General features: G+C 35.7%; 1 protein-coding gene across 1 annotated transcript; it reads right to left on the bottom strand.

Annotated features, from left to right (window-relative positions):
• Positions 1-21,034: 21,034 nt before the first annotated feature.
• On the bottom strand, positions 21,035-59,582 carry TMPRSS11A (transmembrane serine protease 11A; the record flags this gene model as incomplete). Its single annotated transcript, XM_084234085.1, has 9 exons — positions 21,035-21,196; positions 23,364-23,506; positions 28,167-28,426; positions 29,400-29,571; positions 33,461-33,499; positions 37,594-37,754; positions 39,642-39,709; positions 57,373-57,491; positions 59,453-59,582. Coding segments are annotated over 9 exons (1,254 nt in total), but the record flags the coding sequence as incomplete, so codon positions are not given.
• Between the last annotated feature and the right edge of the window lie 12,507 nt (positions 59,583-72,089).

Genomic DNA, 72,089 nt, shown 5'->3' with positions numbered 1-72,089 from the left:
TTTGAGGAGGTAGGAACCTGTACCTCTCAATCATATATGGTGTTGTGAACCAATTTTACCTCAATTTCAAAAAAAGGTAAGTGCATTTTAAAAAAATCTGAATAGTATTCTATTGTATGTATTGTACCGCATTCCTGATCCATTCATCTGCCTTTAGAAACTTAGGTTGTTTCCATAATTTTGAAAGGGAACCGCTAATCAAATGAAATCTTTCCTGTTTCCTGCTACAAGAGTCATTGGTCAGGTGCAGTAAATAATGCAAAGTAAAGGTAAATAAAAAATTTTGCTTCTCTAAAGCCTATCTAGATGAGATTATGTAAAGGAGCTTACATTTTAACAAGGGCAGATGGCCACCAGTCTGATCTCCCAGGGCATCCTTGAATACCTGTCTTTTGTCACAAACTTTTGTGCTTACTGACCGATGTTATCAATGTATGATGGTTATGTATAAAAGAAACCCTTTGTCCCTAGACTGGTGCTCAGACTTTACGGGGCTACCCAGGTCTGGGACCTCATGCATGAGTAATAAAGCTTCTCCTGACCTCACCATTCCTGAAGTACCGCTTGCTCTTCTCCTGCCTGGGTAAAAGGCTAGAATTTATTTCTGCAACAATTTCCCTAATATAAATAGTGCTGCAGTGTACCAATAACAAACCCTATAAATCTGACTGTAGAACTGAGGCTAATAGAGCAGGTGAGTGTATTATTGATGGCAAGAAATTTGTTATAAATAATAAAGCATTAGATTTTTGAAATGACTTAAACAATTTAAAGCACGATTCTAGCATAACATTCCTCTCACTCATATTGGTGGAGTTACAAATATTTAATTGGCAATTGTTTCCAAGGCTGTTAGATCCATGAGGTATGTCAGCACAATATAACATTTCATGTCAGGGTGGAAAAAAGAGAAATACTAGAGAAAAACTCATCTTTAAATTCAACTTGTCTAATGATGAAATGTTTAATTCTCCTTTTTCTTCTCTTATGCAGCCTGAACTGATTAGGTAGTAGTGGTTCCCAAATGTATTTGAGCAGACATGTTTATTTCTGAAATACCTAAGATTTTGGAGAGCACAATGTTGTTTTTTTTTAATTGAGGTAACTTTGCTTTATAACACTGCATATGATTAAAATGTATAGGATCACAGCTCTTCAGATGTTTTACCAGGAAGCACAGTGTTTTGTTTTTTGTTTCATTTTGTTTTTAATTTTATCTTGCTCCCTCTGACTTATTTCACTTACCATTATCTATTTGCAGCAACATAGATGGAGCACACTATTCTTAACTCATTAAGAAAGGGTTACACTGGGCTTCCCCTGGTGGCGCAGGCAGTTGAGCGCCACACTGTGAAGCTGTCCGCAGCCTCTGCAGCACTGGTTCCATCCCGGGCGGCTGGCGAGGGTTCCACATGGCGCAGCAGACCTCTCCTGTAGTGCCCACTGCTCCCCTCAGCCATGTATTTCATCAGTCTCCCTGTTCTGTTCCCCGCTCTGTCTCTGGTGAATCCTCTCACGCTCCCACGCGTCTGGCCTGTACCCCGGTTCTTGTATAAATAAATAAATCTTTGGGGGAAAAGAAAAAGAGAAAGCGTTGTTCTGTGAATTCTAACTTGCCCAAGGTATTAAGTGTTTCTTCAAGAAAGGTGTGAGAAGTCTGTTGCACATCCAACCTTCAGGGCATGTTCATTTCACATTTAAATAGAAAGATCCGGGCCTCCCCTGTGGCGCAGTGGTTGAGTGCTGGGTTGCGAAGCTGCCCGCAGCCTCTGCAGTGCCGGTTCGATCCCCGGCTGCTCCCAGGCCACCGGAGGAGGGTCCCACATGGCGCGCAGACCTCTCCTGCCACCCGCTGCTCCCCTCAGCAGTGTACTTCGTCAGTCTTCCTGTTCTGTTCCCCGCTCTGGCTCTGGTGAATTCTCTCACCCTCCCGCGCTTCTGACTGTAACCAGTGCTCGTATAAATGTATAAATAAATAAATCTTTATAAATAAATAAATAAATAGATCCTCTCTCTCCAATTTGGGCACTTGAGATAGTGATACTTTGTAGCTGCTTGGTTTAGTTGTAGTTGTTTAGTAGGTACTTCCTAGATTTTAATGTTGACAGGATTGCCTTTTAAAATGCATTTTCATCAAGTGAATCTGGGGTTCTACTCAAGATTCTGCATTTCCAGCAAGTTCCCAGATGATGCCAATACTACATATGCAAAAACCTTTTTTTTGTATCACAAGTGTTTTACATTCTATTTTTTAATTTTTTTAAAAGATTTATTTATTTATTTATACAAGAACCGGGGGGTACAGTCAGAAGCGCAGGAGGGCGAGAGAATTCACCAGAGCCAGAGCGGGGAACAGAACAGGCAGACTGATGAAATACACTGCTGAGGGGCGCAGCGGGCATGGCAGGAGCAGTCTGTCATGCCACGTGGGACCCTCGCCGGTGGCCGGGGATCGAACCAGTGCTGTAGAGGCTGCAGGCAGCTTTGCAGCCCAGCGCTCAACTGCTGTGCCACCAGGGGAGGCCCTCTATTTTTTAAAAATTTATTTATTTATGCATACAAGAACTGAAGTACAGGCCAGAGGTTTGTGTCAGGGGGTGAGAGGATTCACCAGAGACAGAGTGGAGAACAGAAGGCAGACTGACTGAAATACACTACTGAGGGGAGCAGTGGGCAAGTCAGAGGTCTGCTTCGCCATGTGGGTAGCTCCCTGGTCAGGGATTGAACTTGCACTGCAGCAGCTGTAGATAGCTTCATAGGCTGTGTCTAAACCCCTTGCACCACCAGAGAGGCCCTTACCTTCTATTAGATCAGCATAGCTTCTAGATGAAACAGTGATTTTATTGAAATCACTGTACACAATCATCTTTTGCTGTGAGATCATTACAAAATGGTTAAAACTTTAACTTATCATTTTGTCAAAGTATACTAGCCCTACTATAGAACTAGACAAGTGTTTAATAAATTGATGAAGGATTTAGGGACTCTTACTCTCCAGCTCAGTTGTGGCCTGATTTGTAATACTAAATTGAAAGTATTAAGATATATTTCCCTACCTTCATAACATATATGTTATCTATAACATGTGAGGTAAGGAATTTGGAATATCAAGGCCGTGTTTTTTGACCCCGTGTGTTCATCTTCTGGTGTTTGATTTAATTGTCAAATATATATCCTAATATAAAAAGATTCTAACAATTGCAAAGGAAATAATCCTGTTTAATTTGTAGGGAGGGATATAAACCAGATTTCAACATTTTGCGCTTAAGTAGAGAGGTAAAGAGACAGAAAAGGAGGGAAAATGATCTCACTAAATGTGCATCTTAAAGTAGTAAAATCTATTAGTAAAGAATCTAAAGCAAAAAATACATTCTAGCATAAACTGGATAAAATAAGTACAATAGAATACAGAGTTCTGAATTATTCTCAGTCCAACTAGTTGAGGGATTTTGACAGTGTCTTAGAGGGGAGGACTGGAAACTGGAATGAAAACCCCACGTCTTCATCATGGCTAGTTTTGCTTAACTATATCCAATAAGTCATAATTGTTCTCATAAAAAAAGGTGGCTTTTAGTGACTAATGGACCAAATCCAAGATTACTTGTTTTACATGCTCTTGAGTAATATCTAGTTGCCTCAATATATTTTTAAAAACAACATCATGTACCCAACCTCTTTTGAATTTAATCCTAGTGGCTTTTTGCCCAGATTGTCTAAAGAAGTTGAAGAAAAAATTGAGATGCTCAGTATCATTTTCCCAGGGTGATTTTGTGTCATAATGTAATGAATAGTGTTCCAAGGTCTATGTCACTAGTATTTTTGAAGCCTATAAAATAAAATGTTTTCCTCAGAGTGTAGAAAAAATGCTGCAGATATCTCTTATCTTGGGGAACATTATGCATAGTGGGGTATGAAATGATGAGAAAATTGCTTGACATTAAGCCAATCACTCACTGGACTTCAGTTTTCTCCTTTGTCATTTAAGGAAGAATCAGTGAGATTCTCTCATCTTTGCTAGATTCTCAAATTTGCAAGCACTTTACTCCATTAGCTGGTCTGTTGGCTTTTATGTTCGGCTCAAATAATACTTCCTTAGAGAAGCTGTCCACAAACTCCTAAATTATAATGCTTATTTTGATGTTACATATTAAATAAGTTTAGATGAGATCGCACATAACATATATTGTAGGATATTGTTATCTCCTGGCCAGGAAGTTTATGATTTTTCCATAAAGACTACCTTTTGCGGGCCTCCCCGGTGGCGCTGCAGTTAAGCGCTGGGCTGCGAAGCTGCCCCAGCCTCTGCAGCACCGGTTCAATCTCCAGCCGCCTGGCGAGGGTCCCACATGGCGTGTAACCTCTCCTGCCACCCGCTGCTCCCCTCAGCAGTGTACTTTGGTCCTTCTGCCTGTTCTGCTCCCCGCTCTGGCTCTGGTGAATTCTCTCGCCCTCCGGTGCTTCTGACTGTACCCAGTGCTTGTATAAATAAATAAATAAATACAAGACTACCCTTTGCTATGCTTAGATTCCCATAGGATAAATATGTTCAATGACAGTTGCTTCTATTCATCTTAAACAACCAATGGCCCTAAACTCATTCTCATAGTATTTACCACAACTGTAGTTGGGTATTTGCTTATTTAGATTTTTTTATTTTTTTAAAGATTTATTTATGCATACAAGAACTGGGGTACAGGCCAGAGGTGTGGGGGGTGAGAGGATTCACCAGAGACAGAGTGGGGAACAGAACAGGCAGATTGACGGAAATACACTGCTGAGGAGAGTAGCGGGCGAGCCAGGAGAGATGTGCTGCACAATGTGGGTTGCTCCCTGGCCGGCGGGGGATCAAACTTGTGCTGCAGTGGCTGTGGATTGCTTCATAGGTTGCGTCTTAACCCCTTGCGCCACCAGGGAAGCCATTATTTAGATTTTTTAGTGTCTGTTTTCACAATCTACAACACAAGAGCAGAGTTCAAGCCTTTCTGCTCTCTTTCTGTATGTCTAGCACCTAGCACAAAAATTGGGCAATCCAAAAGTAGGTATTATTTCATTGGAAGAGTAATGAAAAAGAAATGAAGTATAACATATGGTGAAATGAGATAAATGACATAAAATATGTGTATGTAAATAAAGTGCTTGCGTTTGTAGGACTCAAAATGACTCATTTTGCTATATTGAATTAAAAGTTGTTTTCAAGCAAGAATAGTTTGGGTTTCCTAATGGGTTGAGTGTGAACTTGAAGGACTACTACCTGCCTTTGGGAATTATTTGTGTATACACACATATATGTGTGTGTGTGTGTGTGTATATATATTATATATATATATATACACACACGTGTGTGTGTGAGAGAGAGAGAGAATACCAATTGAACAGGAGTGACTAACAGAATCAAAATACAGCTTCAAAAGAGAATAGGCTTTACTGTAAAGTACTCAATAATTTGGGCAACAAAAAATGACAATGATCTAACAACAGTAAGTGAGAAAACTTGATCAGTGAGATAAGAGAAAAAAACAGGTGTGAAAGGTGTTTGAAGATTATGTTTCAGGGAAGAATCACTACTGTGCTATTAAATGGCCACTGAAACCTGACCTTCTGATTTTGCAATGTGGATGATCACTGAAGACCTAGACAAGACCCTTTTCACAAATGTAGGTATGAGAAGCTATTTGTAATGGAATAAGGGAGAATACGTTATATACTAAATCCACTTACAGAGAAACTCTTGGAAGTTTGAACCATTGCATTAATTAATTCATGAGTGTCCAGAGTTGCACTGTATGCAATGGCAAAATACCACAAGAGTGAATATATGAGTTATACTATCACAGTAGACTATTATATAGCAATGAAAAAGTTGTTTGAATAAATTCTTACTGTCTCATGAATAATATTGTTACCAATAAAATATGATTTTGATCTCATTTATATGAATCATAAATACAGATGGAACTAAACATGTTATTTAGGAATCTACCCATGAGTGGTAAAGCCTTAAAGAAAATCAAAAGAATGAGATACTTTGCTGGATAATAGTTACATTGTGAAAGGTAGTGGGTGGGCACTTAATGGATAAGATGTAATTAGAAAGGGACATGTAGGGCCTTCTAAAGTACTGGTGATGTAATTTAATATACCTTACTTATAAATGCTGAGTACCCAAAGTTTTATTTTTTAAATTAGTCTTTGATGTTTGCAAACAAATTTTTAAAGTAAAGGAACGATGGGGATAAGAAATTAGAAATTCAGGCAGGGTGTCTAAACAAGCTTATAGAAGATGTTGGTTAAGGCGAGGAACTGAGAAAGAAAGCCATAGGTGGAGCTGGGACATGGCTCAAGGGAGATCTTTATATCTCTATCTCTTCATCTATATCTATATATTTTTAAATTGGAGGTCATGTGGCGTATCTTTATGTTGATGGGAATATACCAGTAGAAGAAAACTCTGCTTTAATTCATGCTTTGCAATATTAAACTCAGGCAGATATCCTGGCTAAGAGGTAAGACTGCCAGGACAAAATTTTTCTAGATTAGAAAAAAAAAATGGGATCTCTTTAACCACTGACTTGAAAGTTGATCATATTAATTTCCAACACATTTATTTATAGGTTGGAAAAATGGGTATTACAAATATTGAATGGAGTCAGTCATTTTCTTCTTTTGAGTTATTAGTCAGTGTAACCCTTTCCAAAATCATTTTGATTTTCAATTATTTTAGACAGTTATCCAATGAATAATTTTATACTTGGGATGGTACTTTCATTTTACATATCATGCACATATGCTAAGTTTAGAAAAGCATATTCTGAAAAACAAAATCAATGCATATTTCTCTGCTCAAGAAAATGAGATCCTTCAAGTTGGGGCAATACATTTTAAGGAATCAGATTAGATAGGTTTAGGTTATTGATTTTTGTCCTCAAGACATAGTAGGAGTATCAATTATAGTCATTTTGGTAGCTTGAGCAGTATAAGAATTAGGTAAGTAACATATTTCTGAGGAAATAGCTTACGGATACCTTCTGTAATGGACATTAAGTTGGCAGTGGACATTAGAGAATTTGGTAGAAATTTATCATCCTAGATGACTGATTGCAGATAATCTTTCTCTATATTATAATGTTGTTCCCACTCCTCTGCCCATAACATCATGTTGTATTTGTAGAGTTTTGAAATTATACCCCCAAAACATATACTGTTGTCTATACCAACATACTTCCATAAATATAATTAAAGAAAAAAATGTTTCAGCCAATTGGTAACTGTTTGGTATGTGGCCTGTGGTTTCTGTGGGGTCTCTAAATACACTATGTTGACTGTATGATTGCAGAAGTAAGTAAGTTGCTTGACTAATTCTATTAAGAAATTATCCTTTGCTTAATAATAAAATTTTCAATTTTAAGCATAGTTTCTGAAAGTTAAAGTAGCAGTTCATAAACCAGATTGAAACAACAGAGTTTGGAATGAATTTTTGACATTGTGGCTTCTTTCCCTCGTAAGCACATACATTTCTCTTTCATGTTTTCATGTTGTTTTGGGTTGTTAAACTCATGTCACCTGATTGGCTTTGGCATGTCTATGTAATCAGTTAATCCCATCACAAGTACAGACAAAAGGGAAGAAAATGGAAATAAGATTTGTTATAGTGGGAGGTGTCCTGCTAAGACTTGTCTGTTCCTGAACTAAGATTCCTTAAATCTTTCCTGAAAACATTCTGAATTTCAGTTTCTAAATCTTCATCCTATTTTCCACACTCATCTCATATTGTTTATGTAATCCAGTAGACATAGACACTCTCTTAGGAGAACTGAGAATATCTGGAATAACTGTGAATTTTGGATTTAGAATAAATAACGATTATATCATGATTACTCAGCTACTTGGGTTCCTGGCCATGTGATGGGGTTTCCTTCTACAGATATGGAGAACAAGATGGGCAATAAAAGAATCTATATCTTATCTTTGTATTTTCAGGAGAGGATAACCTGAAAGAGGTTTGAGAGTTTAAATTTTATATAAAAGTAATCAAATCATCCCACGGACCGTATTTTTAACCGAAGTATCATAGAATTGTCAGATTTACCTAAAACTACCTAAAAAATATATTGTTTCCATTTCCCAATTCAATTTGGGTGCCCTGGTTCCTCTGAGGATATGGAGGAATTGGAAAACACTATAGTAGAGTGCAGAAAAAATTCCCTAAAACATTTGAATATGTTTCTCCACTTTCCATTGAAAACTCTATATACTTTATTCAACTTAATATAAACCCTTGTTTCCTAGTCATGAGTATATATGTTGAAAAATGAAGGTACATAATTTATTTTTAAAAGTTCATCAGATTGGCAAGGCGACTTTGATGCTTTGACTTTGGAAAAACAAACAACAAAACTAATGGGGAGTTAAGTGTTTTTCAGGTTAATTAAAGAGGAAAAATAATTATTACTAATCAATGCCATGTATTTAAGAAATACACCAAAGTGTTCCATAGTAAACAAAGTTCCTAAGAAGAGTTTTTTTGTAATTGGAAAGTGTGGTTCTGATGACGTGTTCTATTTCCCATAAAGATGAATCAATTTAGGATATGGGTTAATTTAGGCATTATGAAATTGTTCATCTATTTCATCAATTGCATGGTTTACATCTTTCCTTCACATGACATTTTCATCTATATTAGCATTTATAAGGGTCAAATTTTTGAATATCAGAATTTCTTTGCAGAATTAAATGTTTTAGCAAACTGCATTTCATAGTATATAGTGATTAGCAAACAGTATTACATTGTATAGAATAATGAAATAATGGAAAAAACAATTCATATGTTTTCCATGTTAATCATTTTAATACAAAAACCATGATTGCTATTTTGGATTCCTCATTAGACAGTCCACATATAAAATTCAATTTTGTGATTTTTTATTTCACATAGAATAAAAACGGGCACCATACATAAATGACTTAGAAGATTTTAACCTATTTTAGTGATTTCATCATTTGAATGTGAAATCATTTTATTTAAATTATTCTCAGGTTTTGTTTATTGTTGGAACAGATTGTTATCTGTTTTTACTCATATACAGTTAGTCAAATGCACACAATTATACACTTAATTTTATTAAAATTATTGGAATTTTGATTGAGTTTGCTAGTATTTGGGAGATATAAAATAAATCCACCTACACTAAATTTTGTAAACACATTACACATGTTTTTATTTAATTCCCCTTTAAAATTACTTGTTAGTATCACAGTTGTGTATTCATGGGAAAGCAAAAGGAACTATATATGCATATATATTTACATATATTCATATATATGTATATACACAGATACATTAAATTGTGTAATGATTTTTACATCTTACCATATAACTCCAGATTATCCTATAACTTGTTGCCTTTTTATGTGAAAGTATGTGAAAACAAGTATTCACTAATTGAAATCTAAGTACTGTTTTTTCCTTAAATATCAACAAGAATTTACTTGAAAATAATGATATCATACCTATATAAAAGTAGATGGAAAATGCCTTTATTGTGTAAAAGTGGATTTGGGGATTCATTGCATATTTAATGATACTATGATGTAAGTAAGAATACAGAATCCTCAAAAAATTCTGAAACAAAAAAGTAATTTTTTACTGACTACATTTTGAAATTGACATTTCTTTTGGAAAAGTTAAACATGAAAAAATAAAAACACTTCCTTATTTAAGAATATGTTGTCATTAACTAAGTGATCAGTTTAGATTTACTCATTCAGTAAAGATTTCAGTCATATATCCAATCACCTTATTTAAACATGATCAAGCATATTATCAAAACAGTACCTAAATCTTTCAGTGAAGCTTTCAAAAAATTAACAGGAAAATTGCGAGACAAAAATTTCTTAAGTGTCTATATATTTTTCATAGACTCTATAATAAAAAATTTTGAAAGTTACAGAATCAAAAACAGCACTTACCTATACATTTTAATCCTGAATAAAGAAGAGGTCCTTTTTTCTGGCTATCCAGCTGCTGAGATTTCCACCCAAATGAATGACATGCATGTATTATGTGTGATCTATGAAAGAGCTGAATACAAATGAGGAAATCCCACGTAATTGAAATCTGTAACTTGTTAAACAAGTCTGAAGGATCAACTTGAACCAATAGCGTGGCTTTAGAATGGAATCAGAAACGGTGCTCCACAGATTAGTAAGAATTTTATTTATTTTGGTAAGTTATGATTAAAATATGATAATAAGTGACAGGTTATCAACTACTCTTCATGCTATCGGGTGATAACTTTTCAAGAGGATGTGGCATTCTTGTCCATGTTATCAACATGTCATATACCTCGGTTGCCACAGCAAGCAAAAGACAAAAATACTTTCCAGTCATTAGTGGGTAATACTGCTTTGAATTCTCCCTTCTCTGTGATAAAATGTTTTCCTTATAGCATATAAAACAGAATCAGAAGAATCACTGAGTAGGTGTGCAAAGTGTGTGGGATAAGCAAGCAGTTCCAATAGTTGAAACAAAATCCACAGTCTTTTTCAAGTATATCTTTTGAAAAAAGTTTTTTTAATCTCCTCCGAGGAGATGAGTGAACAGTAACATATGATACAAATGTGTGTGGGGTTTGAGTAAGGATGGAGAGTGTCAGGCAGTGTTTGTGGACAGTGGGAGAGCCCAGAGAAACAGACAAGGATAGCATGGAGGTGAGAAAGAACATTCCTGTTTAATGTGTTGGGAAAATATAGGAGATAAAATAAAATTGGCAAGCTATGTTGGGTTTACTTTGAGAGAAATAAAGAATGCTAAAGGGCCTCCCTGGTGGTGCAGGGATTAAAGTCTCAAGCTATTGCCAGTCACTGAGGGATGAGTTCTAGCTAGGGAGCTAGCTAGTCCTGGCTAGGGAGCTAAACCACTTGGCTCAACAGACCTCTCCTGTTTCGCCTACTGCTCCCCTCAGTAGTGTATTTCAGGAGATCTGCCGGTTCTGCTTCCCACTCTCTCTGGTGAATCCTCTCCCCCCCTTCACCTCTGGCTTACAACCAGTTCTTATATGCATAAATAAAAAATAAATCTTTTTTGAAAAAAGAATGGTCCTTCTGCCTGCTCTGCTCCCCACTCTGGCTCTGGTGAATTCTCTCACCCTCCCACGCTTCTGACTGTGCCCAGTGCTTGTATAAATAAATAAATAAATCTTAAAAAAAAAAAAGAAAAAATTCATTTATTGAAGTAACATTGCGTTATAACATTATGTGTGTTTTTTTATAACAAAGTTACATTAACCAACTGTTTTTATTTTACCTGTCACCCCTTAAGTAATGTTTACATGTACAGGTCTTCTTGAAATAGTAACTTGTTGTTTAGCTTTGTATTATGCTTTTTATACTTAATGTTGTTTCCTAAGCAAACCCCTGCATTGCTAAGTTTTATTTCTAGTAACTGTATATTATTTCTAGTAACTGTATATGAATCTAATTGATAAGTAAAATGCTACGACTTACAAAAATTAACAAATATAGTATCTAGATCATCAATTAACTATAGAGAGTGAATCAAATTATGCTGAATGGATTCATGGTAAAATATTGAAACCATTTCATAATGTGAGTTATTTAGACATTTTCTTTTTTTTTTTCATTGTAGATGACACATTCAATGACCATCTTCACATACGTGATTTCTTTTTGAGGCCATTGCTGACTTTTTTCTTGGAATAAATGAAAGAGTCTTAGATCAAATCATTTAGACATTTTATTGCCTTTTAAAATTTACTTTTAATTTGGTCAATGATTTGAAGTTTTCTTTTTTTTTTATTTGTAGCTCCTCTAACTATACATGTTCTTTGTCCTCTATCTTTGTATTTCCTGGAGTACTGAGCAAAGTCCATTTAGATGAGTAGGTGCTTACTCAACACATATTGTTTGAATGTCTAATAACAGAATGCCTTATTGCAGATCCAGGTGTTCCATCATTATTTACTACAGAATTTAGGAGTGAGTCAGGGAGTGGGAATAACATGGAAAAAACAGTCTGAAAGATACTTCCTGCTTGTCTGTGATGACCTCAACACAGAATGAGAGGTGGGGCATGAAAGTTTGGTTTGTGAAGCAAAGCAATACTTCTTAACAGGGACTCTTTTAAAAGATGTTGACTCCAGATCCTCAGGGAGTGGTGGGATAGGCCTTGTCCTTTTCTATTCTAAAGGAGCAGCCATTACAAGAATAAGGAATAGAGAATCACATTGTATAAAAAGTATCAGAATCCTTTTCCTTCCTGTCATAGATTTGATTTTATTCTTTGATTTATACATGCACAACAGTAAAGGAAAACTACAGGAACAGACATCAGGGAGTTGTCAGGAGTCTTTTATTTTGGTAGAGGAAAGACCTATACATTGTACAAATTATTAAGAGTGATTATTTCTTTTTTAAAAATATTTTATATAATTACATCATTTTTCATTTTTGCACAATGTGTGCATTATCATTTTGGTTATATTCCCCATACAATTGCACCCCCCCCCCTTATTTTGACCCTAGTCCTTCCTCTCCCCTTCCCCCTCCCCAAGTGTGTCTCTGGTTTATAGTTGCTTGTTGATTTTGATTTTTACTTTGTATTAGTCTTTTTCCTGGTCCCTTATTTAGGTTTTCTAAATTCCTGCTATGAGTGAGACCATCTGGTATTTTTCTTCTTCTTTCTGACTTGTTTTGCTGAGCATGATCCCTTCTAGCTCCATAAGATTGGTTATTTTGGTTATTTTGCCTTCCTAGTCTGAGCGGGGAAGATAGTGGTAAATAGATTATCTTAAAATATACAAATGTCTGTAAATAGACCTACTTTTGAAAGAAGTATTAATCATTTGATGGAGCCTGTCATAACAATCTGAGTGGAAAAAACAACCGAAAGCAGTTAATCTGAGAAGGTGTGGGCCAGTAGTGTTTTTTTCTTTTTCAATTTGGAGTTTGTTTAGTCATCAAATCTGGGAAAGTACAGTCAAGTCATATGTATATAGTTGGTAATGAATTTGTCATGACCTCTCTGACAGTATAAAGATACAAAAAGAAAGATAATGGATATGCCTTCCATTGAAAGTTATACAATGGTATTTAAGCATAATTCTTACATTTATTAATATAAATTTAAAATTTGGGTGGCAATTCAATTTTGTGTGACAAAACTGTTTTGGATTATGATGTTAGGTAGTTGCAGTTAAAGGAATAAGAATGCTTCACTCTGTTTCAAAACTTGAATATTCAGGAACAGTTTAGTAGGGGAAACTGTATGAGCTTTTGAGTTAGAATAGACCTACATTCAAGTCTTGGTTCTTTTGTTTACTTCCCAGCAGGGTTCGGTAGAATTATCTCTATAAATCTCAGGTTTTTTTACATATACAAGTGGAGTTTAAATATCACCTCATAAAGCTATAAAAATTAAATTCAGTCAAATCAAATAAAACACACTGAGGAATGTAAACCACCTTGCTTGTTCAACAACATGTAATGTGCTCATTTCTTCATCACTGATTCTTAAGATAGTATATATGTGTACGTGTGTAGGAGTCACATTGAAAAATAGTGAAGAACACAGTTTGAAGATGGCCTTGGATGCTTCTAAAATCCCTTCCTCCCTAAATCCAAATGTGGGGATTTTGCTTCTCAAACCAATCTTACAGATATATCCCAAAACATTGCCCATGCATTTTTAAAAACCATTTTATAAAATAAGATATAAAAGAAACATCTTAGTCATAAGTACCTTTTCAGAAAATATCACATTTTATTCATTTGCCATTCATTTACATAACAGTATAATTTGGGGAGTACAACTTCATACCTCAACATTTGGACATGCTTCACTCACCATATAACCTCCTCTCAGTCCTTTCCCCTCCTCTGGTAACCACTGTATTTTTCACAGAATTCAAGGATTATTTTTGTTGTGTTTTGACTGGGTTTTTTTTTAAATATTCCACAAATGAGTAAAACCATCTGATAACTGTCTTTAGTTTTTTGATTTATTTTACTTAGCATAATCACCACAAGCTGTATTCATTTCCTCTTCCAAAATGTCTAATTTAGTGTTCATAAAAGCTATTTCAATTCTTCTCTATTTAAATTTTTTTTCAATCTCATTTTTCCCATTACTACTCCTATATACTTTTATCCCTTCCTTCCTTGTCCATCCTTCTAACCTTAGAGACCTCATAGCATTTACTAATGTCCACTAGTTTTTGTATTTTATTTTTTTCAAAGTATGTTCACTATGTAAATGTACAGTATTTGTCCTTTGTCATTATGAGTTGCTTTACTACACACAACTTCTTCAAACTCCCTCCATTTACTGTGAGTTAGCTGCATTTTATCCATTTTTCCTTGTGGCTGAATAGTGTCCTAAGTGTGAATATGCCATATCAACCTACGTCATCTATTCATGGATTTTTAGGTCGCATCCATATCCTAGTTTTTGTAACTAGTGAGGTGATAAACACTGCAGAGCATGTAGTTTTTTCCTCTATAGATGGTGTTAGATACTAAGAGTGAGACTGCTGGGTTATGTGGTATTTCTACTTAGAGTTTTCTACTGTAAATCTAGATCATTTTCCATAATGACTGCACCAGTTTACATTCCCACCAACAGCATAATAAGGATCTTCTTTCTTCGCTTCCTCTCTTCCACTTACTGGTGTGTGTGTGTGTATAATATAATATATGCCATTCTCATTGTATCTCATTGTGGTTTTAACCTGCATCTCTCTTACTGGAAGTGATGATAAACATTTTTCCATATATCTACTGCTTTTTGGTGAGCTGTATTTTCCTATCTGCCGTCCATCAAATGTTTTCTACTCTTCTCCAAAGGTTTATACTCTGTCCCTTATTCCATGCCCTTGTTTTCAGCAGATGACTTACAGATCTACAACTGGAGAAAAAGATGTCTTCGGATGGACACTCCTTCAACTATTTGCTGTGATAACCATTAATTTATGTCTCTGCCCATATCCTTCCTCATATAGAAGAAATTTTCTTCTTCTTTTGGGAGGCTAATTTTGTCATTTGTGCTTTGGTATGCATGTCCTTTTCCTCTCCTTCCTAAATTTGCTTGTCTGATATTTCCTATCTCCACAAGTTACCTTCCATTTTTCCAGTTTCTCATATGGGAAATCTGTACATTAACCTTGACTACTCTTTCTGTAACGTCCTACATGCATAAATCTATTGTTTTCCTTGTCCTTATCTCCACTACCATTACGTGCCTCCAGGTCACTATAAACTCTCAACTATATATGTGCCATAGGCTTGTGATTAGTCTCTCTCCCGCTACTTTATTTTTTGACATTCGTTATCTCTTCACTCCTACAAAAATGATTACTATAAATTAAGTCATGTCATTATCCTTTCACAAACTTGTCCATCAATCCCTTGCACTTAAGATAGTTTATTCTCTTTGACATGGTGGCAAAGTCCTGTAGCATCTGCACTTTGCCTCCCTTTTCACCTTTCTTTCTAACTCTGCATCTCTAATGCTGCACTCCAGCATTGACTTTCCTTTACCTGTTTGAACATTCTGCTCTCACATTCTGCTATTTAATTAGCTTGTATTATCTTTTCTTAACCTTCCTCAATAAATTTTTTTGTTCCCAAATTCAAATAATCTTTTAGGCTTTCTTATATGCTTCTTCATCCACGAGGGTTTAACTCTTAGGGTAGGTTGATTCCTCTGCAATGTGATTGCACCTCAGTATGTTTGTCTCATATTCAGGATAGTATTATTCAGGATTGACCATGGATTTTCATGAGGGGATGGGCTGTGGTGTTTTCAGAGCCTGCTTTCCTACCTGACAAGGGGTTAGGTGCTTATTCAATAATTTTGAATTATTGAAAGAAATTGTGAGTAGAAATTTCAATGAAGTATTGCAGCTATGTTTGACAGTATTTCAAAAATTACTCTTGAAGGAGACATGGAGATACCCTTCAGATCGTTCAAGACAAGCTACTCAGTTGCACAGTATGAGCACCTGTATTTTAAAACAGTTTATTTGTATTGTTTTGTTTAATTTATTTTATTGAAGTATTTGTTGATTTACATACTTGTTAGCATTTTGTGAGTATAGGATTGTCTGCTCCCCTCTTGAAGGTACAATCACCATAGTGCATCCCAGGCCTAGAACAAAGTGTGGAATATGATGGGGGACTAGAGTTTATTTTTTCTGTACGTGTGGTGAGGTCAGTAGATGAGGAGATGAAGGCCATTGAAAAGATTACTTCTTATTCACAGTTCCCAAAAGGAAGATCACATCATGCAGTGCCAGATAAGGAAATATTAGTCAACTAGCAGACAGAAAGAAAAGGAAGAACTATGGGCAAGAGCCTTCAGTGTCATTTCTGTGGGAAGGAACAGACGAGACAGGATAAGCAGGTGTAGGATTGACTAATTAGACTTACTGGTGTCTGTAATATAGGTGCTGTCTCTAGTTGTCTGGTTTCTGATTCTGGAGTGGATAAACTATATTGGCAGGTGTATAGAGCCAGAGTGAAGAACTAAAGTAAGGAGTTTAGGCTGGGCACTAGATAGGATTGGTTTGCTTGTGAATGGCACACTCACAAGGGGAATCATTTGCTGTCTCTAGGAATTTACTAGCCCTGAGGAAGCTGCTTAATAACCTGAAAGTTCCTGCAGATTAACTTTGTAAGATTTTCCTATGTCTTCAAGTCAAGGGCATTTTCTTTTCTGAGTGCACTCAGGGACTTGCAGTTGTGCCCAATTTTCTAGGAAAGTGTTCTCACAAAGGCAAAATATTTACTAAATTTCAAGCATATTTTTAAGATTTGGAACTATTCCTTTGAGGGGTACCAACCTAGTGGAACCTTGTACCTGGGCTTCATGACCTGTATTCCTGTAAGAACTGCCACTGACATTCTTTTGGCATGTTACTTTTGTTGGAGTCAGTAATCAAAGCTGCCAGATACTCCTCCATTCCTGGAAGTCAGATTACCAGGGATTTGTAAGGGAAACTCTTCCTTGGGAAACCTAATTTGAGAATTTGGAAATTCTCTAACTCCAAGTCCCAGGGTGTTGGTCCACATGTTTTGAAGGAGATGGGGGAGAGAGATGATAAACATGAAGACAGTGGAACTGCATGCTTGCCACTAGGCTGCATATGTACTCAAAGGGGGATAATGAACAGTTGAGGCTAATTAACATAACTTAAAGTCAGTATGAGATCCAGAGATTCTTTTTTGGTAAATTATTAAGAAGCCCTCATCAGGGTCTCCCTGGTGGCGAAAGGGTTAAGATGTGACCTGTGAAGCAATCCGCAGCCAATGCAGCATGAGTTTGATTCCCAGCCAGCCAGGGAGTAACCCACATGGCACAGCAGACCTCTCCTGACTCGCCTGCTGCTCCCCTCAGCAGTGTGCTTTGGTCAGTCTGCCTGTTCTGTTACCCACTCTGTCTCTGGTGAATCCTCTCATCCCCCCCCACACACCCCTCTGGCCTGTACCCTAGCTCTTGTATGCATAAATGAATAAATCTTAAAAAAATAAAAAAAAAGCCCTCATTATATGTAGTAGATGAGCAGGAAAAACTGCATATAAAGCACAGGATTGGTTAAAGTTGCTGAACTCCAAATGATGGTTGAATGCCCAACAAAGACAGATCTGTTATTCCAAAGTCAGCCCTAGCTGGGGAAACCTGGGACCTGACATGTGGGATGTGGATGTATGGGCAGATATCCTGAAGATTTTGCTTATGAAGACTTCCTTTGAGCCTTCTGAGTCTGCAGAAGTGGGTCCTTACTCAATTTTGAGAACTAGCATTGTACATATACATCACATCTTAATCTTCTCATCTATCTGATGAGTTTTGGTTGTTTATATAACTTGGCTGTTATAAATAGTGCTGCAGTGAAAATAGGAGTACATATATTTCCTAACTTTGGAAAACGACAAAAAAATGTTAAAAGTTGATTTAACAGCTGAGTCTTGATTCCTAATGAAAACTAAAGGACAGTCATATGTGTAATTAAATACACAACAAAATATTTTTCTGAAATTGAAATTACTTTCTATGAGCTTTTGGAAAGCAGATATTGTTTGATTTTCAGTTTACTCTCTCTATTGTCTATTAGGCAAATTCAATAAGGAAGGGCCTTAATCACAAGAAAATAATCACAGATTTATAACATGACAAATGGGAATTATCCAGATTGGAGAGGGCCTTTGGACAAAGAGAAAGGAAGGACAGTAATGTCTTCACTAGACACTTAGGGAGTTTATTTGCTTTCTCAGATCTTTGATTATAAATTCTGTATGCTAAGTTCTCAAAATTGGTGCTTATTAAAAACATTTTTTTAATGATAATTTCATGGTTGCAACAGTAGGTTACATCTACAAGCCATAAGGATAATTGTGCAATACAAAGGACTAAACTTTTTTTCTTATTGCATTTAGCGAAGTTTTACCTTATGAAACTTCTTTTTAAATTTTTACTATATATGAATTTTATTATGTATTTATAGAGCTATGATTAAAATATCTTTTTTATTATGAATTGTGTTCAAGTAGAAAAATTCTACTAGAGTTATTTATTGAAACCTGTTTTCATGACAATGGCTAATATTAATATTCTGTGAATACACTCTGGGTAGGTTAATGATTGAAGTCCCTGAAAGCACGTTGTGTTGGGGGGAAGTCAGTCTGTATTTCAAAAAGCCACTGACTGCAGTGTCAGTCATTTATTCTGCTATTTCTTCTAGGGACATCAGAGTGAATACTGTTTAATCAGATAAAAGTTTTTAAATACTTGATGTAAAATCTTCGAGGTGCTTCTCATTTCTGAAAATGATTAAATACTCAGAACAGTAGTTCTTAATAAGGGGCAAGTTTATTCCTTATGGGACATTTGTCAATGTCTGAAGATATATTTTGGTTATATCAGTAGGGGGAGGAGCAGGAGTGTGTTCCAGGCTTCTAGTGAGCAGAAAGAGGTCAGAGTCTGCTGCAGGGGACAGCCCATCTGAGGCCAAAATGTCACATTTCAGAGTGATCCATAGTAATTATTTAGGAGAAATGTATGTCTTAATAGAAGTTGAAAGAAAGATTTATGCTCTTGACCTAACACAGATGTGATATTTGTAATGCTCTGATAACCAACTTTATTAGGTTTAAAATGATAGGTGAATATTTGTTTACATGTAATCCACAATAAAATGTTGCACAAAACAGTTTAGAAATACAGTTTATGATGCTAAGATCATCTGGAATCTTAACACTGAAAGTCAATTATATTATCACCACAATATAGAATAACTTATATGCCTATATATATTTTTATATATGAAGAAGCAAGTTTATCTTAAGGAGTAGAGAATTGGCAGCCAGCTGCCTAAGTGAATCACATTTTTTTAAATTCTTTCCTCAAGAGTTTCCTAACTAAAAATAGATTTAATAGCACTTGCTGAATTTTTTTATAGATAGGATGATTTATAAAGATAGGATTTTATAGATAGGATGATTTATGATTATAAAGATACTTTGTAAGGAAAGGATATGTAAAATTGGTACCTGGTTTTAGGTCCATGGGATAAAAACTATCTATAGCTTTGTCAAGTCATTGATGTTTCCTGGCTTCAGTTTCTTCATAATAAGTGTGTTGGTCCTCATGACTAATACAATCTTTCCTAAACTTCCAAATTTATGAATCTAAGTTATAGGTCAATTTTTTGGTGAATAATTTACAAATCTCTTGGATTATGTTAGGATTATTTTTACATCTTCTTAACAGCATTGAGTGGGGGAAGGATTAATACAAAGTAACTCCATTTTCCAATGCTTTGGTATATATTTTAACAACATGAGTAAATGACTTTCCAGTGAGAATTCTTAATATTTAATAGCTGGTGTTATCATGCAGACTGTCACAAAGCCTTCATTTAATTCTATCTTGAAATATGAGACTGACTCTTTTAATGTCTTCACAAGACAGGCGGGTTATTTGCTCTTTCAGATCACTTCGATCATAAATTCTGTATGGTAAGTTCTCAAAATTGGTGCTTATTAAAAAGTTAATTATGATTTCATGGTTGCAACAGTACATGACTGCTACAAGCATAGAGGATAATTGCACTATACAAAAGAATAAACTTTTTCCATGTAGAAAGAAAATGCTCTTTGATTCTTCAATGTATCAGCATAGTCTGATTTTTTTTTTTTTTTAGACATTTAACCTTACAGTAATGATGTACAAAGCTACCTCCTGATGGTCCAAACATGTAAATGGATCTTTAGAATGTCATTTTTTTTTTTTGGTATCCATTGTTTGATGTGGCCATAACCTCCCAAATATTTGTAACAAAAATACATTATTGATTAGAAAATTAATATATATACTCATAACTACACTTTCTCTGGGTATGTTTATAGGGTATTTGTGTGTGTCAATAAAAACCAAAAGATAAGGTTTCACTACAGAAAAAGGTTAGGGCATATCTGACCTGATTTATTACCATACTTTGTTACTTTGATGTAATTTCTTATAAACATCATGCCAATGGGTTTATAAATAGAAACACTTCTTATGATGGAAAAATCTCTAGGAAATCCAGAAGGATAAGGAAAAAGGAAAAAAAAATGTATTTGTGAGCCTGAAGAAATGATAGATTTATGAAAGCGTTTCCTGAACTCCTTGAGTTTATAAAGTTTCTCATTTAATGGGACATGCCTGACAAAGACAATCTAAAATCCTCACAACTACCCTCAAAAATTTACATTGCTCCTCACTTAAATAGGTGAGTATCCCTGATATATTTTCAAACCAGGCTAAATTGACCTATTTGTAAATTTAAATCTCTTAAAATTGGCTATGAGTTGTTGGTTGATTAAAATGATCCTAAAATTAATTAGATATATCACAGGTCTCATATTGTTTGGGTCAGTCATTTAACCTCACTTCATTTTACTTCATTCCATTTAATGATTCAGTTCTCATACATTTATGCACTGCATACAATTTTTGATGTTAAACTTTTATAGTGAACTAGAGACCTGTTTTTGAAGCAATCCATTTTCTATAATAAGTAACATTTGTATATACTCCAGGTTTGTTTTTTTTACCACAGTTATCTCCCCAGCTCACAATTCCAATGAGATACCAGGTATCTTTAGAATCCTTTACAACTAAAGGTCCTCCAGAATCACCCTGAAAATCAAAAGGAGAAAAAAGAAAATTAGCCTAATAAAAGCCTTATTACTAAAGATATTCTGATGAAACATACATTTATTATTAGTCTTTTATAGCCATATACTGCTGAGGGGAGAAGGGGACAATACAAGAGAGGTCTGCTGTGCCATGTGGGCCAGCTCCCTGGCTGGGGATCGAACTCATGCTGCAATGGTTGGCAATACCTTGATAACACTGAGACTTTAATCCCTGTGCCATGGGGGGTTAAATTTTAAATTTAAATTTAAATTTTTTCAACTAAAAGGAATAATTTTCAAATAAAATTATGTATATTTAAAGAACACAATGTGATGATTTGACAAGTATACATTCTAAAATGATTACTGTCATCATGTTATCTAACATATACATAGCCTCACATAGTTACTGGTAATGAGAGCACTTATATCTCCTCTTAGAAAATAACAAGTTCACAATATTCACAATACTCTTAGCACTTAGCAAATAACAAGACACAGTATTATTAGCGATAGTAACTGTCTTGTATGTTAGATCCCCAGAGCTCATTCATTTTATAAATGAAGGTTGGTATCTTTTGACACACTGACAAGGGGTTAGTTAGTATCCAAGATATAAACATATAAACATATAAAAACATAAAACATATACAATTGAGCAATAAAACACCGACAACCTAAGCAATAGCAGATCTGAACAGATAATTCACCAGAGTATATCCAGAAGGCCATGGAAAAATATTTATCATCATTTTTAATATGGGATATAGGCTAGAGCAACATGAGATATCATCACACACCAGTGAGAATGGAATATGCTGAAAAGACCCCAACAAAAAGTGCTGGAGAGAATGCACAAGAAGAGGAATCCTATTACACTGTAAGCTGACACAGCCATTTTGAAAAGCAAAAGGGATTTACCTCAGAAAAAAAGTAAAAGTGGAACTATCATATGATGCAGCAGTCCCACTTCTGGGCATCAATCCAAAGAACATAAAAACATTAGCTCAAAAATTATATGCTCTACAATGCTTATTACAGCATTATTTACAATAGCAAGGACACAGAAGCAACCTAAGTGCTCACTGATAGGTAAAGAGCTATGGCTCTTTAGCCACACAGTGAGATACTATTCAGCCAGAAGGAAAAATGAAATGATGCCATTTGTGCAGCAAAGTGGAAGTGCTTCTAAGAAATTATGTGTATTTAAGTCAAAATGACAAATTTTGGACATTTACATAGAGTAGAATTATGCAAAACAAAAATACTTATTAAAAAACTATACACGAATTAAGGAAGTGGGATCTGTGAGGTTAAGGAGGGGGAGGAAAAAAGGGGAAAGGGTCTGTGGGGTATAATATGGTGATGGAAAAAAATAAACAAAGGTAGCATTCAAGACCCTGCACAACCAGGCCCTTTATAATGATCCTGCCTGGCCCTGTACCACTGGACTCCATGAATTCTGTTTCACCACATGATTTTCTTTCAGTTTCTATAATTCTTATACCCTGCCTCAAAGTACTTTCACATTTGCATTCTTTGTAGTCGATTCCTACTCATTTGAATACTACCTTCACTCTAGCTACCCCCCAGCTTCACCCCTGCTGGGGTGTTCATTTCTTATAATAATCACAAAACCATGGTCTTTTCCTTCCAAGACTTTTTTCCAGTTACTTACATTGGTATTACTTTTTTGATTAATGTAAGTTTTTTAAAAGTAAGTTTCATGCAGATTTTTACACAAGATTGTATTTCCAGTACTTGGACCAGTGAAGGACACACAGATGTGCACTTAAGCATTTCCTTTGAATGAGTAAACAGACTTAGAATGAGTGAAAATATGACCTGGGACAATTCTAGACTAATTTTGTTAGACTTCGCGTTTCCAATTACCAGAATTTAAATTATGAAACTTCTGGAAGAATGTTGCCAAAACTCAACCACTGTGTTCATAAGCAATTTTGAATGCCATCTTGGGATAGCCCTTAAATCAGTGTAGCAGCTGCATGCATAGTGGTTACAACAAATGATAGTTCTTTTTATTAAACTCAACTGGAAATGGCAGCATCATGAATTTGAGATAAAATACCAGAGACTTTCATATCAGCAATTCCAATCTTTTTGTCATTTGTGTTTGGGTCTTATCAAAGTAATCTCTCTCCACCTACCTTGCAGGCATCATGAATTCCTTCCAGATATCCAGCACAAAACATTCCAAATTTTATACCATTGCCGTACACATACGGTTGTTTACATATATCGTCACTTATGATTTTCAGTCTGGCTTCTCGAAGATCATTTTGGGGTTTCCCTTAAAATAGAATTTTAATGTTTATAATCAGCATCTTTAGCTAGAATGAAGTAAGTGGACTTTATTATCTTTTTCTGCACTAAAATTATCAGTACAAAATGAGGTAATGATGTATGCAGTTTCAGAAGAAACTTCTGGTTTAAAATTTGGCACACTTAAATGGTAATTATCATCCTTATCATATTTTTATGCATAACTCTACAAGCAAGAAACACATTTCATTCCTTTTTTCTGGACAATCTTTGTACTTTTTAGCAAAATTGATTTGTGTAGGAAGGGATTCCATTTTTTTAATTGTATATGTATACTCTAGATTGTACCCAAAAACTGGGGATTTAGATGGTTTACTCCCTTGGTTTGTAAAATAACAATAGGATTACGTACATTTGTTTTATCCTTTATGCTTTGTGAAAAAACTTTCACATAATGACATTTAAAAACAATGTTTTCATTTCTTATGTATTTCCAGTTTGATATTCTAGATTTAAATGATTTCATTAGTTGTAGAAAGCAATATTATGGCAAGAAAGCTACTACCTATGTTTGGAAGGAAAGGACATCATACACATTCAGGGATTTTTAAAAATATCAAACCATACAGGAATCAGGAAACCATAGCAGACAGAATATCCCCAAGCTTCCTGTGAGATCTCATTTTCCCCTCAGTTAAGAGTATAATCTGCGAATATGATGGTTGCTATTCTCATGAGAAGGTTTTGTTAATGACACAGGTTAAGGAATTATGCAGATGTAGTTAAGAATCCCTAATCACTTTGACATTGAGTTCGTTAGAAAGATTATTTGAGGTGGACCTGACTTAATAAGGCAAATCATTTTAAAAGGACATAGATCTTTCCTGAAATCAGAGACATTTTCCTAATGGTATTAAAGATGCAGTTACTATGAGTTCTATAATTGCTAGAAACTGAATTCTGTCAACAACCACTGATCTTGAAGAGAACCTGGAGGGACAGACAGGGCCACAACCTTAGTGGACACTTTGACAGCTATTTTATGACCCTGAGTAGCGGACCCAACTAAGCTGTGTTTGAAGTTGTGGCCCACAGAAACTAAGAGATTAAAAAAAATTGGGTGCTGTGTTTAGCTTTCAAATTTGTGTAACTTGTTATGTTAGGGGGAAAGGATGTCCTGAGCTAATCCCATACAGGCTTTGTGGACCCCACCCCCACTCCAGACTAAAACCATCAGGACATTGGGAAAGACAAATCCCATCACCACCAAAGAGAGGGTGTCTGGGACCTGAGGGTGGAGTTGGGCAGCCAGGTTGGATATAAAAACCAAACATGTGGGCCTTGGGATGACTCGCTGTCGCTTGCCTCCTGGCTACACAGCTCCTGGCTCGCGGCCAGCTCTCAGAGCGCCATTTTGGGATTCCTGATCGGCGGATCGGGTAGGACTCATTTAAAACTTTGTCTCCCACTTTTCTCCCTAAGCTGTACATTTCCTCATTTCCCCTTCCCTTGTAAATAAACCTTTATTAACCTTTCGCGTGTCCCTGCAGTAAAACATTGATAAGTTCTTTTAAGCGCGCGGGTGAGGACCCACAGTCAGGCATCCCGTTTTTGTATCGGGGTTACTCTACAACAGTTATACATCTGTAGGAAACTAATACAGAGAGCAACTTCTTTAGAATAACAATTCGGGGGCCTCCCCGGGTGGCGAAGCGGTTGAGCGCTGGGTTGCGAAGCTGCCTGCAGCCTCTGCAGCGCTGGTTCAATCCCCGGCTGCTCCCCGGCCACCAGAGGAGGGTCCCACATGGCGTGCAGACCTCTCCTGCCGCCCGCTGCTCCCCTCAGCAGTGCACTTCGGTCCTGCTCTGCTCCCTGCTCCCTGCTCTGGCTCTGGTGAATTCTCTCACCCTCCTGCGCTTCTGACTGTACCCAGTGCTTGTATAAATAAATAAAAATAAATCTTAAAAAAAAAAGAATAACAATTCAGGATTTATTTCTGCAGATTTGTTTACTAAGATTTCTAAAAACTGCTCAAGTTACTCTGTTCTTTGAATATAATTGATGCATTTTTTTTGCCTACTACATTATTACCAAAAAGTCATATTTGGTAGTAGGAAGGGTAAAGTGAAACTGATATATTGTACGTGACAGTGTAAATTCATAACTTTTAAAAACCTAGCTGACAGAGTATACTCCATAAATTCTGGACACCTCTGAACTATTTCTCAATTATGATGGGAATATTACTGATATCTTTGTCAAAAATCTTTTTATTTCAATAACATTCTCTATTGTTTTCTTGCTTTCAATTTTATTTTTACTCTAATTTTTATTCTTGTTTAGGTGTTTGTTGCTCTTTTTTTTTCTAGTTTATTAAAGTGGGAACTGAAATTACTGATTTGAAATTTTTTCTGATGTATGCATTTGCTATAAATTTCTTCCCACTGTTTTAGCTGTGTCCAGTATATATTGATTTTATTTTATATTCATTCACTTCTGTGCATACTTAAATCTTTAAGACTTCCTCTCTAGCCCATGGACTATTTAGAAGTGTGTTGTTTAATTTCTAAGCTTTTGAAGGTTTTTCCATTATCTTTCTGATTTCTAGTTTGCTTCCATTGTGATCAGAGTGCATACTATGTATGATTGCAGTTTTTTAAAATTTGTCAAGATTTGTTTATGGACCTAGATAATGTGGATCTTGGTGAATTTTCCATGAGTACTTGTAAAAAGGAGTTTTCCATGGTTGTTAGATGTAGTGTTCTGTACATACAGTGTTCTATTGTTCTGTACATCAGTTTAACTCCCTTGCTACTCAAAAAGTAGTAGGCTTCTATATTTCTGTGCAGACCTTACACTCATGGTTGGATTGATTCTTCCTACCAAGCCAAAGGGGAGCCAAGATGCCCCTCCCATCATCATGAACCAGTGAATATGAACCCTGTCTTAGGAGAAAGCCACCAGAGAATGAAGACAGAGAGATATCAGGCTTACAGTTCTACTCAGCCAACCCTAGGATTATTAAGCTATAGATAATATATTCTGTGATTGGTATTTAGCCTTACAGAAATCAGTGCATATTCCAATGTGTATATTATCAGACAAAGCTATGTGGGGCATGTGAAGAAAATTTAGAGACCACAAACCTGCTCTGGGTCACATTTAATGAAAGATATTCCCTGTCTCTTAGTGGGGACTGAGAATTGAATTTGTCTTCATTAGTGTTTATGTAAATAAATTGTGTAGAGTTCTGTGATGAATGTTGTCATTCTCATAAAGCTCTTACCTTCTCTAGCTTGAGTTACAAAAAAACCAACACACTACTTGTTATGTGAGTGTACCTAGACTAGAGGCCTCCCACCAAAAAAATTTTTAAAAATTAAATGTTTATCCTTATATTAGGTTAGTATATCAAGATAAATTATTAGAGAGGGCATTGGGAGCTGTGTTGTAGGAGATTAATCTCTACATAGTTATATCCCTTTCCCTGGAATTACTTAAAGTTGTCTTTCTAGTTCTGAAGCAGATTTTGATACAAGTGGAGACTGTAACTGAGCAAAAGAAATACTTGTGAGATTATTAAGGAAAACAAAAATGAGGGATGAAGCAAAGTTAGGGGGAGGTGGAATGAAAGGATAGGGAGCAGGCATTCAGAGATAGGACTCAAAGTGAGGGAGAGTCTTGGATTGCAGGTGGTCATGAGGATTACAGCATATCTGATGTATATATCTGGCACTGCAGAGAGAACCACATATTAAAATAGGTTTTTGTGTGCTTGAGGGAATGTTTGTGTCTTTTAAATGTCCCTTGAGCCCACACTTTTGAATCTGCCTTTCCTTTATCCTCTGTCATCCTGGCCAGGCTGCCAATGATACCCCTGCCATTTTTAGTATTGACAGAGGAGTAAGTATTTTAATTGACCAGTCAATCCAAGTATTTTTGGACTCAAGTAAGGCCAAAAGAGAATTTTTCAAGGATTAATGTGGATTCTGGAGAAGTGCAGGACATTTTGTAGTAGGGGCAGATGTTGTAAATCCTGAGTTGCTGTTGGTTCACTTTGCCACTATGTGGAGCTAGAGTCACTCCATCTGAAGGAGATCTAGGGGCAAATTTCCATGAAATGGAAAAACTGAGAGATTCTTCCTCCTTTAGAGATTACATCATACAAACTCATGAATGGAACTTGTCTAAAGCCAGACTCATTACAGGGGCCAAATTGGTCATTTTATATTTTGCTTTAGTAATTTGAATTGAGCTTTATTTATTTTTTTATTAAATGATTTCTTTTAAAGATTTATTTATTTATACAAGAACTGGGGTACAGTCAGAGGCATGGGAAGGTGAGAGAATTCACCAGAGACAGAGCGGGGAGCAGAACAGGCGGACAAACCGAAGGCACTGCTGAGGGGAGCAGGGGGCAAGGCAGGAGAGATCTGCCATGTCATGTGGGTTTCTCCCTGGATGGCCGGGCATCGAACCCACGCTATAGAGGCTGCAGACAGCTTCACAGCGTGGCACTCGACCCGCTACACCACTGGGGAGGCCCTGAATTGAGCTTTAGTTGCTTGAGAGAACAAGAGGCATAAATAATCCAACCAACTATGAAAATGACTAATAGGATAATATTGGTGGGAATTAAATCATGTTTTAAATAAGGCTTAGTAGTGTAATTATTTTGAGATACTCACCACCATAGAAAAGTGCTCCAAACCCTGTGATATAGGCGGTCAAGTTTGGTTGGAAGTGTGCTGAGGCTTCTGGCAAACAGACCCGGCGGATGTCATCACTAAAGGTGACTCGAGGAGAGAACTGTACAACAGCAATGTCATGTTCTTTTGCTGGGGTGGGATGCTGCTCATGGACAATGATTCGTTTAACATTTCTTTTCATTAAGGGAGGATTGATTGTTGTTCCGAAGCTAACAGTCCATTGACGTGGATTTGCATTACTGGGAATGGTTAGAAATGAACAGAATATATGAACTGCACTAAAATAATTACATCTAGACTAATATGAGAACATACCATTCTGAAAATGCTTACAATGTGTTTCTTTAACAGCTGTAGTCTATTGCTACTATTTTGAAAAATGATGATATGCAAATACCATCTGTGTTACTGAAATGCAATACAAAATTATTGAATTTTAGAACTGTAAAATACAAAACAATCTCATCAACAAAAATTTATAAAACATCTATGTGAAGTGCCTTCCTTATTTTAATGGGAATGAAGTGATGAACAAGACAGAAACTATCCCAAATGGTGAGAGTATGTGATTCCAATAAAGGAAAATCAAAACAAGTTAACAAATAAATGAATGCATAGATAAACCAAACAATGAAAAAGCTGTGGAATAGAGTGTGGGGAATAGTTAGGAAAGACTCTTTTGAAAATGTAACATTTGCACTGAAACATGGCTGATAAGAAGTCAGCTGTGAGAACACCGGGAAGCAAGTTTCCAAGCAAACTTCCATGGCCTGAGACTACACAGACAGCAGCTGAAGACACAAAGGAGAATGGTGGGGATGAGGTAATGAAATAGGCGGGGACCAGATTTTAGAACATCTTAAAGTTAGTGAATAAATTGTTTGATTTTATTCAAGTGATATGGGCATTAACTAGGTGATGTAAAGGTAACAGTACATTAGTCTCATTAATAGCCCTTTTTTAAAGTTACATTTATTCTTTCTAGAGTACATGGGTGGATGAGTTAAAAGCTGCCAGAAGTTTTGTGAGAGCTGATTACAAGTATAGATGACTTCTAGTTATGAGTTTGAGAGACTGATGGATCATAGTATAAATGGGAATTGGAAATGCCATCCAGTAATGATGAAAGATCATCTAGTAAAGTCTTGAATATAATAAAACTCAGCTTTTTAAAAATCAGTAGTGAGGTACAATTTAAAATAAGTAACTTACATATTAAAGCAGTGTGCTGCAGTGATAAGCCATGTATTACTAATCAAGGTGGCCCCACACTGATGTTTGTTATTGTGCTGAAGGGACGCTTGCCAAGGCCAGGCACCTTTGGCTGCAATGTTGCCAGACATTATTCTGTTGAGTATTAATGGAACATTTCGCTTACCACAACCTGAAAGAGAGGAGTTCATTAAGTTATAAGAAATGTCTCTGTAATCTTTGTTACAGAGCAACTAAGAGCACAGTAAAGTGACATGTGCATCATTCATTACATAAAATATATACAATATTAATATCCATTCTCTGTATTTCCAGATGTGTTGATGTTTTCTTCACTTGCTACTTGCTACATTTTTAGATGTGGATATATTGCCTATGGTAAACTGCAAAGAGTTGACATACCACCAAGTTTCAAATCAGTCCTCAGGATTTGGATTACATAGATACACAGGGAACTCCTACTAAGATTGTTTCCTAGTTTTAGGTGATCCAGTATTGTTACTTTGACACAAAGTTCTCAACAGAACAAAGCCCTCTGGCCAAACAAGTTATTTCCCATTTGTTGGAATGCCTTCTACATGGTATTTTTCAGAGTGAATAGTTTCCAGCATATACACAAATTAATATATCATGATCGATTCCCTCATTTGTGAGGATAAATCGTTCCATGTTTTCATATAAACATCAGACTCACTCTTGGGAATAAATAACGTGAATCAGATGTGAATCAGATCAGAGATTACTTTGCTGCTTGGGGTTCCTGCTAAGAATTAATCTATTTAGAGAATGGTGCTAATAAAGAACTCATGATAGGTTCAGTTCTTGTTCCAACTGATTAGGTATATTAAAAAATGCATTTTACTGCTTTGGGTGATGTGTCTGTAAAGATGTCTTTGATGTGCAAATCCCGTAGTGTTTTGCCTATATTTCCTTCTATGTATTTTATGGTTTCAGGTCTTATGTCTAGTTCTTTAATCCATTTTGAGTTGATTTTTGTGTATGGTGTGAGGTAGTGGTCAAGCTTCATTCTTTTGCATGTAGCGACCCAGTTTTCCCAGCACCATTTATTGAACAAACTTTCTTTGCTCCAATGCATAGTCTTTGCTCCTTTGTCAAAGATTAGTTGACCATAAATCAGTGATAGTGAAGACAAAGATAAACAGCTGGGACTACATCAAATTAAAGAGCTTCTGCACAGCAAAAGAGACAATAACAAAAACAAAGAGAAACCCCACCAACTGGGAGAACATTTTTGCACCCAACACTAATGATAAAGGACTGATCACAAAAATCTGCAAAGAGCTGATGAGACTCAGCAACAACAAAGAAAATAATCCAGTCAAAAAATGGGCAGAAGAGCTAAAAAGAAACTTCTCTGAAGAGGAAATGCAAATGGCCAACAGACATATGAAAAAATGTTCAACATCACTTGTGATCAGGGAAATGCAAATCAAAACTACCATGAGATACCATCTCACACCAGTGAGAATGGCACATATTAAAAAAACTAGCAACAACAAATGTTGGCGAGGGTGTGGAGAAAAAGGAACTCTTCTGCACTGTTGGTGGGAGTGCAAACTGGTCCAACCACTATGGAGAGCTGTGTGGAGATTTCTGGACCTACTAAACATAGAGCTTCCATATGATCCAGCAATTCCACTCCTAGGTATTTACCCAAAGGACACAGAAACATCAATTCCAAAGAGCACCTGCACCTCTATGTTTATAGCAGCACTGTTTACAATAGCTAAGCTTTGGAAACAACCCAAATGCCCAAAAATAGAAGACTGGATCAAGAAGATGTGGTACATATATACCATGGAATATTACTCAGCATTCAAAAAAGATAAACACATGCAATTTGCAGCAACATGGATGGCGCTGGAAGGGATCATGCTCAGCGAAATAAGCCAAAAAGAAAAAGTAAAATACCGGATGGTCTCACTCATAGCAGGAATCTAGAAAACTTAAATAAGGGACCAGGAAAATGAATAACTATAAGAAAGTGAAAATCAAAATCAACAAAAAACTATGAACCAGAGACACTTTTTGGGGGGTGGGGGGCGGGAGGGGAAGGATTGGGGTCAGAATGGGGCGTTTGCAATTGTATGGGGGAATATAAAAATAAAATTTATTATTTAAAAAAAATGCATTTTACTTGTATTGATTATATTTCAACTGTGCCTAGTTATTTTGGATTTCTCTATCACTGTCATTACTCTAGTGAGACTACCACTTTCTTTTCTCATTTGGAGGACAACAGCAGCTTTTCAGTTCATCTCCTGCCTTTAGTCTTGCTCTTCTAATCTAGTCTTCATACTGCAACCTGAGTGAGCTTTCCAAAATGCATATAAAGACCTTCTGTGACTCTTTTTTAAAATTTATATAATTCTTACATCATTTTTCATTTTTGCACAATATATACATTTTCATTTTGGTTATATTCCCCATATAATTCCCACCCCCCTTATTTTGACCCTAATTCCTCCTCTCCTCCCCCACCCTATAGTGTGTCTCTGGTTTATAGTTGCTTGTTGACTTTGATTTTTTCTTTATTATAATTAGTCTTTTTCCTGGTCCCTTATTTAGGGTTTCTAAATTCCTGCTATGACTGAGACCATCCACTATTTTTCTTTTTCTTTCTGGCTTATTTCACTGAGCATGATACACAATGGAATATTACTTAGCAATCAAAAAAGATAAATTCATGCAATTTGCAGCAACATGGATGGAGCTGGAAGAAATCATGCTCAGCAAAATAAGCCTCCTGTGACTCTTGTCTTCCAAATAAAGTCATAACAGTCCTTGATCACTATAATTCACACCTCTTTCTCATGCTCTCCAACCCCCTTTCTGTTTCAGCCACACTCGTGTTGTTCAATGACAAGAAATGATCAATTTCTTGCTTTTCTGAAGACATTTTCACATATTACTTTCCTCCTGAGGACACTAACTCTCCATGACCTCTCCTATCTCAGGCTCACTTTCTGATCTGACAAGACCAGGTTAGCTGACTCTCTGATTGGCTTTGGAGCAATATATACTTGTCTTCATAGCACTGATCACATTTACTTCCTGATTTCATTATGCCTTCCCTACCTTCATACTCTTTTTTTTTTTTTTTTAATAGAGGCATGCTTTATTTATTTGTTTGCTGGTTTGTTTGCTTGTTTTGTTTATACATGCACTGGGTACAGTCAGAAGCGCGGGAGGGTGAGAGAATTCACCAGAGCCAGAGCGGGGAGCAGAGCAGGCAGAAGGACCGAAGTACACTGCTGAGGGTAGCAGCGGGCGGCAGGAGAGGTCTGCGCGCCATGTGGGACCCTCCTCCGTTGGCCGGGGAGCAGCCGGGGATTGAACCGGCGCCGCAGAGGCCGCGCGCAGTTTCGCAACCCAGCGCTCAACCGCTGCGCCACCGGGGAGGCCCCCTACCTTCATACTCTTAATTTTAGAGAAGAGGTCATGTCTTAGTCACATAAGTACTGCCATCTCCTGGTATACTTTCTGGCACTTGGTAGATGTTAAAAAGATAATTATTGAATGAAAGAATATATAAAATACTAAATGTGTTTGCAAGATGCAGAGGCAAATACATGAATATCTTTATAAAAAATTATCAACATTTTTATAAAGTCAGATTTCATTCTACAGTGATAAGAAGTGGGCAGGTGGAGCTGTTGCCTACCATGACAATGAAATATATTAAATTTTATAGGCCAGTTATAGACAATGGGGTCTATCTATTGCCATGTATTTCTCATTTTATGTTTCAGCAGAAAGCACATTTCATAGCATTTTAAAAATTAGAAAAGCAAGTTCATTTATTCCATACCAGAAATGTATAATTTCTTCAAATTGTCCCCAGATTTCCACCATGTGAATTGTTTTCTTGAACATGAAGGAAAGATCAATGACAGAGTTAAAAAAATAAAGGGTATTTTATCTATTGCCCAATTTTTATTCTTGCCCAAAGAGAATGTGAGACATGAATGAGCTAATATTTGAACATGTCCATCTTGATGTAGAAACTGAACTTCTTTTTATAAGCTAACTAGACTTACATGCTTGGACAGTGAGCTTCCCTGTCGATGAGCTCATTGCTGAAAAACAAAATAGAACAAAGAGTGGTAATTTGAGATTCTCCTGATTGGTCTCAATAGCCAAAAATTATCAGGAGGTTGGATCATATATGGATTCTAGAGTTAAACATGTAAATCAGTCAGGGAATAGCTACCTAATATAGCAGGAGACTAGTCTAATATTTGTAGAGATTTATAGGCAACCTCTAATTATACCTTGAATGGGTGGCTGTGCACAAATAATGATTTAAATCCACAAATACAATTGAGCCTTTTTACCCAGTTTGCATACCTCCCTTCACCCTTCTTGGCTGGCAACCACCAATTTGGTCTTATAGTCCAGGAATTTGTTTTTGTTTTGCTTATTTATTTTACATCCTTATTCTCAACATGGTATTTGTCTTTCTCCATCTGACTTATTTTATTTAGAATAATCCCCTCAAGATCCATTCATATGACAGGGTCATAATGTAATATATAAGGATGTAAAATTATAATGCAATACATCTGAGACCTGTATATTATAATTAAAGCTTTCCTCAGTAGAGAAAAATACAGAAATAGTTTGAATATGGAACAGGGCTTTTCTAATGGTGCAGGGTGTGAAGTCTCTTGGATTTCACTTGAGACAGGAAGTGGGGATAGAGAGACCAAATATATGCAATCTCCAGGCTTCAAACAGCCTCAACCAAAACAGATCTGTTTTTATTCTTCCTGTTTATTTAAGTTTTCTTTTAATTTTTTTTTTATTTTTTTACATCATTGTTCATTTTAAACAATGTTTGCTTCCCCCCACCCCCTCAGGTGTAGTCCCCATAGAGTTTCCTTCCCCAGTGCACACTGGCACCATCACCTCAGTCCCCTGTGCTCCTCCCTCCCTCCTTCTGATCCCTCCCCTCCTCCTCCCCTGCAGGATGTCTCTGATTTATAACTGTTTTTACTTTATTGTGTTTTGTACTGTTATTTTTTTTTTGCACTGATGTTTTATTTGGTTCCCCTATATTCCTGTTATAAATGAAACCATCTGATATTATAAGTTTCTCTTTGAAATGAAAAGACTTTAAAATTCCAAGTAAACTACATTTAAAATATTTCTAAAATATAGTTTCTAAATTACCAAAATTATTTTTTCTGGAGAAAAAACTATTATGTATTCTTATTAAACATCTGCTGTATATTGGTTTAGATCCATTGTTGAAGAACAAGATTAAGCTGTCAATTTCTAACAAAGTTATAAATGTGATAAAACACAAATATAGACTTAAGTGGGTGGAGGACTGCATAAAAATGGTGATAATTTAAAGGTAATAAGGCATGCTGAGCAGAATGTGACTAAACTTACATATTTTTATCAGTGATATGTTTCTCAGATTCATATTCTCTGCATCTAACTCCCCCTGATAGAAAATAAGAATGCTTCTTTCTATTCATCTCTACACATGTCACCTGGGAAACTAGTGGTGGTCAACTCTGCAAAGTGGGAGTTTTTGAAAATACCCCTCAAGGATTCCTTAAGTCATTATTACTGCTAAGACTCTATTGCTCAGGACAGATTCTCAGTGCTTACTCTTTGGAAGTAACTCAATTTTTTGTTAAATGTAGTTTGTTAGTAAATTTCTTACTCCATTAAAACAATGAATTTAGTATTTCCCATTTTTGGAATGCATTAAAATAGAAAAGAATATAACGTTAGAATTCTTAAGATGTATATCATCCCTTTCCAAGAATGATACCAGGGTAAGTGTAATGGCTGTGAGTGTAATTGGATTTTGTAGGATTGTATTTTAAGGGAGAACATTTGTACGAGGAGTTAAACTATCCATACATAAGTAAGTGTCGACAATTTTGAATTTTGATCAAATATTTTTGCTTTCCATGCTTAGGAGTGAAAACAGACATTAACCCGCTAACACATTTCTTGAGTTGGCAGTAACATAGTTAGCATTCAGTGTTCTACTTGCTACAATTAGCATGATGGGACTTGGCGCTCACAGCAATGGCCAGGAGCTGCGCTTCCACAACCATAGGGTTTGCAACACAAAGTTTACTTTAACTTTGCTTTGACTCATTCATCACATGAAAGGCCCATGGCATACTGTTTGTTCTCTGTCACAGAGATCACAGATTCTTGAGATATTATAGCTAAATCTTCAGCTACAGGGTTATTTCTAGACTTTGTCTAAAACTTTGACAGTTTTTCATTATTGGAAATCTTCAATATTAAGTGTTCCTAAAGAACAATGTTTTTGCCTGTAATAATTGTCTTGAGGATTTGCTCAGCTTTCCACTAGTGGGTCTTTCCTAAGTGCTAATAAACTCTATTCTTTTTATGTTTGTAAATTTGAAAAACCTCAAGGTTCTGGCTCTTTGTATATCAGTTAATTACTTGCATTCATGCTTTCAGGTTTCCAAAACTTATGCACGGTTTAATAGCTTTCTAAGTGGAGATAGCCTATATGTTTCATATTATATTTTCTTGTACATCCTCATTATATTTCTATGATTTCAGGAAGAACAAACATCACTGCAATTGTACAGATGAAAAAATGGAGACCAAGTCATGGGTCAGTTACTCGGGTGGTCCTGCAGTGACGCAGTGAAGTTATAATTAGTCAGATAACTCTCAAGTGAGGTTCTCCATCAGCAAATCCTTCCCCTTAATCTAATCTAGTCATTAAAATAAGCTGCAGCTAAAAAACTGACCCTGTAAGAAATAAAAAAGCCAGCAGTCAATGACCATTTCATGCTGTATTTCTAGCTTCAGATAACTCAGGTTTTTAAATTCCTGGCAAATTAACTGGTTATTGGAAATTATGTCATGTAACTTATCACTATTGCCATTGTTTCACAACATTCATTTGCTTCCCTGTAAAACAAAAAAAGGAGGATTAAGCCCTAGACAGGTTCTTTCCTCTTAGCTTGGGAGAGGTCCTCAGCTTTATTCCCGGAGTAGCTGACTCTTTGTCACATCAGCAAACTCCAGCCCATCCCATTCCCTCAAATTTTCACTTCCTGGTCAGGTTTCCTCAAGTGTCAGCGAGACCTTTACAGGGCAGGGCATCCTATTTCGTAGCTGATAATCTCTTACTCTGATTCTCTGCTGTTGCTTCCTTAAGTCTGGTATCGGAATCTGTAGGGGAAATCTGTACGTGTCTGCAGGAAGTAATTGCTTGTGGAAGCAGGTAAATGAAGATAAATGAATAAGGGTAAATAGGTTTTTGTCAAATTGGACTCCTGGAAGTCTTTAACATGTTTACATAAGGGTTGGCTTTCCTAGAGAAATGTTGTAGGTGCAATTTCTAAAGTATGTTTGGTAAATGACTGTTTTTAAATAGAGCTTCTCAAGAAATTAAAGATCCAAATTTTAATCGTAGCTCCTCCTAATTATTAGAGTCCTTAACTTTTTTTGCCCTTCTTTAATATATATAAAGGTGAGTTTGAATCCTTCATAGACTATTAGATACTGTATGTAAAGGGCATAGAGAAGGGCCTTGATAAAGGTTCCTTTTAGAGAAATAATAATGGTAATAAAGGTATAATGAGCTAAACAAAAAAACTGAAAATGAAGAAATGTATAAATGATTTTAATTATATTTCTAGTTCAGTGATTTTTGAAGCATTATTTATAGGACAACTTTCATGACTCCAGAGTTGGTTTACCACTTTCCCAACTGCCCACAGGGAAAAAAAAATAACAAAAAATTAGTAATTACATTATAATTAGAACATCCATATTTTTAAAAGACCACAAATGAGCTCACATTTTAGGAAGGTCCTACCCAGAAATACAGTTATTGCTAAATACTTGGTATTAATACTGGCTTAGTTATGGAGGCAGTGCTTAGGTCACAGTAACTTTATGTTATTGGTAAGATTTATCTTTATTTTGGGAGGAGTGCCAATCACTTACAACAGGAAATACTATTTGACAACTCACTTCAGACATGCTTTCATTAGAGAATTTAAAAAAACCTTAAAATGTCACTTTTTTAACTTGAAAAATTCTTTCCATATTATTTATAGCTATTACTTGGAATAGAAATAACAAGTAAGTTTAAGATTAGACATAAAATCAACCTAGTGCAGAACTTCTCATCACTTAGTAAGATACTTACCATTAACTTGAAGGGATGAGGCTCTTATTGACAAAGCTCTTGTGTTCCTTATCTTTTGATTTAAGATGTTATGAATTTTCTTCTTTCTTATTGCCCTTAGCCCAGCAGAGGGAAACTGGAAAATCATAATGACATCTGCTTTCACACCATCTTCCTCTGGACTATGGCACACAAGAGAAATCTTATTCAAAAAATACATCTAGTACATCTCAAACCTGACCATGTTAAGAGCTAACCTTCTCACAATGACACTCTTCTATATGTGAATCTCTGACCCAATGTCAATCTCTGACCCAATGTCAGTCTATACTTTCTCTTCAAGATTTCATTATGTTTTGACTGCATAGTCCAAATTAATTTAAAGACTTTTTATAGCAGTTAAGACTTGGATATCAAAAAATTATAATGAAGTCATAAACTTTAAGGATTGAAAGAAACTTTGACTAATCACACATGTATTTGATAATCATGACATCCATGACAAGTGGACTTCTAAGTCTAGTTCAGGAATTAAAATGATGGAAAAGTTTCTCCCCGATAAAAGCTTGTTTCTCTCGGGTCTACTCTGATTTTAAATGAGTTCCTTACTTCGATTTGAAATGTCTCTTCCTATACCATTCATCAGACTTAGGTCTACTAGTTGGGACATACATAAAATGTCAGATTTCTCTTCCACCTAAAATATTTGAAGACAATGATATTATAAATCCAAGTCTTCTTCAAATTAAACCTGACCATTTCCTTGACCTTTTTCATATAAACAGGTTCAAGTCTCTTCAACTGTGGGATGGAATTTTTATATACTTTTAAAAAGTAGTAAACCCAATTAAAGGTCTATAAAAAGTCAAAACCTAGCTATTGATCTATCATGTGTCTTATTTTTATACTTTAAAAGATCCAACTCTAAATAGCAGTGAAGGCTTACTTTTCTGATTTCTTTGACTAAAAAAAGAGAAAATATCAGCTTTGAGGCATTTTATATAGTGTAATTCATTTAGGCTCTGGAATGTGAAAATATAAATAATCAGAATTTTTTGTCACGTTAAGAAACGTATGACCAGGTGATTTTCCCTCTTAGAGAAAAGCATTATTTGTACTATTAGCTTATAGAATTTCTTTGGCACTATACAAAAACCTGTGATCAGCCTATAAGTCCAAAGGTGTTAATAACTATGATATTAATGCTAGAATGTTATGACAAATCAGAATTTGAAAATGGTGATGAAAATCTAGAGATATTCAACAAATATATACCTTTTATCTCCAAAATATTATAGAATTCATCAAATTCATATTACAAAACCCTATGGAGGTTATTAGTTACTTAGTAAATGTGTAAGGAAGTTGGATATGTCTGCCAATAAGGTTTTGTTCTATTAATGATAAAAGTTAGTATGGTTTCTGCCAATCTAAGTCAGAATATATTTAAGGAAATAAAGAATAGGCACAACTCTACAGGTCCATATGACTTATATTTTATGCTGTGTGCTTAACAACAATGGAAACCTCTCAGCAATTTCTGCAACTGATGAGTCTTCCCCTTCCACCACAACAAAAAGAAAATTTATTAAAACAAAAACATCTTTTTGTTTGGGTATGTCTCTTTTCACTAAGGCTTTATTACAGGTAAAACATGATTGGATTTTATAATCAACTTTGCCTTTTAAATATTTCTGAAGGAACATCTGTTGAAAGAATATATCCTGAAGCTTGCAGTAACATGCTTCTTGGTTTTGCAAGACTACAGGTTCCTGACAGTCAGTTGTATGTCATGGCCATTACAATCAGTTGATGAGGCTTGAATTCTGGTCATCATTTGGGGAAAATGCTTGGAGAACTGCGAGCATGTCCTGTAACCTCATCAAGTCTTATTTTTTTCGTTTACAAAATGGTGGTCAGATCTATATCTTGGGACTGTTGTAAAGGTGATGTTTCTGAGACTCTGAGCCATGACTATAGCCCAGAGAGCCACACAGTATATAAGGGATCCTGTCTCTGCCCACTGTTCTTCCAGACTTGTGACTCCACCTTTGCCCAAACATACATACGTCAGTCTGACTACTTGGTTCTTGATATAATGTTTGTTCAGGGTCGAATCTATAAATATCTCATCCACCTGTATTACAAGAGAGAAACTGTGTTAATAAGATATTTTGTAATAAGACTCCTGATTGAATTTCAAATCAATGGGAAAATTTTAAAATATATATTTAAGCCAGTGGTCCTTAACTCTCAAATTACAACAGAATCATTTGCAGAAGTCAACAAAAGATGAGATGCTAGAGCCCCTCTTACCGCTTCTTGGCCTTTTGGCTAAGATCAAGTGTAGAACCCCTCTTTTATAATTTTGGTTATAATTGTTTTGGAGGTGGCCTCAGTATTCATATTTGCAAAAATCTTCGTGGGTGATTCTAATGTGCTGGGATAGGCATTTGGGATAGAAAGTACACTCCTCAAACTCTATAGAAAGTAAAGCAGAAAGATTCAGAACAGAGATGGGACATAGAGGCAGGCCATGACAGGTGGTGGAGACAACCTTGACTCACTCCTGGCTGTGAAGCCTATCCTGAGGCTCATGAACTGGATGTTTTGCAAAGGTTACTGAACCAAAATGAGCCTCAGTTTCTTAATCTATAAAACAAAGATATTGATTTGCTAGTGGGGCTGTGAAGATTAAAAACACATAATGTATTGATAGAGTATTGCAAGTGGTTTCCTAATTCCCATCATGGCATTTTAGGTCTCAGATTTCCCTGCAGGCATTTATAAATGCAGTAAATGGCATTATTGATAGGGGAGAGAGAGTCAAAGATTTTTAAGTTGTAGATTGTGAACCATCAGCTAAATCAGGGTAGAAGATAGAGGAAAAAACTGTTGTTGGTTTAGATCAAAGAGGTGTTTCTTAATTTATGTCACAAAGGAAGAAGAAAAAGTTTTTGTTCTTGATTCAAACACAGAGTTCTAATTTCCTCCTACTTGTGCAGCGCTTTAAACATGATACAGTGACTTAGAAACCTAGATTTTTGTTTGCAGTATTTTCTACTGACCAGTTGGTGGCAGCAGTGTCATCTGAATGCAGGCATGACTTTTCACATTTGACAGTGAAACATGCACAAACATGACCTTAATCCTTAAGGAAGAGGAAAGAAATCCAACCATCATTTTGAAAAACACAAAATAAAAAATAAAGGGAAGGCTGCTTCAAAGATTAAGAAATAAGTTCTGACTTTTTTTTTAGCATTATCAGGCATTAATAAATGTTTTATTGGAAACCAAAATATGCATGGGTTTCCTGTGGACCTTACACTTATTCTATAAAATGAGAATTGTTTTGACTCCTATGTTATTTGAAGAGATAATCTAAATTTAGAGACATGTGAATTTCCCTGTAGGGCCATCTCTTTTCATCAATCACACAGTCTCCCCACTAGATGTGATGTACTTTTTTGCTTCAGTTATCCTCATACAAAGCATAAGTTTTAAATAAATAGTCAGTTGACTGAAAAAGATAAAGATAGGCATTTGATAATAGCTATAAACTTAGGATCAAAGACAGTATTTAAAGAAGATATTTCTTTTTTTATAATTAATTCTATTTTTATATTCCCCATACAATTGCAACCCCCTTATTTTGACCCCAATCCCTCCCCTCACTGCCCCTCACATCCCATAGAGTGTCTCTGGTTCATAGTTGTTTGTTGATTTTGATTTTCACTTTCTTATAGTTATTCATTTTCCTGGTCCCTTATTTAAGTTTTCTAGATTCCTGCTATGAGTGAGACCATCTGGTATTTTTCTTTTTCTTTCTGGCTTATTTCGCTGAGCATGATCCCTTCCAGCGCCATCCATGTTGCTGCAAATTGCATTTGTTTATCTTTTTTGAATGCTGAGTAATATTCCATGGTGTATATGTACCACATCTTAAAGAAGATATTTCTAGTACAAAATATATCTTTATTTAGATTTAAATAAGGAAAGCTTAAATAATATGAGGAAGTATGCTAAAAACAAAATTGTTTTGGGTGATATGATTTCACAGTAGTGCATTATTGTGATCATTTCTTGTCACCCACAGCTATTACTCAGTATCTGGAGGAAATACAAAAGAAAAGAAAAGGCGAACAAATAAAAACAGGGAGAAAAGTGCCAAAGGTTTAAAGGAAGAAAAGTGAACAATTGATAATTTAAAGCAGTTTGGTTTGTAATTATCCTTTAAAATTCTACTCTCAATTGATCCCTTTGCCATTTGTAACTAGTTAACAAAGGTATTGGATTTAATTTTTGACTCTGGTTGACATAACTCATTCATAAGACACTCCATGCCTGCTCTTCTGCCTATTTTGTGATTACGTTATTTTCCGGTTTTGTTAACTTTTGAGTTCTGTGTAGAACTAGCTGCTTATTCAAGGAAGACATACATACATACAGGTGACCAACAGGCACACGATAAATGTTCATCATCATTTATCATCAGGGAAATGCACATCAAAACTACAGTAAGATACCACCTCACACCTGTGGGAATGGCCCACATCAAAAAGACCAGAAACAAGTGCTGCCAAGGGTTTGGTGTAAAAAGAACCCACATACACTATTGGTGGGAAGGAAGACTTGTTCACCCCTATGGAAAACAGTATGGCAGACTCTCAAAATGCAAAAACACTAATTTGAAGGGATTGTGTATGCTTTGTTAACTATAGCACTGTTATAATAGCCAAGTTATGGAAACAGCATTAGTGTCCAGTGACAGGTGAGTGTATAAAGATGATGTGCTATATATATACTATATAGGATACTATTCATTTATAAAATACTATTATAAAAAAGGATGCAATCTTGCCATTTGTGATGACATGGATGGAACTGGAAGAGATTATTCTAAGTAAAATAAGTGAGAAGGAGAAAGACAAATACGAGATGATTACACTCCTATGTGGAAAATAAAGAAAGAAAACAAAGGAATAAACCAAACCAAAAACAAACCCTAGAAATCTGAAGAATGGGGAAATAGAAGAAATCTGAAGAATGGAAGCTATCAGAGGGAATATGTTGGGGAGGGGCAGGGGCGGTGAGGCAGGGTCAGTGATGTGTAAAGTGGGTAGGAGGCTAAATGGAATAGTGGAGGATTATTGGTACCTTGATAGTGTATCTGGTGTGGTAACACACATTTTAAGAGGTGTGAAACTGTACTCCTAAATCATACACAGTGTTGTAAACCAAAGTCTCTTCTGTGTAAACAAAAAACTAAGCCTGCCGAGAATAAAACTTAAGTCCAACATCAATCCCATCTTTGAATGGCTAAATTGTGAGGAAGGTAAGAGCTGAAAGAATCAGATAAGGAGAATCTAGGTTAAACTAATAATCGCTAAAAAAGAGAAATTTATCCTTTATAGTTCAAATTTCTGGACTCTGTCTCTAGAGGACCCCACTGATTAGATCTGGGGTGGGACTCAGGAGTCTTCAGGGGTTCAAGGTAGCTGAGGAGAACACTTTGAGAAATGCTGGGGCATTGTGACTGGACTGGCTAAAAATATGCCTCTACTAATAGAATTTCCCCAAGGGGGAAATTGGAAAAGACATAAACTTTATTGCTGATTGGAATTCATGTATGAACTAGTACTCTACAAACTCTGAAATCATGTTTCCCTGGCAAGTTAAGGCTTACTTTATCAGAAAAGGTCTGCCAATTTTTTGGTATTCTAAATTCCCTAAAGTTTTAGAGGATACATTTTTTAAAGTTGTATACCACCTTATTTATATAGTGAAATAGTGTTAGCAATCTCTAAATCTATCCTACCTCCCATTTGGGGGCATTTATAGAGTTTTGTCACAGGAGTTAGTCTTTCAACAGCAAAATACCCCCTTTCTGGCTCGTACCTCTGTATTTGATGATTTTGAAATTCTGGAAATTGAACTGAGATCGTTCTGAAAGGGCAATTGAAGGTTAGTTGGGTGTTTAATGAAAGAGGTAGGGAGAGGCTATCAACTGGAACAAACAGACCCGCCCAACCATTCAGTTCTTATTCCTGAACTAACTCTGTTTACACATGTCACCAGCCTTTCACTGTCAGATGCTTTCCAACTGACTCTTCTCTTAGCAGTCTTTGATTCACATCAGGGCTGATTCAGGGTTGAGACTGCAGAGTTCACACAGATTGGTCATTGAGTAAAAACAAACAAACAAACAAACAAAAAAAAAACCAGTTTCTTCCAACCTTTTGCCAAATAACGCCCTGAGAGTTAACAAATGAAAACCGTATTATGACGAAAACTTTAGATACTTTACCTTTCTTCCGATTATAAAATAGTACCACACAAAGTGTGATTTAAGAGATGCTTTTAAAAATCAACATTTAGTTTTAAATAAAGCTCAATCAAAATTGTCCTGCTATAGGACCAAACTCAAGTTAGGTTGAGAATAGATTGTAATTCATTAGGGCAGACACTCAAGCTCCTCACCCTATCTCATTCCCATCCACTCTTCAACACCACCATTACCTTTCAGACTTGGTGTTTTTTGACTTCATACTTGTCCTTCTCAGGCCATTGCTTTGGTCTGTGGCACCCTCCCACATTCTTTTTTTTTTTTTTTTTAAGATTTATTTATTTATTTATACAAGCACTGGATACAGTCAGAAGTGCGGGAGGGTGAGAGAATTCATCAGAGCCAGAGCAGGGAACAGAACAGGCAGACTGATGAAATACACTGCTGAGGGGAGCAGCGGGCGGCAGGAGAGGTCTGTGCTCCATGTGGGATCCTCGCCTGTGGCCAGGGATCAAAGCGGTCTGCAGAGGCTGCGGGCAGCTTCGCAGCCCAGCGCTCAACCGCTTGCACCACCAGGGGAGGCCCACCCTCCCCCATACTGCTAGCTCTGTTTTTTCAGAATCCCAATTTGTTCAACATTTATTTCAGACAATAACTTTGGTAGGTTTATCCCCTGACCCTCAAAATAATCTCTCTCCCTTTTGTCTTAATTTTACTTATCCCTCTTATATCATCTGCTCCTTTGTACAGTTATTTATGAAAATGAATTATCTTTCCTACTAAAATGCAATCCCTCTATAGATGGGGATGGTAATTCATCTATTTATAATCTACAACATGTAAGTATGCAGCATGTTTTTGTTGAGTGAATGAATGTATCAGAAAGCCTCACATTTACCAGGAAACTTTCACAAGAGTTTTTAATGAGTTTTACATCCGATCAATATTCCCGGAGAAAGAAAATTGTCTATGAATTGTTTGAAGGGAATCTTTTTTCCTTGTTGACATTTTCTTTTTTAATATGTCTTTTAAAAAAAAAATTATTTATTTATTTATACAAGCACTGGGTACAGTCCACAGCATGGGAAGGTGAGAGAATTCCCCAGAGCGGGGAGCAGAACAAGCAGATTGACGAAGTACACTGCTGAGGGGAGCAGTAGGCATGGCAGGAGAGGTCTGTTGCACCATGTGGGACCCTCGCTGGCAGCCGGGGATTGAACTGGCACTGCAGAGGCTGCAGGCAGCTTCACAGCCCAGCGCTCAACTGCTGTGCCACCAGGGGAGGCCCCTTGTTGACATTTTCAGGAAATTTCATTTATTGTGGAAATGTCCTCTCTGGTGAGATGTCAGTAGTTATAATAGCAACAGTTATCACTGTTGTCTGCCACCTGTGCACCAACCACAAAGTCCACTATATTTGTGCTCATTTGCTTTTTACATCAGCCCATTGAAGTGGATGCTGTTATTATTTGTATTACATAGATGAGGGAGTGACTTGCTCAAGATGACACAACAAGAAATGAAAGCAGGACAGTCCAGTTTCAGAGCTTGTTAATGTTCTTACATTGTCAACCTCGGGGTGAACACAGTGAATGTTTCACTAAGAGCTCCTACCCACCTAGGTACAGGAAGCAGCAGGTAAAGGGACCAGAATCTTTTACAACTCAACTCAAAGACCGTCTGTTTTGTCTTCAAAACTAAGGACTATAATCTTGATTGTTATTACTGCAATCCCTTGAAGATGCTATTGTTTCTGTTTACAACCCTAGATTTTTGGTAAAATCCAGGATTCAAGAAGCAGCTGTGACTCATTATCCTGAGCCTATATAGAGCATAGCCAACCTAAGCACCAGTGATGCTCACAGGATTTTGAGGGTTGTTGGACTTAAAGGAATTGAGTCACTTCATTTTCGCAAAAGCTCTCTCCATAACTCCCACAGCTTTGAGTCCAGTATTGTGTCGACTGGCAAGGAAGTTGGATCCAGTGTCATATGTCATCTGTGTTTGGAGTAACTTGGGAAATGTGACTTTCTGCTTACCCTAAGCCAGGAAGTAATGATATCACCAAGTGGGTTGTCACAGTATGTCATGTTATCAAAGTTATGCCTTTGATTGTACAAGTCCTTTCTCAGTATTTCCTTAGGGAATGTCAGAAGGAAAGAGACATCTGTGACTAACCAATAACCTCTAGCAAATGGCAATTTACTGGATAACCTTACCCCAAATTGTTTTCTTTCCTGAAATTGAGAGGCAAATTGAATTTATAGTTAAAATATTTTAAATTAAAGGTTACAAAGAATAAGAATAGATTATTGACTTTCAGTAAACCACAAGTCTAACTTTCTCAACAGGAAATATCTAAGTTGTATCTGTTTAAATTACAAAAGGTATTGAAACTAGAAAGCCTAAAGCAAGGGGAATTCATTATTTAGAGAGTTCTTGTCCTCCCCAGGTATGTAATTTTTGAAATCTCTAAATTTGATATATCTGTGACAGGGAAGGGGAAAGAGGGATGAAGTATTTCTTAGACTCTCTTATAAAGTACCTGAATGATGAATAATAATCTAAATAGGCAATCCAGCCAACTGAAGACTATGATTTATTTGCAACTCTATCAGAAGTTTAGAGGTGAATATTTTTTCCTTTCTCAAAAAAACCCCAAAATTTTATTCAGAAAAGAGCCATCCATATCTTTCCTCCATTCATAGGTGCCTATTCTAGATATACAGATGCAAATATATTCACCAACCACCTTCCCTCTCTATTTCAGTTCCTTCTTCTTTTGTCTTCCTCCTTAAAATCTGATACAAAGAAATCAGCCAGAAATGATAACAAGATAGCCAGATATGATAACAAGAGATTTAAAAAAACACATAAAATAATGAAGAGGTCAATTTGTTAAAAACATACAATAATCGGGCCTCCCCAGTGGTTGAGCGCTGGGCTGCGAAGCTGCTGGCAGCCTCCAGCCTCCACAACGCCCCGGCCACTGGCGAGGGTCCCTCATGGCGCACAGACCTCTCCTGCTGCACCCTCTGCTCCCCTCAGTAGTGTTATTTCGTCAGTCTGCCTGTTCTGCTCCCCACTCTGTCTCTGGTGAATCCTCTTACCCTCCCATGCTTCTGACTGTACCCAGTGCTTGTATAAAGAAAATAAATAAATCTTTAAAAAAATACAATAATCTGAAGTATGTATGTACCCAACATCAGAGCACCCAAATATTTTAAACATATGCTGACAGATATGAAAGGAGAAATAGACCACAATATAATGGTCAATACCCCACTTTAAACTATGGATAGGTCATTTAGACAGAAAAGCAGAAAGGAAACATTGGACTTAAAATATGCTTTAGACCAAATGAACCTAATGGATATATACAGAATTTTCAATCCAACAGCAGTAGAATGCACATTCTTCTCAAGTATATGCAGAATGTTTTCCAGGGCATATAATCTGATAGGTCAAATTACGTATTTTTTTTTTAATTATGTTTAGTCAGGTAATGTTGATATATAATGTGATATAGTGAATCATAAGATTTGTGATTATCACAATAAATGCAGAAAAATTAACAAATGCATGTCCTTTTGTGATAAAAATTACAACAAATTGCATATAGCATAACTCTACATAACAAAGAACATACATGACAAATTCACAGCCAACATCATACTCAATAGTGAAAGGTTGAAAGTTTTCCTGTAAGACCAGAAATAAGATAACAAGGTACTCATTCTCATCACTTATTAAATATAATATTGTAGTCCCCCTTTAACTGTGTCTTCATTTTATATTGTTTCACTTACCTAGAGTAAACCACAGTCCAAAAATATTATGTGCCAAAGATATTCTGAGAGACAGAGATGGAGATAGAGAGGAAGAGAGGGAGCATTCATATATGATTTATTATACTATATCATTTTTTTCTAATAGTTAATATTAATTCCTTACAGCCTACTTTAAGGTTTAGTATTATTTGTAGTTTCAGGCATCTTTTGTGGGTCTTGGAAAGTATTCTCTATGGACAAGGTGAAATTATACTGGCCATCCTAGCAAGAACAATCAGGCAAGAAAAATGAATAAAATTCATCCAAATCAGAAAGTGAAATTGTCTTTATTTGAAGATATATTATCTCATGTAAAAAATATCCTAAAGGCTCCAACAAAACAGCTGTTAAATGTAATCAATGTATTCATCAAATTTGCAAGATACAAAATCAACATATAGAAATCAGTTGTGTTTCTGTACACTAAAAATAAAATGTCTGAAAAAGAAATAAAACAATCTAATCCATAATAGGAAAAAAAGTGATAAGATGCTTAGGAATAAATTTAACCTAGGAAGTACACTGGAAACTACTAGACTTAATGAAGAAATCGAATAAAACACAAAAGATCTCACATTCATGGATCATCTGAATTAATGTTGTTAAAATGTTTATACTATCAAAGCTTTATTTAGATGTAATTTCTATCAAAATTCCAAAGGTGTTTTCTACAAAAATTGAAAAAAAAATCCTAAAATTTGTATGGGACCAAAAAGATCCAGAATAGTCAAATTAATCTTGAGAAAGATGAATAAAACTGGAGGCATTACACTTCCTTGTTTCAAGTTATATTACAAAGTGATAGTAATTGAAACAGCATGGCATTGGCATAAAAATAGACAGGCCAATAGAACAGAATCAAGAACCCAGAAATAAACCATCACATATATGGTCAACTAATATTTGACAAAGGGAGCCAAAAATAGTCATTGGGAAAGGAAAGTTTCTTCAATCATTGGTGCTGGAAAAACTATTATACCACATGCAAAAGAATGAAACTCTCTTAAAAAAAATTTGAAATATTAGATTTAAAACCCTGAGACTCCTAGAAGACAAAATAGGAGTGCCCTGACATTGGTCTTGGCAATGATCATTTGGCTATGACACCAAAAGCATAAGCAATAAAGCAAAAATTAGTGTGACTATATCAAGATAAAACTACATCAGAGGACACAATCAAAAATGAAAAAGAAATTTATAGATTGGAAGGAATATTTGTAAATCATGCATCTGATAAGGGGCTAATATTCAAAATATATGATGAACATATGCAATTGAATAGCAAAAACTGAACAATCTGAATTTAAAAATGGACAACATCTTTTTTCTGTGAGAATAGCTATCATCAAAAAGCAAGAGATAATGTGTTGGCAAGGATGTGGAGAAAAAGAATCATTTGTTATATAGAAGGAAATATAGGCGAAACACTACGAGATCTGCACATCAAAGACATCTTTACAGACACATCACCCAAAGCAGTGATAGTGAAGGCAAAGATAAACAGCTGGGACTACATCAAATTAAAGAGCTTTTGCACAGCAAAAGAGACAATAACAAAAACAAAGAGAAACCCCACCAACTGGGAGAACATTTTTGCACCCAACACTAACGATAAAGGACTGATCACAAAAATCTGCAAAGAGCTGATGAGACTCAACAACAACAAAGAAAATAATCCAGTCAAAAAATGGGCAGAAGAGCTAAAAAGAAACTTCTCTGAAGAGGAAATGCAAATGGCCAACAGGCATATGAAAAAATGTTCAACATCACTTGCCATCAGGGAAATGCAAATCAAAACTACCATGAGATACCATCTTACACCAGTGAGAATGGCACATATTAAAAAAACTAGCAACAACAAATGCTGGCGAGGGTGTGGAGAAAAAGGAACTCTTCTGCACTGTTGGTGGGAGTGCAAACTGGTCCAACCACTGTGGAAAGCTGTGTGGAGATTTCTGGACCTACTAAACATAGAGCTTCCATATGATCCAGCAATTCCACTCCTAGGTATTTATCCAAAGGACACAGAAACATCAATTCCAAAGAACACCTGCACCCCTATGTTTATAGCAGCACTGTTTACAATAGCTAAGCTTTGGAAACAACCCAAATGCCCAAAAATAGATGACTGGATCAAGAAGATGTGGTACATATATACCATGGAATATTACTCAGCATTCAAAAAAGATAAACACATGCAATTTGCAGCAACATGGATGGCGCTGGAAGGGATCATGCTCAGCGAAATAAGCCAAAAAGAAAAAGAAAAATACCGGATGGTCTCACTCATAGCAGGAATCTAGAAAACTTAAATAAGGGACCAGGAAAATGAATAACTATAAGAAAGTGAAAATCAAAATCAACAAAAAACTATGAACCAGAGACACTTTTAGGGGGGCGGGGGCGGGAGGGGAGGGATTGGGGTCAGAATGGGGGGGGGCTGCAATTGTATGGGGAATATAACAATAAAATTTATAAAAAAAAAAAAGAAAAAGAATCATTTGTACAGTTTGGGTGAGAGTGTAAATTAAAACAGCTACTGTAGAAAACAATGGACATTCCTGAAAAAAGCTAAAAATAGAACTACCCTATGAGTCAATAATCCCACATGGGACTATATCCAAAGGATATGAAAACAGGATATCAAAAGGCTATTTTCTTTTTTTAACAATATTTTATTTTTTTAACAATATCCCCCCCCTACTGCCTCAGGTTGAGTCCCCATAGAATTTCCTTCCCCAAGGCCCCCCATGCACCATCACCACAGTCTACTGTTCTCCTCTCTCCCTCCCTCACTCTGATCCCTTTCCCTCCTCCTCCCCTGCAGTCTGTCTCTGATTTGTAATTGTCTGTTTTTGCTTTGTTGTGTTTTGTACTGGTATTATTGTTTTTTTGCACCGATGTCTTATTTGGTTCCCCTATATTCCTGTTATAAGTGAAACCATCTGATATTTTTCTTTTTCCTTCTGGCTTATTTCACTGAGCATAATTCCTTCTAGCTCCATCCATGTTGCTGCAAATGACATGAGTTTATCTTTTTAATTGCTAAATAATATTCCACTGTGTATATATACCACATCTTCTCGATCCAGTCATCTAATTTTGGACATTTGGGTTGTTTTCAGGTTGTACCTATTGTAAATAGCGCTGGAATAAACATAGGTATACTGGTGTTCTTTTGAATCAATATTTTTGTGTCCTTTGGGTAGATCCCTAAGAGTGGAATTGCCGGGTCATATGGTAGCTCCATTTTTAGTAGACTGAGGAACCTCCAGACAGCTTTCCATAGTGGTTGGACCAGTTTGCACTCCCACCAGCAATGTAGGAGAGTTCCTTTTTCACCACATCCTCACCAACATTTGTTGTTGCTTGTTTTTTTGATATGTGCCATTCTTACTGGTGTAAGGTGGTATCTCAGTATGGTTTTGATTTGCCTTTCCCTGATTATAAGGGATGTTGAACATTTTTTATATGCCTGTTGGCCATTTGCATTTTGTCTTTGGAGAAATGTCTTTTAAGTTCTTCTGCCCATTTCTTGACTAGATTATTTTGTTTTTGTTGAGCCATGTGAGTTCTTTGTATATCTTTGTGATCAGTCCCTTATCAGTTGGATGGAGTGCAAAGATTTTTTCCCAATCAGTGGGGTGTCTCTCTGTTTTGGTTAATGTCTCTTTGGCTGTACAGAAGCTTCAAAAGGCTATTTTCACTCCCATGTTCATGGCAGCATTATTCACAAAAAACTAAGACATGGAAACAACCTAAGTATCAATGGATAAAGATGTGGAATGTACATGAGTTTACATGCACACAGTAGAATATTATTCAGTCTTAAGAAAGGAAGTCCTGGCATTTGAGATAACATGGCTTAAGTGAAATAAGTCAGACAAAGACAAACTCACATAAACAGAATTGTGGTTACCAAGAGTGGGTGAGATGGAGTAGAAGTATAGGAGAGATGTTAGCCCAAGTGTGTAAAAGTCCAATTATATTATAAATAAGTTCTGGGATCTAATGTAAAGTGTGATTATAGCTAATAATAGTGTGTTATATTCTTAAAAGTTATTAAGAGAGTACTTCTTAAATGATCTCACCACAAAAAGAGACGGTAATTATGTGACATGATTGTAGCCATTTTGCAATATATGTGTATCAAATCAATCCATTTTATACCTTAAACTTATATAGTGTTATATGTAAATTGTATCTCAATAAAACTGGGGAAATAAAACTATAGGGAAGTAAAGAAACTGAGGATGAGGATATCTTTATATAAGTAACCCTAATGTGTCGGCTAATTAAAAGTGATCTACTATAGCATATAGTAATTATAATCATTATGGATTTAAAAATTAAATATAAGAATTAATATAGGACTGATCTTTTTATCTTACCTGAGTTCCTTCCTCTCAAGTAGAAAATAAGTGGAAAGAGTACATTTGAATTTCCTATGTAACATCAGATCTCCTTCATTGCTTACTATCTGTGGATCTGCACTTCAGAGACTTAGTTTTCTGATCTGTAAAGTGTAGTTAATGCCTAATTGCCTAATTACAGATTAGAAAAGAAATACACAATGATTAGCTTTTTCTTTCATGATGGACATTTAGCACGTTGAATTTAGAGGTAAGGATACATATCTTTGTCTTGTGTCACACTTCAGTTACAAAATGAATGTTGTTTATATTTTTGAAAACTCAGCCATATTCTACATCTAATTCTCAAACCTCTGAACATGATGTTTCTTGATAATCTAATTTTTCAAAGATTCCAAATTCCATCTCCTCTCTAGCCATAAGGATGTAGCATTCCACCCAGGGTTGAGCATCTTTTACCCCTCTTACCTTAGGCAACTTCAAACTTCTGATACTCAAACACCTTTGCTAAGGTTGAGTTTATCTTGACTCAGGAGCTTTTTCTCAGTAGAACCTCCTGCTTTCAGATCCAAAATTTCATAACCAAATTTCTTACTTTTGCATTTTAATTTCTTTAGCAAGTTTTCCTAAACCATATTTATTTCCTTGTTTCCCTCACAGTTTTCAAGTTCTTTATCTCTACAATCATAGAAATATAGTTCATGGATATACTGAAGGTTGTTTTCAGCCCTCTTTCCTGTGTTAGTGAGTACAAAGAAGACAAAATTTAGAATTGCCTTAGGCACAGCAGCAGTGTTTGTTTTGGAGGCAGCCTTAAAAAAATTTCCAATTATTGCCATTGTTAGGCAGATGGTGGTCCCTAAACAAGTCAGTAGCATAAGTGAAAGAGAATAAGGTACCAGGATAGATACATGCTTTGTAGTGTTTTTGTCAGATGGAAAGTAAAATCGCAAATAGGATTCTTATAGATGACAGATCTTTATGAAAAGTATATAATCTCAACCCCTATCTATATAATTTACCAGTTATATGATCTTGATTAAATCAACTCTTCTGGGGCCTCCTTGGTGGTGCAAGGGGTTAAGGCGCAACCTATGAAGCTATCCACAGCCACTGAAGCACAACTTCGATCCCCAACCAGGGAGCTACCCACATGGTACAGCAGACCTCTCCTGACTTGCCCGCTGCTCCCCTCAGCAGCGTATTTCAGTCAATCTGCCTGTTCTCCCCACTCTGTCTCTGTTGAGTACCCCAGATCTTGTTTGCATAAATAAATAAATCTTTAAAAAAATAAGTGAACTTCTCTGTACCTTAATTTTCTCACCTGAAAAGTTGTCTTAGTAATTGTACCTACTTTATAAAGTTGTTTTTTGAGGATTAACTAAAATAATACATATTTGGTGCTTAGCATGGTACTTGGCATTCAATATATGTTAGCTATTCTTGTTATAGTGTTACAAGTTTATAAATTTCATTTATAAATCTTTGTAATATTTATAATTTAAAAACATTGCTTGATGCTTCTAAAATGTATTTCTCCTAAATGATGTACTTGTTCAGTCAGTGACCCTACTTAAGTTTATAATGATGACAGTAGTGACCTACCTCTTTGGGACTATCATGAATTATTGGTATTTGGTTATAAGAGTCTTCCCTGAAGGCTGACATAAAAGCCATGTCTGTTCCACTCTATCAGGGAAATGGGATAAATTTTAGCAGTATCTGATCATGAGCTCATTTTACTTTTCTATCTCCTTTTGCATTCAAATGAATAAATTCCAACTCATGAAGAACAGGACCTGCAACCTGTCTTTCTTGGCTGTTTAATTAGCACTCATATAGAGCAAAGAGAAGAATCTGGCTTTATTCATTGGGATTTAGCAACAATAAACAGGAGTGGCTCAAGATGAGGTATGGGCCCTTCCTGTAATTCTTTTAAGGTAACTTAGTGGGGAGTGGAAAGAAAAGGACACATGTCTTGTTCAAACAGGGTAAATGAATACAAAGCTTTTCCTGACCACAGAACCCCACTTGATCTTCCTTTTCCTTGTAGTTCTTCTGCTTGTATTGTCCTCAACATACAATTTAGTTCTTAATTGTATTATGTCATTCTATTCAGTTTCATGTATGCTATTCTCATCTCTTTAAAGAAAATGAAGTAGTTTGTGGAGAAAGACTATATTTCCTTTTCCACAAGTCTTTGGTACCAAGAAATGAAAAATACTGAATAATCATACCATATATTGGGAAGAGAGATTGTTTAGTTTTATGGAAAAAACTGGTTTACTCTATGGAAAATAAAATCTAAGTCCCTACCTAACATCACACTCAAAGGTGAGCTGCATATGCATTATAGACCAGTGTAAAAAGTAAAATGATATAGTTAATAGAAAAAATACAGCAAAATGTTTTTATGACTTAAAAACGCGAACAATTTCTTGAAAACACCATCATAAGATAAAAATGATGAATGTGATTGCTGTAAAATTATGAATTTCTATTTCCTGAAGTCAGTGTGGTCCAGATTAATAAAAGACACATGGATAAATACATTGTCTACAACCAACAAACTTTATAACTAGAAAATGTAAAGAACTTTCTGAAAAGCAATACTAATAAAACAACTCTAATAGAAAATGGGCAGAGGATATGTATAGGCAATTTGTGGAATGAATGCCCAAAAGATCAACTAGTATGTAATGATGCACAAAATCACTAATAAATATAATAATACAAAGTAAGCCATGATTAAGATACAACTTGATGCCTATTCAACTGTCAGAAATTAGAAAGTCAAATAAGACCAAGTGTTGGCAAAGATATGGGGACATAAGAATCTGTATATGCTGCATATGGGAGTGCACACTGATTCAGCCATTCTGAAGAGCAAGCCAGCACCAATTAGTCAAATTAAGTGTATGCACACCCAGAAATCCAGTAAATCTGCTTCCACAAGAACTTTCATGTGACTATAGGGGATAAATAGGAGGCTATTTAGTGCAGCATTTCTTGAAATAATAGCAGGAGTTAAAATGTGATAGTGCTATGAATCATCATATAGCAGCTAATACCAATGAAATGATGCATACAGATATATATAGATGAATATGAATAAATCTTTTTTAAAAAACCTTTTTTTTTCATTTATTTATACAAGCACTGGGTATATAGTCAGATGCACTGGGGGGTGAGAGAATTCACCAGAGCCAGAGCAGGGAACAGAACAGACTGACAAAATACATTGCTGAGGGGAGCAGCGGGCGCAGCAGGAGAGGTCTGCGCGCCATGTGGGACCCTTGCCTGCACGCTGCAAAGGCTGCAGGCAGCTTCGCAGCCCAGCGCTCAACCGCTGTGCCACCAGGGGAGGCCCAGAACATGAATAAATCTTAAACAGAGTAAAAAAGAATGAATAAAAAGTGATGCAGTGGGCTGAGTATTTGTTTCCCCTCAAAATTCAAATGTTGAAATCCTAACCTCCAATGTTATGATATTCAATGGTGGGGCTTTGAAAAGTGTTTAGGTTTTGATGAGATTAGTGACCCCAGAGAGTTTTTAGCTCTTTGCTCTCCACCAGGTGATGATTAACTGAGAAGTCTACTGTCTGCAACCCAAAGGAGCGTCATCAACAGAAGTGACCACGTGGCTTCCTGATTAGACTTACAGCTTCCAGAACTGAGAAATAAATTACTGCGTTTTATAAGTCACTGAGTCTATGGTACTTTGTTACAGCAGCCTGAATTAGGATAAGGGAGTTACAGTCCAAAGAATAAATTAAAAAGCATGTGCACACAAAACAACAAAATGCACTCTTGCAAGAATGAATACAAAGTATATACTTGAAATACAAAAAGATTGCCCTCAAAAGGCAGCAAATGAGAGTATGTTATGAAATAAAGAGAGTACTAAATAATAACTAGAGAAAGACCTTGCATGGAATCAGGATGATAATGTCATTACCTAACTCAGACTTTGCACCTGAGGTTCCTGCATTCCTAGAAAGACAAAACATCCACTTTCGAAGACATTTTCTGTTAAAGATGTTCCTCTGCATTTCTTTCAATTCCAGTTAAAAGATCTACTGCATTCCTGTCCATTTATTTCAGGAAAGACATTGTCTTAGAAACAATGATGTTGACTATAAATTAGTGAAAGAAAATTTCAAACTTTTCCTCATAAATTATAAACATTTTTCATTGTTAAAAGAACTTATTTATCTTTTTAACCAAGGCAGATATTTTTTTTCCATTGAAGAGATTGTGTGGAGTCACTCAGAAGTAGAGGAATAAAGGCAGTATTGGCCTGTATCCAGGATTTTTTTGAAATTCAAGAAATGGCTGTAGATGCTATTTTCTAAGGTGTTCTTGATATAAAAGAAGTCTATATAAATCTTAATTATTGATTCAGGAGAGGGAAGAGGCTTCAAGAAAGAAAAAGTGCGCATGATTTAGGGATAATTAAAAATATAGATTATTAGTCCTTCCCATTTTATTACTGTAAATATGTTCATATAGGTAGAGGTCAGATGGTGATGTGGAAAACAGAAGTTGATTTTGAGAATGAAAAGACATGTTTTGGAACAAAAAGTTCTTTGGCTAAAACAAATATACCCGCCATTTGTACCCCTTTAAAAGAACTCTATCTCTACTTCCATGTCAGGACAGTTAAGTTAGCTTTTTGAGTGGGGGTTCACAGGCATCCTAAACAGAACTATTATACAACCTAATTCACTTTTTTTCCTTTGGTGGCAGTCTTGTATTTTAGTTTTAACAAAATTGCTAGCATTTCATTTGAATATTACATTACAGGCCAGTATATTTTGTCTTTAAAAGGATGTTTGTGAGATAAAAAGAACATTTATGATTCATTTATGATTGTCTTTTCCCAAATATTAAAAAAAAATCTTAAAATGTCTCACAATAAAAGCTTGTGTGTTTGCAAATAACCACTTTTGCTGCAGTTAAGCATTTCCATTTGGTTAATACTCTGGTGGACATGGGGGCGCAATAGGCTAGGAAAACTGGATCTCAGTTCTCTCACTTTGAAATGAAGTGGTTGAATTAGAAAGAGTAGTTTATCATAATTTTTAGATTTGCTGATTCCTTTACTCCTCGGTACCCACCTACTCATATCAACAGACACTGATTGGGGGGTCTGGAGTGGGTCCCAGGAAAACTGCAACATGATTTTGATGCAGGTGGTCTGAAAATTTTGTTTTTAGAAACATCAAGGGAAATAATCCACAAAATCCCTTCCTATGATAGAAGGAATTTTATCTATTATCCTATGATAGAAATAATTTTATCTGACTTACCAAGCTTTCGCTTCTCTCTCGTAAGTCCATAAGGTGGTATTTGCTGTTTTGTCTAGAATTACTGTTCATTTGTAGACTTGAAATTTTAAAGGTGCCATGATAATACTCCATTATTTGGCCTGTGATGAAAAGGAAAAGTAGGAAATTAAGTCATTTGGAGCTATTATTTCAGGATCTAAGGCCCAAATATAAAGGGGCTATTATGACGTTTTGAATGTATCACTATCTAGTTTCATTAAAAAAATGATACAAATAATGATTATTGTTTTATATTACATATAATAGCTGATATTTATTGAGTGTCCAGTATGTGTCAAGTACTGTTCTGGACACCTCACATGTATTAGTTCATTAGATCTTCCCATCTGCTCTCTAAGGCATCATTTCCATTTCAGAGATGAAAGTGAGGCATGGAGGTGTTAAGTAACTTGCTCTAAGCTGCACAACTAGTGAAAAAGCTATCCAAGTTTTAAACCCAAATCATCTAACTTCCAGAACATTATATTACTATATTGCCCCTTGCTAAGGTAAAATGTATCACTCCACTCTATTGAAAGTGTAGATAAATGAATGTCCTTATAATTTAAAAAAAAATTAAAAATGTTTTTTATATATCTTTTTACTGCAGTAATATTGGTTTGCAATACTGCATATGATTTAGAGAAGTAAAGTTACACCTTAGATCTATATCACCACAAAACAACTACTACCAAAGCACGCATAGGCCCCCCCACCACTGTTCACTGGCATCTCCCCTCCTGTTTCCACCCTTCTCTCTCCCCTTCCACCTCTAATAGCCTCAGTTGTACAATCATATTGTAGAGTTTGTTTTGGTTTAGAGCCAGAAACACTAAGAAACATGTGAAAAGAAAGAGAGGAAAACCATCTGGGGTTGTAGACGAGAATAGTGTGTTAACAGGGATGGATCAGTCATATAGGCTTGGCAACCAAGAAAGGTAAGAAAATAGCAGTGGAGATTCTTGAGCAATTTGCAATTTTATGGGTAAAATCCTAGGGGTGGGGGAGGGAGTGGAAAGGGAAGGAGCTAGAAAACTAACAGGTGTAAAGTAGAGACTGGAACAATCACAAAACAATGCTATCCTTGGATAGCCAGACTCAGAGAGGAATCATGTGTTAATGGGTTTCCTGGCTGTAGAAGTAGGAAAGAAAGATACATCTGAGGATGGTATATCACCTCAGTGGGGTATCTCTGGACTCCAATGCTGTTTTGGTCCTTCTTATTAGCTATATGATTTATATACTCTTACTAAATGTTATACATCTTGTAAAGGGGTTTCTATGCAACTAGTTTAACTGATGTCAGACTCTTTCTCCATTGGCATAAACTGCAGATGGGGTTGTCATATGGGGCACAGACTGTACACTTAAACCCTTTAATGGTCCCCTTCAAACCTGAGGAAGATGACACAGAGCAGCCTGAGTAACTCTCTATCAGAGTGATATTGTGAGGATTTATCAAAAATGTAAAGGATTTGCATTCTATGCTTAGAAAGCAGCTTAAGAGGAGAGAATTCTAAAATACATTGTGTGATTAGTCAATAAAAAATGAACCTGTGCATTGTTTTAGAAAGAGTAAATGTTTTTCTCTAAGAGTAATAATATTGTGTCGTATTTATAGTTTACCAATCATTTCAAAATTCATTATTTTACTTTTATTGAATAGAAAATGATAATCATGAGTAAAAGTTTCCATTTTAATAACTAATATATTGTCACTTAATTTGGTAATTGAGTGTTTTTGATGATTCTAGTAAATTTTAGAAAATGACTATTTTTCATCTTTTGTGTAAATTCTCAAAAGAATACTAGATTGTGAGTTCTGAAGGGCTAGGAAATTTTCTTCTTTTCTTAATGTGTCTTTGCTTAATTGTATTAATGCCAGCATGTAACAGGCATTCAGTAATTATTTGTGAAGATAATTGAAAAATTTTAGAAATTCTGAGTGTGGTTATTTAAAGGTAAAAGTTGGGATGAAATTAAATCTGCATATATGCATACATGCAAATGAAGCTTTAACAGATAAAAATGAAATCAACCTCATTACTGTTATTTTACCTACCAGAGACTAAAAAGTGAGCCAGAAGACCAATAGCCACTGCTACCACTGTCAGTAATAACACAATGAGAAGGGCAGTCATCCATGGTTTCAAATTTCTGCTTCGGGTGCCAAACCCTACTGTTCTACAAAAAGGAAAATTCACCAGTTACCTTCACATTGTAATCTGTAGTTTTCCTTGTTCTCTTAGGTGCAAGTTGCTTTAATTTAATTTTCTGAGCAAGAAGACATCTTTCTTGAATTTTGGTCAAGTTCATCTTGGTGTGAAAGGACTTATTAAAAAGATCAGGATCTGTTAATCAATAATGTTGCTACAGGTTTCTATTTCTAGAGGTATTTTGGTAGCCTCTCTGTGGTGACAATTCTGACTTGTCTTAGCAGCATGGTTGAAAGTAGCACACATGCTTCATAAAGGATTATTCCACCTTTTCCAAGACTTTTTTTAAAACAAATTTTGTCTGTCCTTTTAGCATTTACAAAGTGGTTAAAATATATTTTCCCATTTACCTTTTATTTTAATTCTTCATTATAAAAATTTTCATACATAATGGACAATCAGATAATAGACCTATAGGATATAGAATAGTATAGTAGAAAAATAGTAAAATCATAGAATTGTATAATAGAACACCCCTATATTTACATCATTTTATCATTTGTACAACTTTTTTTTCCTCTTCACATTTTGCTACCATGTGAAACAAGATATTGATATCGTAGCTTTTCACTAAAATATTATTGTAAAGCATTAGGCTATACCAACATAACCACAATACTATAATGTTCCTGAATAATTAAGAGTATTTAAGAGTAACTTTTATAATATGCAACCCATCTTATTGTCACCATTATATTTACAAATGGTTTGTACGTTTGTACAATCAAGGGCCATATGGTTGTTTGTCTTTTAAGTTTCTCTTTTATTTTTTTCTTTTTTTGTGGGACCCTCGCCAGTGGCCGGGGATCCAACTGGCCTGCAGAGGCTGTGGGCAGCCTCCCACGCAACCCAGCACTCAACCGCTGCGCCACCAGGGGAAGCCCTTTTAAGTTTCTTTAAATATTCCTGCTTCCATTTTAGTGATATTAAGTTGTTGAAGAGGTCAGGCCAGTTGTCCTTTAGAATTTTCATCTCTGTACTTACCTGAATTTTTTTTTATGATTTTTTTTATTGAAATAACATAGCATTATATAAGTTCCAGGGGCGCATCATTAAATATCAACATCTGTATACACCAAGTTCACTACTTAAAATCCAATTTTATCTTTTTTTAAAAAGATTTATTTATGCATACAAGAGCTGGGGTACAGGCCAGAGGTGTGGGGGGTGAGAGGATTCACCAGAGACAGAGTGGGGAACAGAACAGGCAGACTGACCGAAGTACACTGCTGAGAGGAGCAGCGGGCAAGTCAGGAGAGGTCTGCTGCACCATATGGGTTGCCACTTGGCTGACCAGGGACCAAACTCATGCTGCAGTGGCCGCAAACAGCTTCATAGGTTGCGTCTTAACCCCTTGTGCTGCCAGGGAGGTCCCACCAATTCTATCTTTCACCATATAATTGATCCAATTTACCCACTCCCTTCCCTCTTTTCTTCTGATAACTATATCTAGGTCTTACAGATTAGAGTTTATTTTTTTTACTTAGTTTTTTATTTTTCTATGTACAACATAGTAAAATAATATGGTGTTTTTCTTCATCTGATTTATCTTACTAAACATAATACCCTCTCAGTCCTTTCATGTTATTGCAAATGAAAATATCTAGTCAGGAATAGAGGAAATTTATACACTTTAGAAGAAAAAAGATTTTTTTTCCTGTAGCCCTTATGATCAACATAGTACCCATCACATTGTATCAAGAATGGTTTGTATGTATATTAATCTTCACCTAACTGTGAACTCCTCAATCATTTGGACTAGACTTGTTCATCTTTTTATCACCAAGACTTAATAAGGTGCCTGGTATGGAGTCTCTTTTCAGAATCTCACAAGGTTGAATTCAAGGTGTCAGCTGAGACAGCTATCTCCTCTAGCATCTGTGATCCTCTTTCAAGTTCACCTGGATTATAGACAGAAATCAGTTTCTTGAAGCTGAACTGAGCTTTTCTATTGCAGAATACAGAGGTCTCTCCTAGAATCTAGCTGCCATCCACCTTCTTTGCCATGTGGCCCACTTCACCTTTAAAGCCAGTGATGGGGAATCTGCCCCCATCAAACATATCACCTTTCAATCTCTCTCCAGCTGAGCCTAGCCCCCTTTTTAGGGTCACATGATTAGGTAAGGTATACCAGCAGCATCTAGATTAGTATTTAAATAACTGGTAAAAGGTATATGTACATATGTGAATGGGGATCTTTGGGAGCAAAATAATATAACAAAAGAATGTCATAAAGAAGAAAATTTTTGAAAAAAGCATGTGAGATTAAAAATATTCCTTAACTTTCAGGAAAGTTTTAGTAAAGATGATTCCCTGCAAAGAGAGTTTTATGCTAAGTATAAAACTAGAAGACTAAGGGACATTTTATACAAATAATTTGGGGTAATGCAAAGTGAACTCTTTGAAATTGAAATGAAACAAAGCTAAATGTAATCTGTGACCTAACTGGCACTCTGCATTCTTCTAAGGAAAGGGCAAATACAGATAATACTCATTCAGAGTAACACTATATAATCTCCGTGAAATTCAATTTATCATAACCATTACACTTTCATTAAATTTGATTATTCAGTGTTTAGTAGGGTGTATTTATGGCATTTCCACCCCCCACATTTATTATAATGAGAACATGGTAATTTGAATAAATTTTGTGGTTTTGCTTTCTGTAGTTTTGCAGATTCAAAGATACACACCTTGAAGAATATATAGAGTAGTATGAATTGTTAATGATCAGAGTTGGGCTATTCATTTCCTCAGTTACAAAGTTCTGAGATTGTTATAGAGCAGCCCCGTAACTTTGAAAAGAATTGAGTTAAGCAGAAGATATTATAGATCTTCTACCCCACATGGATCTTCCTGTTGATAGAAAAGCTTCACCTAAACATATCAACTTGGGCTCCCTTCACAAACATTTTATATACAATCTCCTTTTCCAAGATTATCTTTCTGCTTTCTTATAGACTTATGTTATCATTATATACATGTAGATATATGTGATATTAAACAAAGGACAATTTTTAAAAGGTCATGTTTCCATTTGTCTTCATAAAGACAGTTTTTTAAAATTTAATTTACACTAGCTGATTTAAAATGAGTTAGTGGTTAGCTTCCCAGATTAACCTGAAAATCTGCTTAACTCCTAATGTAACAACAACAACAAAAGGTGCTAAAAGCACTAAATTCCCAGGAACCATTAGGTGCAGAAAACTTGGCACCGCTTTTCCTAGGTTATAGTCCATCCCCGGAGGAAAGTCCTTATAGAGTCAAAGTGCCAAATTCTGCTTCTGGCAATGAAAATCTTTCCCTTTGAGCAGCTGAACTCAGTCATCTGTTAGAAGAAAAGCAATGTTTTGTAATGACTAACATACTCTGATATATGAATCTCTTGTCTAGTGATACTCCATTCTAGAATGCCCATTTAATACCAAAAGTGGTGGGGTGGGGTGGGGGAAAACAAAAGCTACTGTTCAGTAAGTGCTAGTTTACAAGAATTGCTGCTGTTTTGTAACATTTAATCCTTAAAGCTTTTTTGCCGGTAGAGTGATATATTTTCATTTTACAGGTGAATAGTTTCTCAATTCACGTAGTCAGTATGCAGTGTTAGAAACTAGCTTTGCTGCTGTGACTCAGAAATCCATTTTTCTCTGTGGCATCAAGTTTCCTTTTGAAAATGAATTTTTCCTTTTTACAGAACACTCCTATTATCCCCAATGAATCATGAGTTCATGAGTACAATTTCCAGCAATATAAAAAGCAAGTGAAAAGTTTTATGAAGTAAAGTTAGAGATTATTTTTACTGATTAGATAAGACACCAGATTTCATTATGATTAAGTCTTGAATTTGTTCTTGCTTTCATATCTTCTTCTTTTCCACTAGTTTTAAATTTTCATGAACTCTCAAAAAGTCAGGATTCCCTTCTCCCTCTCACCCCTACCCAAGGTTCCCATAATGGTGACCTAGATGTTCTGGGAGGAGAGGAGGAGAGGAGAGCTGTGAGACAGGTGTATACAGGTGTGACTGAGAGCACATTTGATGTTGTCTGTAAACTTTGCTTTATTTAACTTTGTACTTTTTTCTGTGCTGTCACAAGTTTCCTATGTATTTTATTTCTTGAATGTGTACATGTATCATTTTACCCTGAAGTATAAGGTCTTGAAGAAAGTAAATAAGTAATATATAGCATTGAGATCTTTTTCAAGAAATGTTCCCAGGTAGTGAGGATAAGGGAGGTTCTCCGAACAGGTTTGGAAAAATTGGATTAAATTTAAAAAAATTAAATAAGATCTGCATTTCCAGAAGTCCTAGAATATTTATGATTTCAAATGGGGTGAAGATGGACAGCATTTCTCTCTTGATTTTGGATATGTCTTGTATCTACTATACCACCTGGCTCTTAGTAGGTGCTTGAATATAGTTTGGTGATGTTCTATAGTTTTGAAAACATTATTCTAGATGGATTCATACCATTGTATTGCTCCATAGAATGCTTTGTTTTTAGGAACTATAAAAAGGTCAAAATAAAAAATCTGATACTTCTTCTACCTCTAATTCTTGTTAGAAACAGGTAGAGATGAGGGTGGGTAACAAGGGATGTACAAAATTGAATCATGTATCATTACCAGAAAATAAGTAGATTCAGGTTGAACTGAATCCAAGAAGGAAAATCAGGACCTCAGGAAAGATAAGACTTTATTTCTTCAGCTATCTAGGGAAATGCCTTCACTCTGGTTTCAAGGATGGAAATTGGGCAAACTAGCAAAAACAAAAAACCAACAAAAAATAAACACCCCCTACCTCCAAAAAAAAAAAAAAACCCACATGTTTAAATGAGAATTTTGAGACTTTATGAAAACTAATGGGGTTGGAACACCTTTCCTGGATTCCCAATGGATGTACTTTATCCCCATGGAGGGATACTCCCATTCCTGCACTTCTGACAGGGACAGTTACTATTTGTCATGTCTGGCCTGCTGTACTGGATTTACTCCAAATACTTGCAGCTCTGTCTTTCCTTTAGCATCCCCCCAACACTAGTAAATGAATTAACTTCAGATTCTTATTCCTTCTAGATCTTCTGTCCTGACTCAATAAAAGGGTCTTTCTAGTTGTATTTTGAGATATGACTAACTGAATGCTCTCTCATCTTCAGATATCAGGAAAATATGAGCTTGTGTGTGTGTTACTTTATACCTGCCAGCTCTTAAATAGTGTTAAAGTAGAGTTTGAACTTGGAAGCATTTAGGATTATGGCACTGTTACATAGTCTTTTAAATTCATTCACCTTAAATAAGCAACCGATCATTTCACCAGAACAATCTATTTATTCAGAAACAACAAAAGCAATTAGGAATATGTGGTCTCATGGCAAATCACAAGCACACTTCACCAGAACAAAAGAAAGAAATGTTCATATATGAAGTTCAGAGGGTTTGTTACAAATGAAGTGTCCATCAGAGGATGCTGGAACTCAGAGATAGTGGTCTTTCCTTTGTTGTCATTCTCTCATTGGTAAGGCCATTGCTATGAGTGAGGAGCTGCCTCCCTCCTCCTGCAGGGCAGGAAAGGAACATCACTTCCTGTCAGAGATGCTGGGCTTGTCTTTCAGATGAGATTCTATTGGATTTTTAATTTTTTTCTTACAACTTTTCTGGAGCACAGAGTGTGCATGCAAGAGAATTCTCTTCTAACCTTCCTCATTTAGGAAAGGTTTCTCCATATTTTCATAAACTATGGCAATAGGATTGAACTGATTTCTAATTGAAAGTAGTATAGCACTAAAGATAAAAGCCCAGTTTCTGGAGCCACATTACCAGAGTTCAAGTCCTAGTCCTGCTACTTGGTAGACACAGTATTTGACCCCTTTGTGCTTAAGTTCCTTCATTTGTAAAATGGAAATGAAATTGATAACTGCCTCATAGGATTAATATAAAGATCAACAGGATTAATTTATAAAAAGTGATGAGCACATAGTAAATCCTATATAAATGTGAGTTAATATGTTTTGTTATCATCATTACACATTGATAGACATCAGTCTTGCTGATAAAATGGTCATTTAGTATAAAGGTATTTATAGGTCAGTAATTTGGTGCCAGTAGTATTTTGAATTTTAGGATCATCTTAGAGTTGCCTCACAGAATGGAGCTTAGATAGATAAGGCATTAGGAAATGCCCAGATATTTTTCATATAGTATTAATCAACAAAATGATGTGTTTCAGTATGGCCCAGAGTGACATAATGAAATGGAGATGCTATTTTATAGGTACAGTATGAATAAAGAAAGAAGGGATTGCATAATAATACAAGGACATAATATAGAATGTCCTACTTTACTAGAAAAGATAGGTAGCACCAAATGTTATGTAATTGTGTATGCACATGCTGTAACAAATGTTTTTTTCACAATACTCATTCCTCTATAAAATATTATAGAGTATGTATCACCTTGGAGTTAAATGCCCAGACTGAGTGATATGTATGTATGCAAAAGGAATTGCTTGTTTTCAAATACCTGGGTCAGAGACTTGTGTACCATAAATATGACCTAATATACTTCTAAGAATTAGTCTGCTCTCACAATATTTTCCCACTTTGTCTTTCATTTGTCCATCTGTCTACCCATTCAACTGTCCATTCATCTATTCACCTATTTTTCTTTTCCACAATGTTTTATTAAACTTCTGTTAGGTGTTAAGCACCATGCTGGGTCTAGGTAGGCAGTGATGAATAAGACATGGCTTCTACCCTCATGCAACTCATGGTATAACTTATAATGCTTCTATTTCAGTCTATCCCATGTGAAGCATTGTAAACTTTCCATAAATATTTATTTGTAAGTTGTTTACATGTCTATATAACTTTGGGGTCGCATTTTCACTCCTCCCAATATGCTCATGCTTCACTGTCTTTCTAACCTGTGCCCATGCCATACCCCTTTATTTCTACTCAGCCCTACCCTCTTTCCTCTGGTACTCAGTGTATTTTTCCCAGAGTCTAAGAATTATTTTTGTTGTGATTTTCCAATATGTGTTCTGTGGTTATTTATATTCCACAGAGAAGTGAAACTTATAAATATTTAAAATAGCACAAATAACCAATTTCTACAAAAGCAACAAAAAGATTGAAGTTAAAAATTGTTAAATAATACAGATCTCTGTCTATAATACAGTTCTCTGTCTCCTGTTCCTGGCACAGAACTCCAAAACCTCTTGTAATTTTCTAAGTGATAAGGGCATTAGGAGCATATTTTGTTCATTGACCTTTGACCTCAGTTCCTGACACAGAACCCTTGTGTAATCTTCTGGGTGTAGGGGTATCATTTCTTCCAATGAGGTAATGCTTGGGTGGTTCTTGAATAACTTGAGCGTGGAGTCTTGTCAACAGAAAGGCCATACTACAACTAGAAGCTTGAATCTTTAGCTTTAATCCCCATTCTCTGGGAAGGGGAGAGAGGCTAAATATTGAATTAATGATTAACTATGCCTGTATAATGGAGGCTCCATAAAAATTCCAATAGGTTTTAGGGAGCTTCTGGTTTGGGTATACATCTATGTAGGGGGAGGGTTGTGTTTCCCAACTTCACAAAAGCAAAAACTCCTATACCTGGGATACTTCTGGACCTTGCCATATGTATCCTTTTTGATCCTTTGTAATAAATTGGTAATCTTGTAGGCAAAGTGTTTTCCTGAGTTCTGTGAAACACTAGCAAATTGACCAAACACAAATTAGGGATTGTGGGAACCTTTGATTTATAAATCAGTGGGTCTGAGGCACGGGTGACAGCTTGGAACTGCAATGGGCTTTTGAAATGCCGGCAGGGGCATTCTTATGGACTAAGTCTTTAACCTGTGAGGTCTGTGCTAACCTAGTTAGAATTGAATTTAATTGCAGCAAATCCAGCTGGAATTAGAGAATTATTTTGGGGAAAAAACCTACATATCTGTTGTCAGAAGTGTGACAGTGGTAGCAATGTGAAGTAAAAGAAAACAGTTTTTTCACAGTAAAGATTTAAAAATTTTCCTCTAAATTTTCACTTGCCTGAACAAATCAACTAAAAGCAGCTTACTATTGCAGATATGGATCTACCTTTTAAGATCAGAAGACTGCGGCTTCAGTCCTGTTTATAACTCCTTAGCTTGTATGTTGAGACTCAGTTTATGAAACCTCTATGAATTTCAGTTTTCCGACATTTAATTGGTGATAAAAAACAGTACTCAAAGATGTGAGACAATAGAGTGAATAAATCAAGGACTCCAGTAATTGTCAAGTTCACATGGATTATCTCTTGTAATTGTTGCCACAACTTGGTGGTGAGTTAAGCCTTGTTATTACCGTTTCACTAATGAGGAAACTAAGGATCAGAGAGGAAAAGCAACATTTGCTTGCAAAGTTAATGAAAGGGAGGCCTGACTTCAAAGTTATCTGTCCCCATTTGTAACCAGACACTACTCTCATAATAAATGTGAAAGCCTTTAGTCACATATTATTCAAATGTTGTTATATTTATCTGTCCCCATTATGACTTTCTTGTCATTAACCAAGATGTTTCTGAAGTACAGCTATGAGTATAGTGGGGTGGTGTGTATAGTTTGAGTTTAAAGCTCAATAACTCAATAAACTCAACTCTCTTCTCTATAAAATGGGGTAATAAAAGCTTACACATGAAAATTCTAAAAAATAAGTGATCTGTGTAAGGAGAGTGATCCATTTTTAAATAATTTATTACCCATAAAGATAATAAATGGTAGATTTTATAATAATTATAAACTATTAACCACTGTGGATTTTTATATTTATCTGTTCATAAATGACCACTTTGGTTTCCAAATAATTTATATACATATATTCAGCCTCCTTATTATATCTACAAATATATTATTCCCCATATGCCAATTGGAAAAGTAGAAAAACAAAACAAAGATATTATCACCTAGCCTTTCACCCTCAATTAAATGAATACATGTTTCAATACATTGAAACCCTGCTTTATCATATGATGTTTATATATCATATTTATATAAATAAATATGATATATAAACATATATATCATAAACATATGATATATAAACATATAGCCCTACTGAGTGACTAGCACTATGACTGTTTTACCCAAATTTTATTTATTTTTTTTAAAGATTTATTTATTTATTTATTATACAAGCACTGGGTACAGTCAGAAGCGCGAGAGAGTGAGAGAATTCAACAGAGTCAGAGTGGAGAGCAGAGCAGGCAGACTGACGAAGTACACTGCTGAGGGGAGCAGCGGGCTGCAAGAGAGATCTGCGCGCCATGTGGGACCCTCGCCAGCAGCTGGGGATCAAACTGGCACTTCAGAGACTTAGGGCAACTTCACAGCCCAGCGCTCAACCGCTGCGCCACCCGGGAGGCCCCTACCCAAATTTTAAATGAAAGTTATTTTTCTCTTAAAAATTACCAAAAGAAAGGAAAGGCAGACCATTTTAATAGTTAAGCTCTGATTTCAGACTGCCTCAAATCCCAGCTCTCACTCATTAACCTATGGTGTAGGACTAGTTAATTTTCATTATAAAATGGAAGAATAATGGGACCTAATTATAGGACCATTGTGAAAATTAGATCAACTAATTTAACATAATATGTGTATACTACAAAGAAAGCTCTACGACTTTGCAGAAAACAAACCAAAAATAATAGTTAAACAAAGTTTTAAAAAAATGACCAACTTAGAGTTTTACTTTGCTGTTTTGGTTTTAACTTTGAAGTAGGTTTTTTTTTTCTTTTTTAAAGTGACATAGTAGCATAATATTAGTTTCAGGTGTACAGCATGATTCATTATGTATATACTGTGAAATGATTACCATAATAAGTCTAGTTAACAAGAATCCCCATACAGAGGTAAACTTTTTTTCTTTTGCAATGAGCAGTTTCAAGATCTACTGTTGAAGAGTTTTTGAATATATTAGGGAATGATTGGAATATTAACAAGTTGATTGAAAATAAGTATTCAAAATGAAATTATGTAAAATAGGAATACTTGAACTTGCCCAGTGCCTTTCTCTCTAAACGATGATAATGAAGAGGACGAATCTAATTCTTGCTTTTACTAGGCATGTCAAAAATAATGAGCTACCAGAAGAGAAAGTTGCCAGATTTCTCAGGACAAGTAAAAATTTCAGTTGAAGAAGTCACATGGTATTTTTGTCTTTTATCAGGAAAATAATTGAGATTTTAAGTAAGTGAATCCCCCTATTAATGTAGTCATATAGATATGGCTATGACTGAAAGCCAAATATAAGTAGAGATTCACAGAGAATTGAGAATACTAAAAACTATGTCTAAATGTAAAGAAGAAGGATACAAAACCCAAAGAGATCCAAGGTTCCTAGCAGAAATAGCAAAGAAATGAATCCGATATAGTATAACAAAGTTTTGACATTGTCTTTTTTAATTGAGAAGAATGGTGAGCATGGCTGCAGAACATTTTGTAAAATTAGTATAGATGAGACCTATAATATCACAGTAATTATTAAGCAATTGCTTTGCTTCAATCCTTAAAGCCTGCCTGTTAGTATGACCTTCCATCTCCTCCAAATCCTCCAAATCCTCAATTAGTGTTCTATGAATTTAGTTCAAAGAAACCATAAGCATTCAGCATTTTCCACTGTCCCCTTTCTTAACCATAAGTGTCATGTATGTTCTGAGTAATAGTACTGACTCAGTATTACTACTGTAATATACTTCCCTCACACTAAAAACATCTCTCTAAACACATATTAATTAGAAAAAAAAAAGACTTGATGTCTATAATCAAAAGATGATATTTTTAAGGGAACAATTTTGGGAATATGAAATATAAAAGATTGGGGTCAATTTCATGATTTTCATAAACAGAGGAAGATACACATTTGTCAAATTCTAAGTTTAAATAAAAAAAGCAGAGCATTAATATTAGACATTTACATTTTGTTAATTCATTTGCTCTAAAAATACTATGAAGTACCAATTATGTGTGGAGAATTATAGACCTTTCAGGTTCTCAGACTTTTCAACAATTACTACATGCTGCCTAAAGGACCAACACAAATGTGCGTCTTATTAGTGACGAAGGAAGCCCAATGGGGTTCACTGACTTAGTGGAGGGTCTACTATCAAATTCTTATCTCTGAAATTCTCCAGGTGGTATGCTTGCTAACTAGAGAGGCCATGACAGCTAATAAGGAAGACTGGTCTTCAAGAGTGGTAAATTGCTGCTCTAATTGTGGTATCTGACAGCTCTGCAGACCCTGTGATGGCCCTTAACTTCCTTTTTCTCATATGTCTCATTTTAAATTGGAGTTGATAATTACATGTTCTCTTAATCTCACAAGGGTGAACTGACTATTAAATGAAATTACATATGCAAAAATATTTTGAAAATGGCATAAGTCTAAGCTTAGTGAACTACTATTATCATGAATGTTTAAACTCTTCTAACTGTATGTAGTTATGCCAAAGAATCTTATTTTCCCTCTCTTTTGCATTGTTATTTTGGAAAAAAAAACTGCTCCTGAAATAGTTTCCTTTTTTCTTTAATATTTAATAGGACAATTTTTAGAGGCTAGACATTCTTCCCCAATTTGTATCACCTGTTTTCCTTATTATTCCCCTGGGATTTTTACAATGCTAGCAGGTATCTCTGCAGCTACTGACTTCCCAAATTGCATTAATTCCAAGGACTAAGACTATAAGTTCCAAGGGAGAAAAAAACTAAAGAGAAGTGCTAAAGAGGCTAAATGTAGATTGCTAAAAGGAGACTTTTCTTCCACAAATAAACAACCTTGCCACACAACCGCTTCATCCAATCAGAATCAATTAGGACACAAGATAATACAGGTTTTCATTAACTTCTTTTAAAATCCTACTATTGAACTTGGCAACATGAAATAATGCTAAAATGATTTTTAAATGCAAAAATATTGATTTCAAATACAGTGATTAAATAAACTAGCTGCTATACATACAGATTAATTCCATCAATGACCCAGCCAGTTCTCTGACATGCCAGGAATCTAATCACTGACAGTAGAGCAAGGAACAATTTACAAAATGAAACAGAACTTACCGATACATCATCTACCAGGGGAAGAATATGATCCTGTAGGGCTGCACCTACTGAACTTGACTTTCTAATCAACTATATGACATCTCTAGATATATTTGAGATCTATGGCTGGACGAAATAAGGAAACAAATTACAAGTAGTTGAAATGAAACTAGTTTGACAAGTCTGAACAGAGAAGCCTCAACCCATTAGAATAGCTTGAAGAAAACAGCCAGAGACAGAATAGTCCCAACAAGAAAAGTAGTATTTTTTTTTTTTTTGGTATTGACTAATTTTGTTAAAGGAGAAAAAACTGGTTGCAAAGATTTGAATGATAAATTCCTTAGGAATGCATTGGGATTAAGGGTTTAAAGAAAATTATTGGTAGATAGACAAATAAAGAAAACTTCATTTGAAAGCTC

This window comes from Talpa europaea (genome assembly GCF_964194135.1).
Source record: "Talpa europaea genome assembly, chromosome: 5".
In the NCBI taxonomy this organism is placed as follows: domain Eukaryota; kingdom Metazoa; phylum Chordata; class Mammalia; order Eulipotyphla; family Talpidae; genus Talpa; species Talpa europaea.
Note: the sequence above shows the minus strand (reverse complement) of the source record. Positions and strands in the feature narration are given on the sequence as shown.